At 46.6% G+C, this 70,069-nt stretch overlaps 5 protein-coding genes across 9 annotated transcripts; 4 read left to right on the top strand and 1 right to left on the bottom strand.

The window, feature by feature from the left end:
- The first annotated feature begins 3,211 nt into the window (after window positions 1-3,211).
- On the top strand, window positions 3,212-6,337 carry LOC133916661 (uncharacterized). 2 transcript variants are annotated; one of them, XM_062360436.1, is made up of 4 exons: window positions 3,212-3,367; window positions 4,128-4,258; window positions 4,336-4,533; window positions 4,641-6,337. In XM_062360436.1, the coding sequence occupies exons 2-4, from the start codon at window positions 4,135-4,137 to the stop codon at window positions 6,005-6,007; spliced, it is 1,689 nt and encodes a 562-aa protein (XP_062216420.1). In that variant the 5' UTR covers window positions 3,212-3,367; window positions 4,128-4,134; the 3' UTR covers window positions 6,008-6,337. The 2 variants fall into 2 exon arrangements, with proteins under 2 accessions (XP_062216420.1, XP_062216419.1); XM_062360435.1 differs by having other exon boundaries at window positions 4,324-4,533.
- Window positions 6,338-7,067: 730 nt separating this feature from the next.
- LOC133916660 (SNAP25 homologous protein SNAP32-like) lies at window positions 7,068-10,423 on the top strand. Of its 3 annotated transcripts, none has more exons than XM_062360432.1 (6): window positions 7,070-7,255; window positions 8,050-8,420; window positions 9,375-9,465; window positions 9,539-9,663; window positions 9,850-9,947; window positions 10,048-10,423. In XM_062360432.1, exons 2-6 carry the CDS (start codon window positions 8,088-8,090, stop codon window positions 10,145-10,147), a joined length of 747 nt encoding a protein of 248 aa, XP_062216416.1. In that variant the 5' UTR covers window positions 7,070-7,255; window positions 8,050-8,087; the 3' UTR covers window positions 10,148-10,423. The 3 variants fall into 3 exon arrangements, with proteins under 3 accessions (XP_062216418.1, XP_062216416.1, XP_062216417.1); XM_062360433.1 differs by having other exon boundaries at window positions 7,070-7,309; XM_062360434.1 differs by lacking the exon at window positions 10,048-10,423 and having other exon boundaries at window positions 7,068-7,255; window positions 9,850-9,951.
- A 15,288-nt stretch (window positions 10,424-25,711) lies between these two features.
- Window positions 25,712-29,779, top strand: LOC133914437 (microtubule-destabilizing protein 60-like). 2 transcript variants are annotated; one of them, XM_062357540.1, is made up of 8 exons: window positions 25,712-26,845; window positions 26,937-26,988; window positions 27,082-27,159; window positions 28,235-28,354; window positions 28,679-28,777; window positions 28,888-29,042; window positions 29,249-29,314; window positions 29,442-29,779. In XM_062357540.1, the coding sequence occupies exons 1-8, from the start codon at window positions 25,863-25,865 to the stop codon at window positions 29,557-29,559; spliced, it is 1,671 nt and encodes a 556-aa protein (XP_062213524.1). In that variant the 5' UTR covers window positions 25,712-25,862; the 3' UTR covers window positions 29,560-29,779. The 2 variants fall into 2 exon arrangements, with proteins under 2 accessions (XP_062213524.1, XP_062213525.1); XM_062357541.1 differs by having other exon boundaries at window positions 29,455-29,623.
- An 856-nt stretch (window positions 29,780-30,635) lies between these two features.
- LOC133916659 (probable mitochondrial-processing peptidase subunit beta, mitochondrial) lies at window positions 30,636-36,257 on the top strand. The gene is made up of 9 exons (XM_062360431.1): window positions 30,636-31,465; window positions 32,261-32,425; window positions 32,524-32,661; window positions 32,748-32,899; window positions 33,038-33,146; window positions 34,733-34,831; window positions 35,063-35,128; window positions 35,221-35,328; window positions 35,846-36,257. The coding sequence occupies exons 1-9, from the start codon at window positions 30,797-30,799 to the stop codon at window positions 35,930-35,932; spliced, it is 1,593 nt and encodes a 530-aa protein (XP_062216415.1). The 5' UTR covers window positions 30,636-30,796; the 3' UTR covers window positions 35,933-36,257.
- A 1,421-nt stretch (window positions 36,258-37,678) lies between these two features.
- LOC133914821 (beta-glucosidase 6-like) lies at window positions 37,679-55,507 on the bottom strand. The gene is made up of 11 exons (XM_062357823.1): window positions 55,246-55,507; window positions 41,425-41,491; window positions 39,566-39,624; window positions 39,393-39,468; window positions 39,161-39,232; window positions 38,991-39,078; window positions 38,724-38,899; window positions 38,543-38,598; window positions 38,361-38,463; window positions 38,163-38,271; window positions 37,679-38,084 (listed from the first exon to the last, which is right to left on the bottom strand). The coding sequence occupies exons 1-11, from the start codon at window positions 55,408-55,410 to the stop codon at window positions 37,910-37,912; spliced, it is 1,146 nt and encodes a 381-aa protein (XP_062213807.1). The 5' UTR covers window positions 55,411-55,507; the 3' UTR covers window positions 37,679-37,909.
- Window positions 55,508-70,069: the final 14,562 nt, after the last annotated feature.

Raw genomic sequence — 70,069 nt, 5'->3', positions numbered from 1 at the left:
GGGGAGGATGCAATTAGGGAACATGAACTTTATTAATTGCAAATACATGTTAGTACACGACCTCATTAAAAACCTTACACCCCAGTGTGGGGTCTCCCCCGGTAAGGAAAAGAGTACATCATACTATTACAAGATAATTAATCCTTGTCTTCAAGCTCGAGATCGGCCATGGCATTCGCGATCTCTGGCTCCTCTAGTTGGTGCTGCTGTCGAGTTTTCGTGGCCTCCTAGTCCTTGAGGCAAGTGAGTGCCTCGACCATCTCGGGCGTAAGAGGCGACCTCTGTTCTTCGATTATTCTTCCCGTTGTGCTGAATGTTGATTCTGAAGATACAGTTGGTACTGGCACAAGAAGAACATCTCGTGCGAATTGGGATAGCATAGGAAATTGATGTTTGTTGTCTTTCCACCATCCAAGGAGGTCGATCTGGTCATCATCCTAAAGTAGTGGATCATGAGAGACATGATCCAACTTGAGGTAGTGGTTGAGCTCTGCGTTGGGGTTCAAGGATGACTTAGCTGGCTGAGTTGAGGAAGAAGAGTCCTTGCCCTTCAGCTTCTTCCACATGTTAGCCGTCGTAGTTTTTCTTTCTCATTTTGTGTCGGTTCAGACCTCAGACGAGGTTGACCAAACTTCTTCTGGTACATACCAAAAACTCGAAATATCTCAGATTTAACATGTGAGTAAGCAGTTGAGTAATCAAGATCAAGCGCATCGCCAACAAAACGGAAAGCAAGATCTAATTTCTCCAACTTCTTACGTGGATCAAAGACAAGAGCAAAACAATATAAATGTGGAATAGCATCTAAATATTTTAAGTATTTTTCCTTCATTGCATTAAGAATAGGGACTAACATTTCTTTTGTACTGTTCTCATTAAACGTGTCAGCAATTTTCATAAGCCATTCAAGAACTAGAGGAGATGTAGGGTAGTAAATACCAGATAATTGTGTTGATGCATTATAGAATGGTTTTAAGAGACGACGTAAACTTGTAGCAACTTCCTAATCTGTGTTAGTAAGCAATATGCCTATACCTTGAGCATTGATAAAATTGTTAAAAATCTTCTCATACCCCTTTACCTGTTTTAGCATGTATGTTGAGTTCCAACAGACTTTCATGTCTAGGTCGCATTTTCTTGGCTTTAGATCGTTAATCTTGCAGCACTCCTTGAATTTGTTGTACATTCATGGAGAGCTCGAAAGAAAGCGAATAGCACTACAAATATTGTTTAAATATTGACTTACATGTGATATACCTACCTATACCATGAGGTTGATGATGTAGCATATACATCTTTGGTGGAGAACATATCCACCAATGTAGCTTTGCATATATGGTTCCAATATCTTCATAGCTGATGTGTTTGCCGATGCGTTATCCAATGTAATAGAAATAATCCTATTTTCTGTCCCATATTCTTGGATAACCTCTAGGATGAGTGCGGCAATGGCCTCTCTAGTGTGCGACTCATCAATAACCCTGAATCCTATGACCCTTTTGTTTAGCTTGTACTCGTTGTTTATGTAATAGGCAACAACACTAAGGTAGCTCGTCCTCTGTTGTGAAGACGTCCAAATGTCTAATGTCAAAGCAATAGAAAAGCTTACGGCCCAAAAACTTTGTTTAAGAAAATCCATTTTCTCTTGGTATCTTTTCATTATATCTCTCTTGGTGGTTTTCCTAGACACATTAATGTACTGTGAACAAAAGGCTTTTTGTATCATTCTTTCAAATCTAGCACTTTCTCTCATCCTAATGGGTAGATTTTTCGTAACTATATGCCTAGCAATTTTATCACGAGCTACTTGAGGATCATAAACCCATATACTTGCAAAACCATATGCAGCAATGTTCAGTTGATTTTGCACTCTTTCGCCTTGTTCTCGCATGGCAAACTTTTTCAAGCATACTGGATAATGACAGTTTAGATGCCCTGTACCACCACGTGAGCCTACAAAATACTCTTTTTTGCAATAATTACAAGTTGCAGACACTATAACCAACTTATAATTGCACATTTCTTTATTCTTAGTGAAATGCTTCCAACATTCTGCTCCCCCGTCTGCGGAGCAGATGGCCCGGCAGTATCATTGGTTGTCACCGTCTCCGCCATGGGGTAGTTGGTTGTTGCTTCCTCCGGCATGGAATAGCTTTCGCCTTCGTGTTGCTCCTCCTCCTCGTAGTCGTCCACATTGTCTAAATGATAGTCGTCCATCCCATAGTATCTTATGCTTGGAGACAGATGATGTGGATCGGGAGCCTCAGGCATAGACAAACCAGGACTTGGAGAGCAATCGCGCAAACAACGCCTTAATACGCTTTTTCTCCTACCAGTGCTACCACCAGGGAGCATATTTTTGTGTGTGAGGATTTGATATTGTTGCTAGTGTGAACTGTGAAGACCGTGAACAAATGAGCTGGTGACTCGATGGTGAAACGAGCAGCAAAAACATGGATTATATAGGCATTATGTGAACGTTGTTTTTTTGCTCGTTGCCTCTCTAGTCATGTCTACTCCCTCTTTAACCATGTTAGCACTACTAGCATACATCCCATCTGTCTTTAGTCATGTTAACACTGCTAGCATACAGGCTCATCGCATTGGAATGCTGCAAGTGAAAGGAAGTGGCATAGTTGCATTGCATTCGCATGCAGCTAGTCTCTACATGCACCCAAGCTTTTTGCTTTCACTTGCATAGTTGCATGCGAGAGAGGTTGGTACGCATTCAAATGTGAGCGACGGGTTATTCGTGCTGATGGTCTCTTTGTGTGCCATTAGGCTGTTTCTGTACCGATGGGCCTTTTCCGTACCTACATGCCATTTTCGTGTCGTGTAGCCCAGGCACGGCCTAGTATTTGAGCCGGGCCAGGCCGCCCACTATGCCAAGACCCTGGGCATAGCGTGGGCCGTGTGTCCTAATGTTGTGTCGTGCTATGGATCGTGCCCAAATCTTCATGCCATAGGTCGCCTTAATTTAGCCCGACCTAAGTCACAGACTAGTCGAGGGATTCAAAATAGACTTTTTTTTCTTTTTGAGAGGACTATTCTCATCAGTCTCAGGCTCCCCAGCCCAGCCCTGGGCCACATGCTGTTTCAGGACTTGGGTCTCCGCCCATTTGTGCGTGGGGGGATAGCGGCCCAGTTCTCAGTCGCGAATCGCAATTTCGCTGCTTTATTTCTTTTCCCTATTTTATAAATAAATCGCCCCAAAAAAGGACGCGGTCGTGGACCAAACCGTTCCCCAAAATTTCCCCTCCCCCCGAACCAACGAACGCTCGATCCGATCTCGATCCCTGCAGGGTGACGCCCAGAATCCACGATCCGACCCCGGATCTGCTCGTCGCTGCACGAGACCTCTCGATCGGTACCAGCTTTTCCCCGTCTCTCTGATTCATAGGGTGACGAGGGTTAGGGTTTGCGAGCGTGGAAATCGGGCCCCGATCCGATCGATGGAGTTGGGATTTCATTCGGGGGCGACGGATCTGTTCGTGATCCGTAGGTTCCGGTTCGGATTATCGCGGTTCCATGCGTCAATTTTGCGTGATTTTTCTGGTGGTCGGATCCGTGGCTAGGGTTTCGTTCGATCCCGAGGTGCTCGATTTCTTTTTCGCGAATTTGATAGGGCCTTTAGGCCGAGATATTCGATTCGGTTGCTGTACTTAATTGTTGCACGAACAAAAACGTTGTTAAGTTACTCAGTAGAGATGGCAATTCATTTTTGCGCTTCGGTTTAATAGTTGAACCTGCGCATTGCATTTGGTCTGTAGTGCCCTCAATAGGGTGTTCGTTTGACTTGGATAGCTTAAATAATTTATTGTTCCTCCTGTATACTAGTCTTGTGCAGTGACTGTTTGTTACTAATCATTTATTGCATGAGCAAAAACGTTGTTAAGTTGCTAGCTCAGTAGAGATGGCAATTCATTTGTGCACTTCTGAGTTCGGTAGTTGAATACGTGTATTGCATTTGGTCTGTAATTTCCTCACGAAGGTGTTTATTTAATTAGGTTAGCTTAAATCAACAATTACCCCACCTATATTGGTGTTTTTTCAAGTATTGTGCAGTGACCGTCTGTTACCAGCTAATTAGATCATACCAGTGATAATTTTGTTCTCTATGTTCTTAGGACAAGCATGCTGTATCAAGAAAACAGTGAATCTTTTGTGAGGCATAGCTCCGAACAGCTTGCATGTAGCAACATGAGGGGAACGGATGATGGTCGTTCAGATTTCCTTCCTGAGAAATGCCAGATTGCAGGTAATGACTGAGCAGCTTGCTTTGCCTTATACAATACACATGTCCTGATTCTAATATAGGCTTAGTTTGTCCTGAAGTTTGTCAAAGGGGTGAAAAAGTCGGCCCATTCGATGAAGAGTTGGTACATGGTGTTCATCTAGCCAGTGCTGCTGTTCAGCCATCATTGACGGAAAGTGGTGTCAGAGAAGCACTGATGATGGATCATAACAAGAGACCTGCATCTGATGACATGCCAGACATAGTTGAATGCAAGCGGCTGAAGCAGGAAGATCAGAGTAAGAATGCTAACCTGCAACCTTTCTCTGCTAGTAAACCTGTCTTTTCTGAAAGTTTGTGTATGCAGAGACAGTTCGATAATGGATTTATATTTTGCTTATTCTAGTTATATCCAAGAAGGATAACTATAAAGCAGATGCTTATGAGGATGCTCGTGAGTATCCCACATACATGACATGTGAAAGAAGCTTCGACTCACCAGCATACGAGATTGAGGAAAGTGAAGATGAGGGTGTAGATTCACCTGTCCATTTTTCACTTGCACATACTTGTGTTGAAGACGACCTATGGCCTGCCAGTTTTCATCAATCTGTGGGTCTTTGCCCCACAAGGAAACCTGTTCCTATCGGGCTAAATCATCAGGCTGAATTACCAGAGTGTAGGCCATTTGGTACAAAGTGCAGCTCCATTGATGATAAAGTTGTTGTTTCAGCACCCTCTCACATATCTGATGGAAGCACTGAAGAAGACGAGAGTGACAAGTGGATCAGAAACTGTGTCATGCCAATGCCTGATACAGATGCATTTTCTTCTATACTGAAACCTGTTTACTGTAAGGCAGGCTGTGATTGTGTTGATGAAGATTCAATCAATTGTGTGAGGAAACATGTGAGGGAAGCAAGAGAAACGCTGAAGGTTTCCATTGGTGCAGACACCTTCAAGGAGTTGGGGTTATATAATATGGGAGAGGAGGTAGCCTCAAGATGGACAGAAGAGGAGAAACATTTATTCCAGGAAGTGGTCTCAGCAAATCCTGCTTCTTTGCGCAGAAACTTTTGGGATGAACTCCCTCTTGCTTTCCCATCTAAGTCCAGCAAAGAATTAGTGAGCTACTACTTCAATGTCTTCATGTTAAGGAAGAGGGCTGAGCAGAACAGGTTTGATCCAATGAATGCTGACAGTGACGATGACGAGTGGCAGGTGGGTGGTGATGGTGAGTTTGCGATCAAAGAAAGAGCTGATGAATATTTGCCAACTGAGTCCCTTACCGATCAAGATGATGGTGCATGCAATCGAGTCCCTACGGAGGGCAACTTCTATGAAGATTCTGATGAAGAAAATGAGCTTGATAATGCTAGTGGAGACAAGCATGATGGTGTGCAGGGGGGTGGAATGTTGGCGGAGGGTCTTCCTGTCATGTCATTTATGGATCATAATCAGCAGACCTCCAAGTTGGATGCAGATGCACAAGATGACTCGTGCACTTCATTTGAGGCTCATCAGGTTGGCGTTGAAGATGGGACACCTACTGACATTGCCGAAGACCACCACTACAGGAACAACTGTTTTGGTGGCGTTGCAGAACATGGATTCTTTGGTGACCATTGCGATACAAAAGTGTGGGAAATTGGATTCACTAGCGGGTGGGAGAAGGATGAATTTTTGTCAACGAACAATGTCATAGAAGAGGTGTTTGGAAAGGGATCTTGGGAAAATGGAAGTGACGCTGCTGGTGGTCAGGACATTATCTAAGCCAAGAAGGCGGAGGTAGAATTTCAGCAGCGAAAGCTTAGCAGTTTCCCCTGCTTTCAAAATTTGTACAGCAGTAGTTTGTCATTTTGGTTCGAGGTTTCACTTGATCGTTATAGGAATCTCATCCCTGTCCTTGGAATATGTTCTTAAGAAACGCGATTTCAGTCTCATGATTAATATAAATGAAATCCGTAGATGCTATTGTTATCTGTCGATGATCTGCTGTAGTCTGTAGCCTGTACGTATTGTTGTTATGACAGTCTCTGGACCTGAGCATTTTTTCCATGTGCTAGCGAGGGTCATGTAATAAAAGCTGTTATTGTTCCTTGAGCCGAGGTATTGTTCCCTCGAAATTTTATGGTCCGAGTAGGTGTCAGTTTGGCAGCATGTTGATCATCACCTTGCAACATGTCTGCTCTTTGTTGTAACATGACCCCGTCTTTTTGTGTGGAGTTGCTCTTGAAGGCCTGATTCTGGGCTTGGGGGTTTTGTTGACCTGCTGCCAGTGATGATCAGTGGATGAAGGAATTGTGGAATGGTTGTTAAACAACTTGGATCTTGGATTGTGCAATTTTTTGTTCTCTTGCTGTGCGTGGATTTGTTGCCTCTGTGAACATGTCTCCAGGTGGAGTAGCAGGCCTGAATCTGATCCCATAACTGTTGGAATGGAATTGTAATTGTAATTGTAATTGGACAGTAGAGTCAACATAGAGTGTGAATTGATTTATTCATTGCTCTGTACATGTATATACACATGGTGAATGGGTGGCACCGCCGTTACGGTCACATCAATCTGTTATGGTTCGGACTCTCTTAGCAGCTGGATCCTTCGGGAAGCCATAGAAGACACTGATAACTGAATGTTGCAGTTATTAATTGATCAATCAGCTGTAACAATAACCATCAGTAGTAGAATAGATCCCAATTGCACCGTAATGTTGCTTAAAAAACTGAAGTTAAATAGCGGTATCCTGCAGTAGTTAATTTACCGATTCAGCCAATAATTTACCGAGTCGGCAGATAAGATGACGCACAACGGAACGGCTCGTACAAATTGCGCTCTTAGGACACGGCAGAGCAAGCCTCCCACTCCACGCCGAACCCAACGGTCACATTCCCCTCGCCTCCCTCGCGCCGCCTCGCATCGCATCTGCGCGGCTTTGCTCCCCCGCTTCCTTCTCCGGCGGGGCGAAACAACCGGAGGCGGAGGCAAGCAGCGGGTCGTCCTCCCCTAGCGCGTGTTGCCCAGTGAGTACCCCCCCCCCCGCCCCCCTGGCGTCAAACTCGGAAGCTATCAGTAAGGTATCGTTCGATCCGTTTCCCTTTGCCCCAAATTGCAGTCGCAAGCCTTCGTATTCGCGGGTGCGGGCTTGATTAGGTCGGGAACTCGGTAGATTAGATTTAGATCCCTAATTGAGGTTTTCGTGATATGTTTAATTACATAACCGAGTATGCAAGAAGGCAAGAACCGCATATTACAATGGAGTTTTGAGTTGATGCTGCTCCTTTCGATGTTTTGTCGATAGAGTGCGCACCCTTGATTCTAAGGTTGACATGTCCTTCCCACAGACTGGTAGTTGATCTGGCTGGACCCAATGCATGCGTTGTCAATCAATAGCTGTTGGCCTGTTGGTCCTGGGAAGGAGTCATGATTGTTGTTTTCAAGCTCGTGATCGTTATGCGGGATGTTTTGTTTACCTTTTTCTTTCTTCTACTTGTAGTTTGTTGTTTCTGTTTCCAGAGATTTCTCGACTGGAAGCTTCATAATAGGTAATCAAGGAGTCATGGCCTTCGTTGTGGGCAGTGGCATCTTGGTGTACAGTTGTTCACCTCATGTAGAACATCGTTCTGTATTCTCCGATTCACTGTGCTTTTTCATAACACTTCATCTGCTTTTGTATGGTGGCTTAGCTGTCATTGGTTATTTCTGCTCACAACATTTTTCTTTAACAAATCACTTTCTTGTCAAGAAGATTGCACATCACCACGTGATTGTTGTAATAGCTCCTGATACACTCCTTTTCTGTTGGTTTTCATTGCAGTTGTCTGACCCTCCAGTGCGTGAAGTGAATAAATTGAGATGTCGATATCAATGTATAAGAAGCAAAGCTCATTAAGCACTCCTATCCATAGGACAAACCCCTTTGATTCCGACTCTGATTCTGATGTGCCCTCAAGACCATCAAGGGCACAGTCTGTCCCCGTGCAACGCACCGATCGATCTGTGCAAGAGTTAGAAGACTATGCTGTAACCAAAGTGGAAGAAACCTCACGTAAAGTAAATGATTGTGTCAGGGCTGCTGAAGCTATCAGGGAGGATGCTTCACAAACCCTGCTGACTTTGCACCGTCAAGGTGAACAGATTGTGCGGTCTCATCAAGTAGCATCTGACATTGAGCGGGACCTTAGTGTGGTAAGTTTTCCTTTTGCCCAAGTATATTGTAGTTTCTTCCAACAACTATTCTCACAAGATAGGTTTAACTTCTATAAAATATTGAGATACGGTGGTACAAAAATTCAGTCGTCAGGCACCTTGTCCAAACCTTGGCCTTTCTGTAATACTTGGCAGAGATGCATTGATTTTTAAGTGCTGTATAAAGACTTATTTTTATCAATATGCACCTTTTAAAACAGAAACTATGACTAAGTTTCTATCTTTATTAGTTATCACACTAGTATCTGTTGCCCCCTTCCAGTTATTGTTTCAGAATGTTGTGGATTACCAATTGCCGGGCCAAATTGTGGATGATAATTATTAATCGGAGTGATGCTAATCTTTGAATCTTAGTATTTAGCACAACTGTGCATTCATTGAGTGGTACTACTGTACATGTTTTGCTTCCATGAGTAATTGGTTTCGTTTACCTTTTTGGGCGAACTCTACATAAATATAGATGAATCATTTTGCTTGCCTATTTTCTATTTACTGAGTTTCAATGTTTGAAATGGTTTGGACATATCCAACGGAGGTCTTCAGAGTCACCCGTACATAGCGGGATACTAAGACACGCTGATAATGTGAAGAGAGGCAGGGGTCAATCAAACATAATATGGGAGGAGTCTGTAAAGAGATATTTGAAGAAATAGAATATCCACAAAGAACTATCCACAGATAGAAGCGCGTGAAAGTTAGCAATCTACGTGCCAAAACCATAATTTATGCTTCAATCTCTTTGTACCGTTATCACTTTTAATTTTTTACTATTACTAATACATTTATTACTACTACTATTATTATTATTATCGTCTTTTTAGTTAGATCTAGTGAGTTTCATCTCTAACCTACCCCAACTTGCTTGGGACAAAGGCTTTGTTGTTGTTGTTGTTGGGTTTCAATGTTTAATATGCCAAAATTATTTGCCTCCAGAGTGAAAAGCTTTTGGGAAGTCTGGGCGGTCTATTTTCAAAGACATGGAGGCCAAAGAGAAACCAACCAATAAAAGGACCAATTTCAGAAAGTATGGTGGTTTAGATTCTGAATAATTTGTCAGACTTGTATTTTGCTTAACTAATCCTTCTGTGGTGTGCCAGATAATTCTTTCGTGAGTACAGCAAACTGCATGGAACAGAGGCGGAGGCTAGGAATTGCTCCAACACGTCAAGAATCTCCCAGTCCTGTACGTCATTCACCTGCAACTGCTATGGAAAAAGTTCAGGTTTGTCTTTCTCATTTAACTATGAAGTATGAACTATATAATTGAGTAATATCTTCTGAAAGTTAACATTGCTTTCTTTTATTAGGCTGAGAAAGCAAAGCAGGATGATTTCTCATTTAACTATGAAGTATGAACTATATAATTAAGTAATATCTTCTGAAAGTTAACGTTGGTATCTTTTATTAGGCTGAGAAAGCAAAGCAGGATGATGCACTTTCGGACTTGAGTAACATGCTGGGACAGCTGAAGGACATGGCACTCGATATGGGCACAGAAATTGAAAGGTAATAATTCTGGTAAAGATCTCTCTACTACCACCACCACATTTCGCATGTGCTCTCTGCTGTTTATGCAGTTTGATGGAGACCTCTATCTTGCTTGCAGACAAAACAAAGCTCTGGATACTTTTGGCGACGATGTCGATGAGCTGAACTTCAGAGTTAAAGGGGCGAATCAACGGGGACGCCGGTTGCTGGGCAAGTGATACACAAAAACTAGGGAGTCAGACCGTGGAACCACTACACCAATGCTTTCGACAGCCTTGCCCAAGATCTGCTGTTTGGAGCGTGTTCCTGCAGCTAGGCCCGCTACCATGTTAAAGATTATTTTAGAATGCTGTCGTTTACTTGTTTTAGAGCAAATAGTAAGATCCTTGTTGTATTTTGCTAGTACCTCTGGGTGAATTTTCGAACTCCAGTGTTGTATAATGGCCAGGACAAAATTGGTTGAGAGAAAGGAAATAAGAGAGTATTTGACAAGACGATCTGTGGAAAAACTAATCTAGCTTCTGCGGTGTTGATCTCGTGATCCACATGATTGATGTATGTGGCTTTCCCTTTCTGCGGTGTCTAATCTCCAGTTCAGGCACGATTAACTCCTAGCGAGCATCGAGGCCGTTTAGTCGTGCATCCGACGGTAACCCACAATCTCGCGAGTCTGATATCCATTAGTAGTAAACTTTGGCCAAGGGCAGAATCGACGATTTGCCACTCGTAAGGGTTGGCTTCGATAAAATGCCATGATAAGTTTGGTTTCGATGAAAATACCACCCGGAGGAGTGGTCTCTCGCTCCATTGCCGCTATGTCTCTCGCTCCATTGCCACTATGGGCAATTTTGCCCGTAGCCTCACATATCAGCTTCTTCTTCGTTGCATCTCCTTCGTCCTTCTTTTTCTTACACCAGATTATTTTTACTTGGGTCTTCATTAGAGACCAACAGAGAATACAACGCTGAAGGATGAACCTAACAGACTCGACTCTACCATTAAACTTTGCCACTAGGCTACTTGCCTGTTCGCACATCTCCTCCATCCTCTCCGTCTCCAGCCGCCGTTTCCCTTGAAGCTCGTCCCCTCAGCCAGCACATGGGGCCCCAAGCTCGCCGGATCTCTGCCTTCCTCACCACCCGCAGCTGGTGCACGTAGGCGCTCTGCTGCCTCTCGACGAAATGCAGGTACCTGCCAGAGCCTGACACGCTAGATGGCACGTCACGGCATGCGCAACGTGTACGTTTATGGGGGGAATCTATATATTCTGCTGTGTTTTCTTGTTTGTTCTTGAGGTGGCCGTGCTTCTTGTACTCAACGCTCGGCTACGTAAAAACCCATGCCCTGCCCTTGTCAATTTCCTTCTTGCAGGCATCTATCCTGCACGGACGGACCGGACCGCAGGCTCTGCGGTCTACGCGAAGGCACCACCACCGGTCGCGCGCGGGCATGCTTCCGGACGATGCCAAGCCGGCGCCGCGCGAGCACCGCGCCGTGGCGCGCGCGATGACGAAGCCGAGCGCCGGCCGCGACGGCGGCCTGGCCGTGGTGGCGATCGGCGGGCAGCGGGGCACGCTGTACGACTCGTTCGAGCTCAACGCCATGGCCCTGCGGCTGAACCGGCTGCTGAACGGGGACGGTGGGGAGGCGAGGCGGCCGCGCAAGGCCGCGGGAAGCTGGCTCGCCGCGCCCAAGGTGCTCTTCCGGAAGATCAAGTGCGCGTTTCTAGGCGGCCGGCGAGGAGGCGTCTAGTAGCTCACGACTCAACAGTGAGTGGTGTAAAATGTTCTCTTCCTCCTTGATCTTTGCGTGCGCGTGTTAATTTGTGTTGCTCGATGCTGAGGCATCCACGTCGATCTCGCTAGTAGCAGCAGTACCAAACAAGCATCTGATATGGTATAATGGGTACCCCGTGCAGACCAAAAATAAACATCGTAAAGATAAAAAACAAACAGCATCCGACCAGGAGTACCTGACGAGCAATGCAGATTTTTTTGGTTGATGTACCACAGCGAGACTAGCGGGCAAACCGAGATCATCGGACTGCTTAGCCCAGACATGGTGGATACGGGCGGGGGAAAAATTCCGAAGCCAAGACATGTGATGGCTATCAGGAGATGTCTATGACACTGTTGTATATTTTTTTTCTCCAAAAAAGATGAACATGAATATGTTGGGATGATTTCTGATAATGATCCTGGTGTACCGGACGACGGACGCGTTGATCTATATTTTCTACGGGTGTATATCAATTGGACTCAAGAACACTAAGATAGTCAGGTTCGGATCTCCCATGGAATAATAGTTCTACGTCACGCGTATTGTTTTATGGATTGAGTGAACTTGTGACAAAATATCCTCCCTTACAAGCAAAGTCTTCACCATTTTATAATCCAGGAGCAAAGATGCACAAATAACTAGACCGTGTCAAATTCTATGGTAGACCTACTCCTAACGGAGCCAACTATCCCTAGGTCATCATAACGGCGGATACGCATGTCTGCTCTGTCCTAGTCGTCCTGCACACCCTGTACCATCACCGAACGCCGTCACGCTCATCCGTCAGACCATCTCGTGGCATTAAATGCTATGAGACAGATCACTGCCACTTCACGCCGTCCCGCGACCATGCCTCATTGAAAAAACACTCACATAGACAACATTAAATGAGAATTGACTGATTTGGTGAGCGCCAGCCCTGCACAGGATCTTACCGTGCGACTAGGGGGCTGGTCGCACGAGTTTCGCCCTAGTCGTGCAATGCGGTCGTTGCCTTGACTGACACTTGGCGGCACAGAACCCGCCGCGTGAGCCACCCCCGTACTTATTACACCGATATTAGCCCCAACCTCCCTCTTGGATATGGTGGGCTGAGTGGTTCATCACGGGGGTCCATGGTCGTTGTATGTCATGTGGTCACATATGGGTCTGTGGTCACTACATGCCACATGGTCGTGGATGAGTCTGGTCGCACCACTTGGCCCAAGGTGACCATAAGTTCGTCCGGGGAGTAGTTGTCAATGTGGCCCACGTTAATGATCGACTCGAAAAATCGTATCCTGAGGGGACGTAAAACATCCAGAGAGGGAGAAGAAAACGTGGAAGAGAGAGAGAGAGAGAGAGAGAGAGAGAGAAACATTAATTGCCACAATGTCTGGGGGAATTTTTGTTCCCCATGCACGTCCCTTAGAATTTCGCGCAAATCCTAACCCCGTAATTGTGGAGACACCGAGGCGGCCCCTTAAATTGGAGTACCAACTGCTCCCCATGAATTCTTTCGCTGCCATCCATCGCCCTCAAGCCTCTTTGCGTTTAGAGCTCTCATCTCATTTGCCATCTCTGTCTCTGTCCTTGCCTTCAGAGCATCCTCCACCGTAATCCGATGGCGTGTACCAACGGCGATTCTACCTTCTCCAAATCCAAGTGCGACACGATAAGGCTGAAAACATTACACGAGACCGGCCTGCTCACCCGCTGCTTCTCCACAGGGTACCGCGCTGGGGAGAGCATGCCCGCCCCCCACCAAGGGGAGATCGTGTTGTTCGTTTCGTTCTTCTTGGCAAGCCTGGTACCGCCATTCTTCGAGTTTTTCATCACCGCCATCTCTTTCTACGATATCTGCCACCTCCATCTCAACCCAAACTCCATTCTTATGCTGAGCATTTTCACTCATATGTGTGAGAACTTCGTCGGGTTTTTTACACAGCCTGGTCGGCCACCGAGAGTTGTTGGTTCCGCCTCCATGATGGCACCGCAGACTCCTACATCGAGGTGGGCCTCAAGTCATCATGGTCGTCGGTTGGAGGGATGACTGATTCTACCTTAGGGCCGACAATTCAGTGGATAACCTTCGCATGCTGAGCGCCGGCGCTGGTCATGGAAAACTGAGGGAATTCGCCCGTGACCACCCCAAAGCTACTGACCTTGGTTAAACGATTGGCCAACTTTGAAAAGCTGGTATGATAGGGCTAGGCATCATTTGCGATTACAACAGGCACTAACTGTATCCCCTATAGAGGCGAGCGTACCCGGCGTTTATGTACTCCGAGCTGGATGATGAGACTCAGTCAAACTTCTCAGGTTACCCTGTTGTTGATCCCCCTAGTACCACCATTTCTTCCAAATAGCGTGTGACCTCTCACACCTCTTCTGTTATTCAGATATTACTGACAACACCATCGATGTGCAGGTTTGAATCCTAATGCCAGGCTCCCCGAGGAAGGACAACCCTCAGATTGGCGCCCTTCTATTATGCGATCTCACCCCTCCAGAGAGAGCACAATGTAGGAGGGTAAGTCTGGGATTTCCTAAATTCTCGCCCTCGAGCCTTCTTACGACTTGGATTTTTATGGCCAACACCATTTGCAAGATCTTCTTGAGGTCGACATTTTGCGCCCGATCATCAATGAGGTCCTAGAGGCCTTCGACCAGGCCACCCTAGGGAGTGGAGTTCATCGTGATCTCAACTAAGACAACCAACAGGGCGCGACCTCGCCTCCTCCTGATCGATCTGGTCGTGCCTCTGATACATCTGGTCATGCCTTCGATACATCTGGTCGCAGAGGTTCAATGAGTGTTGTCGGCCACTAGGGGAGCGATCGGTTCCTCCCCACATTCGCTGGGGTCGACTAGTCCACTCGTTGAGTCTCCGTGCAAGGGGAGAAAAGGCCAACAGAGGATTTGGCTTCCATGAAAGTGTCCCAACGCACTCGTGGGACGTCATCTGCCCGCGTCACATCAGCAGAAGTGGCCTCCCCGCTGGGTTAACTCAATGGTTTCACAAGGTCGAGAGTTGTACTCACCCCTCCTAGGTAGGCGTAGACATTTCAAGTTCTTTTCCTGACTCCGCCGCTTGTTGTCATTGCAGGTCCTCCACCCTGTCAATGATCCCAAAAGGAAATCCTCCTCCGGTGCCTCAGCTGGACACTCCAGCCCCCGAGCCAACTGCGGTCCCAATGCCACCTGAAGTGCTTGTCAGGACTCAGGACCCCCGTGCCTTTAGAGCTTATCGAGGGATCCGCTCCGATCTTTGACCTACTCTCCTTGGTTGCCAGTCTCCCCGCCTCCATCAGCTAGCTGAACGCTGAGAAGGAGGTGGCAGACCATAGGTGAACTAAGTTGAAGGTGGCAGACCACAAGGTGAACCGAGTTGGAGAGGCTGGTGGCCGAGGAAAAGGAAGTGAGGCGCATGCTTCAGTGGGAAAATACCGCTCTTCAACAGGAGAGGGCTACGCTTGTTGCTCAACACTCCAAGCTGATGGAGGATAAGCAGACGACTCGCGGCTTTCTTTGGACTGCCTTCATGGTGATGCGAGGGCCCCTAAGGAGCGTCGAGCTGGAAGCCAACGAGCCAAAAGAAGAGTCCGCACAGGGCTAGGCCTACTCCATCAATGTCTTGATGGAGAAGTTCACCCAGCTCATGGGCATGCTGGTGGCGAGGACAATGGAGGATGTGATGAAGGCCGCTAAGACTACGACAAGGTATGTTCTCTGATGCTACCACAGTGGTGACCCTAAATTCAACCTTGAGGTCATCTGAGAGGGGGTCATGGCCGCCGGTCCTGAAGCCGAGGTGAAGTTGGAGGCAGAGTATCAAGGGCCACTGGAGTTCATAGGGTCTCTCATCCAGGTGGAGACCGAGGAAGAGTAAACACCGGTCTGTAATTTAAGTTTGTATGATACCTGATATACCTTCCTCATTTCTTTAATAGGCTTGTGTCACTGCTGTAGTCATAGAGTTCCCGAAATAACCAAATCATCTACTCGCTCTGAGCCCCTGACCACCACCATTGATGATGTCAATGACCAGCGCAGTTAGGAGGCGGTGGTCGAGTGCGAGCTCGGGTATGCGGTTGAGCAAGAGATCCTTTAGAGAAAACTTTGAGGTGTGCCAGTCTCACCACAAACTAAGCTACATGTAGCCTTAGGCTAGCCGAGTAATACCCAACCAACTGACTTCTGCATTCTGCGACTTGTTTCCGACTAGTATGTCGGGAGGAACTGCTCACGGTGCAAAGGGACTTGGAGCGGACATCAAGGGATAATGACCAGCGGCAAACGTACATCTACAATTGCCTTAGCCGGGCGTTCACCCCCTTTAACTTGCTACTCTGGGCTGTCGGTGTTCATGTCCGCCCAACCCCCGAGGATACCATGATCGGTCATATCAACTGATTTTTGACGACCTCCGAGGAGGCAGGTGACCTCGAGCAGAGGATTCACGAGATCATCGACGACCACCTCTTTGAGGTCAGAGTCTCCAACGTCTCCCTTGCTCTTTCCTGCATCAACGATCACTTCCCTAACCTCAACCTTGCTCTAGTAGTCTCTACAGGTTTTGACGGTGTTCAGAGGACCACAGTGAAGCTCGGCAACCATGCGAACTCATTCTATATGTAGCTCACTCTCTTCTTTGGACCGTCCGGTTCGTCCCGCTGAGAGGCATCTTTGGATCCTAAGGACACTGAATAGAATCATTAGAACTAGCCCCCAACAATATCTGAGCAGTCTTTTTTACTCGGGGACTTGCTTTCATATAAATCTTTCCATGCTTGTGCGGTGGGCCAGCTCAGCTGGTCGTTACTTCCAGAGGGGATCCTGGATTTCTGTGCCACTCATTAGTTAGGTTCATAGTGCCTAGGACAACACTTAGCCCTACAACCCTTCGGTGGTGACCAATGCTCGACCTGAGTTTGGACTCACTTAGCCCTACAAGCCCTTCAGTGGCAACCAATGCTCAACCCGAGTTTGGACTTATGACCTCGTGGTCAGTATCCATCAGCCGCCCATACCCTTCATACTAAGCGAGTGATAGTTTTCAACCTTTCCCCATCGATTCGGCACTCACCACATGAGCGATTAGTCAAAACAAGGTGACTGGCAGCATAAAAAAGGAAACCAAAACCGTCCTAGCCCACGATGAGGCAGTTTGGCCCAAGAAATGAAAAACTTACAAGCTGACTGGAGACCATTCTTGTCTGGAAGATCCTATAAAATAGAGAATTTTGTTTTCGAATAAAAAAATTACAAGCCATATTCCCCGCTAGTCCGGATCCTGCAAAATAGAAAAAATGGCTTGTTTTCGATCAGCCTTACACGTAGAACTTGCGCAACTGGGCTATGTTCTAGGAGTTGTGCAATTCACGGCCATCCCCTATGGCTAACTTGACTGAACTAGGTCAGATAACATTAACCACTGTGTAGGGCTGCCTTATTCTGAATCTGCCTACAGATAAGGCCACCTACGACCAATGTTCGCTCTCACACCTTGGGGTTGTGGTAGTGCCTAAGTCTCTGTTGATACCGGGCTGCTTGAATTAGAGCACGATCATAGAACTCTTCAATCAGGTTTATGTCATCCTCCCGCGGCCCCACCTGGTGGTCGTCCGAGTAGTTGGTCCCTCGAGGAGATTGGAGGGCGGTCTCAGAGGGGAGCATTGCCTTAGTGCCGAAAACCAGGAAGAAGGGAGCTTCGGTCGTAGCCCTGCTTGGGGTCGTTGCAGCGACCATAGTATTGTAGGGAGTTCATCCACTCAGCGTCTCGAATAACTCTTAAGGTGATCAAACACCCAGGTTTTGACCGCTTGCAGTATCATCCCATTTGCCCTTTCGACCTGTCTGTTGCTTTAGAGGTGTGTCACCGATGCGTAGTAAACTTTGGTCTCAATCTCTTCGCAGTAGTCTCTGAAAGCGCCACTAGCGAACTAAGTCACATTGTCCATAATTATATAGTTTGGACTACCAAACCGCACTACCAACCTCGTATGAACTTGATCGCCGCTGCAGCGGTGATTTTTCTTACAGGCTCGACTTCGATGCACTTAGTGAACTTGTCACTTGCCATGAACAGGAATTCAAAACCACCAAAGGCCATGGGGAACGGTCCCATGATATCAAACCCCCAGACAGCGAAAGGTCAAGAGAGAGATATGGTTTGCAATGCATGAGCTGGTAGGTTGGTCTGTCAACTATTGTACTAACATGGCTCACAACGTTTCACCAGCTCGCAAGCATCCTAGAGGGTCGTGAGCCAATAGAATCCTTGCCGGAACGCTTTTACGACCAGAGTGTGGTATGAAGCGTGGCTAACATGTATGCCTCTGTGGATATCAGAGAGCAATGTGCTCCCCTTCCCGAGTGATGCATTTCTGCAAAAGGTCATCGCTCCCCCTTTGGTAAAGGAGTCCCTCTACCAGGGAGTATATGCGGGATTGCCGCATGACCCTTTCTGCCAACACATCATCATCAAGGATTGCTCGATTCTAAAGGTATGCCAAGATTTGATCTATCCAGGTTGTACCTGAATTAAGCTAGACGATCACATAATGGCTGTCCGAGGACTTCACCAAGGGAGGCATTTCCTCCAAAGGTGTTACCTCTGGTGCTCTGTTTCCATGTGGAATATCCCCTTCACGTTGGCCCGAGACTGCGGTGGATGTTCGTTTGAGTCTTTCTTCAAAGGCTCTGACCAGGACAAGTTCGTGAGAAGAAGCTAGACGGGCCATCTCATCGGCATGGAAGTTGTCCCTGCGGAGGACATGCTTAACCTCGAAACCGATAAAGCGTTGCTCTAGCCTTCACACTTCAGCGAGATAGGACACCGTTGTCAGGTCAGAACACTAAAACTCCTTTTGCGGTTTGTTTACGACCAGTAGTGAGTCCCCTTTCGCTAGCAGGTGTTTTATACCAAGTGCAGAGGCTGCTCTCATTCCTGACAAGAGGCCCTTATATTTTGCAACATTGTTAGTGGCCTGAAAAAATAATTAAACTACATATCTGAGGGTGTCATCGGTTGGTGATGCCAAGACCACTCCAGTCCCCACTCCCTTCAGCGTGAACGACCCGTTGAAGTGCATGGTCCAGGCCCAAAGGATGACCACTCGGTCACAAAATCGACCTGCACCTAAGACTTGATAGCCATTTGAAGGACGAACTGAATATCAAACTCCCCAAGCTCTACTGCCTATTTCTCTGTTCTCCCTGCTGCATCCCTGCTGTGGAGAATTTTTCTAATCGGGAGCGAGGAGATTATCTTGATTTTGTGGGTATGTAAGTAGTGTCTGAGCTTAGACCATCATCATGGCGTATAATAGCTTTTGTGCATGTGAGTACCAAGCATTCGTGTCATGTAGGACTTCACTGATGTAGTATACTGGTCATTGAAGGTCTTCTCGTTCAACGACCAGGACTGTGCTCACGACCTATGGGGTAGCTGCAACATAGAATAGTAGCTACTAGTCTGGTCGAGGAGTAGTCAGTACCTGAGGGGAAGAGAGGTACTTTTAAAGATCTTGGAAGGCCGGCTCCACTTCTGGCGTCCATAGGAAGTGGTCGCTCTTCTTCAGAAGCTTGAAGAGTGGCAACCCCTTCTCTCCCATCCTCAGGACGAACCTGCTCAACGTTGCCACACACTCGGTTAGTTTCTAAACTTCCTCTAACCTGGTCAAGGATCCTATCTGATCGATGGCTTTGATCTTGTCTGGGTTTGCTTCTATTCCTCGACTCGATATAAGGAAACTGAGTAACTTCCCTGATAGGACTCCAAATGTGTACTTTTCTAGGTTCAGCTTCATGCGGTACTTTCGAAGGTTATCAAATGTTTTCTAGAGGACTGCGACCAGGTCGTCCTTGGTCCTACTCTTTACAACCACATCATCAATATATGCCTCAACATTTTTGCCGAGCTGTGATCGAAGGATGAGCTGAATACATCGTTGGTAAGTGGCACAAATGCTTTTTAGATCAAAAGACATTTTTACAAAGCAAAAGACCCTGAATGGTGTTACAAAAGTTATTTTTTTCCTCACCTTCCCTATTCATACTAATCTGATGGTACCCTGAATGGGAATCTAAAAAGCTCAACATATCGCTATCTGCAGTTGAGTCGATAAGCTGGTCGATCCGGGGTAGAGGGAAGAGATCATTCGAGCACACCTTGTTAAGGTCGGTGAAGTCGATGCACATCCACCACTTACCGTTAGGCTTTTGGACTATGACAGGGTTAGCTAGCCATTCTGGCTATTATACCTCTTAGATGAAGCATGCTTCTAGAAGCTTATCGGTCTTCTCTTGAAATGCTTCCTTTCGGTCGAATGCGAACTGATGCACCTTTTGCTTCACTAGTCGCGTGTCAGGTCGTACAGATAACTTGTACTCGATCACGTCCCTAGGGACCCCAGACATATCATACGAACTCCAAGAAAAGACATCCACGTTCGCCGGAGAAAAGTGATGAGTGTGAGTTCCTATTTGGGGTCCAGGCCAACCCCTATCTAGACTGTTTTGGCTGGGTCGACATTGTCTAGGCATAATGCCTTGAGCCGATCGCTAGGATTGGCGACGATGTGGACCTTCTCCGGACAACCACTAGGCTCAGTGCTCTCGGGCTGTGACTCAGGAGTTAGTTCGACCATATCGAGGCTCCTCTTGTCGCAGCGTAGAGCCATCTTTCGGTTGCCTACTATGGTGATGGCTCCCTTATGACTAGGGATTTGATTGCCTGATACGTATAGTGGGTGACGGCCATGAACTGGGTCACTATCGGTCGTCCTAGGATCATGTTGTACGCGGTCTCAAAGTCTGCTACATCAAACAGGACCATCTCGGTCCTGAAGTTGCTTGGCGAACCAAGGGTGACGGGCAGCTCGATCCGTCCTAGCGGCTGGGCTGAAGAGTCGGGAGTGATTCCGAAGAAAGGAGGAGACGGTTTCAATGCACTCCTCATGATCTGCAGGGCATCTAGCGCATCAGCGAAGAGGAGGTTGATGGAGCACCATCTATCGACCAACACACGCTCCATTGTGCACCATGGGCTCGACTACGATAGGGTAGCGCCCGGGGTACTTGACGTATGTCGGGTGAGGGGCACCTCTGACCACTTCAGACGTGAACTCAGGCTCGGTATGGTCACGCGTACCTCATGGACCATCAACTTGTACTCCATATTAGAGGAATATGTTGTGGCACCTCCAATGATGTAGTGGACCATGTGCTCGGCCCACTGGAAGCCCAGGGCCGACTGATCGGGGTTGGCCCTATCATCACCACCGTCGTCGTACCTAAGTTTGCGTTCCCCAAGCTCTTGGTTGATGATGCCTTGTACGACCTTGCATTTGGTCTAGTTGTTAGTGTCGGTATGGTGGATTGTGTAGTAGCCTCAGTCCTTCTTCATGTCCTTCTTTTTGAAGCGTCGGCACAGTTGGCTGGCCTGCTCAACAGCCATGACATTAAGCGGCCTCGCTTGCTCTTGTTCTTCTTGTTCTACTCCTTCCGGTTACTCCCCTTGGAAGAGGCGGGATGATCGGAGGTCGGCTGCAACTTTGCATTGATTTGACGCTCTCGGGCCTCGGCAGCCTCTGTGTATTTGTCTGCGAGCTCAAAGAGTTCGGTGGTGCTCTGCACTTCCTTGGTAGCTAACTTTTTAACCATTTTCTGGTCTCTGACCCCTCTTCAGAACACTATGACCACGAACTCACCCATGATCCTTGGAATGGTATTCCGACATTCGGTGAAACGTCGGATGTAGTATCACAGTGGCTCGTCGTGCTGCTGCCTGACCTGATACAGATCATCCTCGACCCTAGGTCGAGCATAGGTTCCCTAAAAGTTGGCGATGAATTGGTCGCACAAGTCTTTCCAGGACTGAACCGACCCACAGGAGAGGTTCATTAGCTAGGACCGTGCCGAACGGGCTACAGAGATCGGGAAATAGTTCGCTATGACCTTCCCGTCACCTCCCATGGCCTACAGCATGCTGGTGTAGATATGTAGGACTCCTCTGGGTTGGTTGAGATGTTGTATTTTCCGGCCAGCGCACCTCTCATAGCTGAGACGATAAAGCATTACCCCCTGTCCTGTAACATGGAGCCACTCGCTGATGTGCGGCTCTACGCGATCGGGGAGAGTCAATGGTCTCACGGCCCAAGTGACAGGATGGAGGAGTTCGACACTTCCCTACACGGGGAATGCAAGTTGTAGGGCCGCTTGCTCGTTTCCCGCCCTCATCAGTCTCGCTCCTCCTATTTTCGGGTGGCCTTCTGACCTCAGATTACATCACGGAGGTCGCGACAGCGCAACAAGTCACTTAAATCAGCATGTGGATTGTCCTAGCTCGGTGGGGGTCTCGTCGTACTCCCTGCAACTGAGGGAGCATGGGTTCCCTCCTGCCTCGACACTGAAAGTGCATCTAGGCCCCCTAAGTGGGTTTTGGCTTATTGATGACAAAACGATTAAGGGACTAACATGCTTATCTAAGTTATGAACAGGTTTAAGCATTAGTTGAAAAGAAAAGTGACGTTTGAAGCCCGTCGAAACAAATGGAGAATCAATGAAGAGTACTTAATAGGATTTAAATTCTTTTATTTTTGAGAGAGCGGCTATCCTAGACTCAATTTCAAAAATAAAAGACACAATCACCCACGGACACCGAGTTTATTCTGCAAAAATTCACTGAGTCCGGATACTCCGGTGTTCACCGGATACTCCGGTACTCAGTATTTAGCCCGGAGTCTCCGAGGTAGACTCTGGCAGAGAGTCTCGGTTACGGTTTATTTTTATTGGAAAAAGACCGGAGTCTCCGGTGTTCACCGGATACTCCGGTAATATATGGGTTATCAGGCCAGAGTCTCCGAGGGAGACTCCGCCAGAGAGTCTCGGTTAGGTGTTTATTTTAATTAAAAAAGGGACCAGAGTCTCTGGTGTTCACCGGATACTCCGGTAAGTGATTTAGTGTTAACTGAAGTCTCCGAGGGAGACTCCGGCAGAGACTCTCGGTTAGCTTTTAATCTTTTTGATAAAAAGAAAAAGGACCGGAGTCTCCGGTGCACTCCGGTGTGCACCGGATACTCCGGTACCTGGAGAGGCCGGAGGGTCCGGCTAGTCTCCGGACTTAATGTTCTTGGAAGCCCTGTCAGGACCGGAGACTCCGGTGTTCACCGGAGACTCCGGTAATTTAACAGAACTGTAACGGTTAGTTCTGACACGTTCTGACGCCGTTTTTGGATTTAGGGCCGGATACTCCGGTGTTCACCGGATACTCCGGTAAGCTCTGACAAAACAGTAACGGCTAGTTTTTTAGAGAGGGCTATAAATGCTCCCACACCCCATGGCATTTAGTGCTGTTGCTGGTAAACTTGAGACCTCTTGAGCACTTTAAGAGCATTCAAATACCCTCCAACCACCTCTAGTGCAAAGTTTGCAAAAATTTAGAGAGTTTGTGTTTGGAGAGGGTCTAAGCCACTTGAGCATTGAGTTCATCATTGAGCATTCGCTGCGATCATTTCTCTTGAAGCTTTGTGCTTCTAGACGGCAAGGCGTCGCCCGTAGAGCACCCAAACTTGTGGAGTGCCACGGGAAGTTTGTAAACATCTTCGAATTGAGTAAGAATTTCTAGCTTGATCTTGGTGGTCGCTAGAAGATGATAGGGTTGGAAAAGACCCGGCTCTTTGTGAGCTCCTCAACGGAGACGTAGGCACTTCTTTGTGAGGTGGCCGAACTCCGGGATAATCTCTCATGTTCATATTTGTGCAATTTGCTTCATTGTGTGAATTTTGTGATTTGTCATACAAATTACTCTAGTGATCATCTTGCTAGTGTTAAGTGTTATTCTAGCTCTGTGATATCCAGTAGACCTAGCTTCAACCTTAGATTCTAGCTATTAGCTTTAATTCGTAGTTGTTCTAAAATTCCTGTATAGACCGGAGACTCCGGACTAGACCGGATACTCCGGACCATACCGGAGTATCCGACCTTTACCGGAGTATCCGGCAGATTTAATCCGCTGTTTTAGTTTTAATTTTCAGAAAAGCCTATTCACCCCCCCCCCCTCTAGGCACTTTCAGACACCCACTGCGAACCTTGCTAGCCACCTCTCTACCGTTCCTTATGGTGGATAGGGTGGCAGCTGCCATGTTCTGGCGTTGGGCGGCCTCTATCGAGAGAGCGAGGTCACGCAACCATAGCGCTACCAAGAACCCTCCGGTACCGCCACCGGTGAGTGGCTAAGAAGTACCCACACAGTCTGTAGTTTCTACGCGGAGGTCATGGCCGCAGAGTCGAGCTGTTGACCGCGAAGCAGTGAGACATCGTGAGGGGGGAGCCCTCGGCACTCGCGTTTCGCGTGTGGCACGACAGCCTTGAAGACGCCGCCGCTAAGGTCTCAACCTCCGACGGGCGTTCCTCCAGGCGGCGTTGCGGTTGTTGGGGCAATAAAGGACCATCTCCATGCCTAGTGTTGGGCATGTTTCCCTCTTGGACTACATCCTAGAACTCGCCTCCGGTTCCCACAACACGAGTGTCGCTTGCTGCGTGAGCCACCATGCAAACCTCCCGCTCGGTCTCGGAATACTCGGACTCCGATTCGGTGTCCCGTGCTTAAAGCACACTGGGCTCATTTGGGTCGTACCCCATGATGAAAACCTCGCGATGGCTAGGGTCCTCGAAACGGGACTCCAAAGCTGTCAAGGATCCAGACCTGGGTAGCCCAATCATAGTATCAATACTTGCAGAAATGCGAAAAAACACACCCCTACCTGACGCGCCAACTATCGGGGATGATCCCTAACAATGATCCTATGTATATCGGACAACAGACGTATTGATTTACATTTACTATGGGTGTATATCAATTGGACTCAAGAACATCAAGATTTACTCAGGTTTAGACCTCCCATGGGACAATAACCCTACATCATATGTATTATCTTATAGATTGTGTGAACTTGTTACAGAATATCCTCCCTTACAAGTAAAATCTTCACCCTTTATATATCAGGAGAAAATATACACAAACAATCAGACCGTGAAAACCCTGTGGTAGACCTATCCTGACAGAGCCAACTACCTCTAGCTCATCATGACATCGGATAGGCATGCCTGTTCTGCACTAGTTGTCGTGCGCGTCCTGTACCATCACCGAACGTCGTCACGCTCACCAGTTAGACCATCTTGCGGCATTAAATACTACAGAACGGATCACTGTCACTCTATGTCGTCTCACAACCATGTCTTGCCGAAAGTAGCATTAAATGAGACTCGACTGGTTTGGTGAGGACTTGCCCTGTGCAGGATCTTGCTGTGCAACCAGGGGGCTGCTCGCACGAGTCTCGCCCTAGTCGCGCGATGCGATCGTGATCTTGACTGACACTTGGCAATGCGGAACCCGTCATGTGAAGCACCCTTTACCTATTACACCAATAAAATCATTTTGTAGATTTACTCTAATTTAACTTAGAACCTATTTTGATAGAGCTTCATAGCTATAGAAAGATTGATGTTATTCAATTAAACCATATTATTTTTATTTTAACTTAAAAATAAATATTTAAATTATATTTCTTTACCTTATATAAACTTTGAGGTCTCGTTTGGTTGCAAGAATCACCTCTGATCCTAAACCGATTCTAGTTTCTCACAACCAAACAGCGAGTGATTCTCTAAATCAGTGAAGTACTTCTCATTAAAACGTGAAACAAGCTCAGAAACGTTTCTCTAATTCTCGAAATCACCTGACTTCGAAAAAGTTTTTTGAGAATCCAATCCAAATCTCAACAAAACGCTCCTAAATCTTAGATGGACCTCAAAGCTGGAGCCGTCAGCTCACCACGCGAGCCTGCAGCGCATCCGCCAGACCCAACACAAGCCCGCATCTAGGACACTGGGGTCTACGGATTCTGGGCCACACGTCACTCACTCGAGCATCCCCACATGAGGTGCGAAAACCCGCAGCTATATTTCGAACTCCTCGGGCGGAGCGCCTCGAAAGAAACTAGCCGTTACGCCCCCAACGTTCCCTTTCCCCCTCTCCTCCGGTCCTCCTCCTTTCCCATCTCCCATCCCCACCCAATCAAATCAACTCATCGAAGCAAATCCACTGCACCGGCGTAACCCAAACCCTAGAGTCGAAGCCCGCCGCGCGTCGAGCTCCAATACCTAGAGATGGCGACGGCGGCAGCGAAGACTCCGACCAAGCCCTTGGCCCCCGTCGCGGCGGCGAAGACTCCGACCAAGCCCTTGGCCCCCGCAGCGGCGGCGAAGACTCCGACCAAGCCCTTGGTCCCCTCGGCGGCGGCGAGGACTCCGACCAAGCCCTTGGCCCCCGCGACAGGCGCGACGCCGACCAAGGCCGCCGCCGGCTGCTCCTCCTCCCGCGCGCGGTTCTCCCACGCGTCCGAGAACTCCCACCCCAACATCCCTCTGGGCACGCCTACCCCACAATCGACGCCGTCCAAGCCTGCCAAGTCCCCGGCGGCCACGGGCGCCAAGTCCGCCTCCGCTAAGAAGAAGCCGTCCACGCCCGCGCCCATGCCCCCACCGCCGCCGCGGGAGCGTGAACGGCGGTTCGTCGTGGCGAAGAAGGGGGCGCGGCGGAGGCGCAACGTCGCGACCGTGGGAGGCGGCGGCAGCGAGATCGACTTCGACAAGTGCCGCGAGGCCGCGCGCGAGGCGCTGCGCGCGTCACAGGAGGAGTTCTTCCGGAAGGAGCGCGCCGCGTCCACCGCCGTCGAGGAGCAATTGGGACAGGAGGAGGAGGAGGAGAAGACGGGTGAAGAGGATGTGAAAGGTGGCGCCCTCGAGGAGGTGCAGGAGGGGAGTGAGGCGGAATTGGAGGGAAGCAGCAAGGTGAGGGCGCTGAGGACGAAAGCGATGGCGAAGGCGATGAGCAGCGTTCCAGATCCCGGCGCCGGCCGCGTGAAGCATCTGGTGGAGGCCTTCGAGAGCCTGCTCACCATCTCCGGCGCCACCTCCGACGCCGACAGGGCAGGCGAAGGCTCCTGGGCTCTGCCCGGGTTGCAGCCGTGGAAGGAGGAGGAGAGCGAGGGTGATCTGGGGCTCCCACCGGTTTCGATGTTCTCGTCGGCAGATTTCCTGAATGCAGGGCCCAATAGACTCTGTACGTCATTCGATGGCAACAGCGACAGGTCGGTTGCTGTTGACAAACAAGCGGGTCAAGGAAGTGTTTTTGGGTTTTGGCAATGCAATGTTCTGACCACAGCTTGTACCTCATTTTAGGTTGAGCTGGGACAGCAGAACCTCGGCTGGAGGGCGCAAGAGCAGGAGAAATGTAAGCCTACCATAGTTTTGTTTTTTCTTTGGGATCGAGCATGCTGGAGCGAGTTCTCTTAATGTGAATGTGTGCTTGCTCTGTGATCGGCAGACATCTGAGTCGCTAAGGAGCAGCTGGAACAAAAAACTCAAGGTCACAAGCCAGCATCCGTTCAAGCTAAGGACCGAGGTAATAACACATCTTCCCTGTTGTCACAGTCGTGTCCTATGAGTTACAGTATAAAGTTCTACAAGATCCTTATTGTATGGTTGTGTTCATTAGTGGGCAAGTCAGGTAGTCAAATGCTTTGCATCAGCAAATTGAGCCAACGGCACAATGCATCTTTATACATATACGCTGTATATTGTGTGGATCAGAGTGTGAAGTGTGTAGCATACCGCCAGAAGTTGACTAGAATACAAGAACTGCACTGACTATTTGCACTATAAAAGTTGAAAATGAACTGTTGTCTGTTAGATCAAAACATGACGGCCTGCAGGATTTTCGTTTTCTAGAAAAAACAGATGTTTTACAGGATTTTGACAACATTATCAGGGATGTATCAGAAACGCACTACCTTAGCTTGGCCTCGCCTGAATGCCTGATGATATGATAGATTTGAAATGCATACATTTCTATAGTGGCAAGAGTAGTTAATTATAAACTTTTACTTTTTAACTGAGCCTTCTAGAACTCGCATTCGTAGACAGTGTCCTATAATTCCACTGTCTATATTTGTGCATACTTATTTGTGATTTTTTCTCCAATGGTACAGTTAACATACACTAGCTTGTATGCTTCACACCGCAGACTGCATTCCATGCGGTGTTCTTCACTTGCGGTGTTTCCTACATGTCAAAGATTTATTCCTTAGCAGAAAAAAATTATAAGCTCTATACCTTAAATGTTGTGTCCTATTGCCTCACTGTACTTGAGTGAATACTGTCTGGCATAGTAATTTATTAAATGTCCCTAATCCATTGGTAGCACCAAGATGAATAGTTTCTGATCATCTTTATTGCTTGCAGCATGATAGCTATGATTTTGCTAACTTATAGTATAATAATATGCCATGCTGTAATTTGTCAAACTATATTTACTCTTATGCTGCATCTAAACATATGACCTGACAAATCAAAACTGAGGGAATGATGTACCCTTCTTTTATCATTGTAAAATGTTGATTCATTTCTGCCAGATTTGACATGCTTTCCTTTTAAATGAGCTAATATGTGAAATTCAATCATAATGTCCTCCATGACAGCAAAGAGGAAGGGCCAAGAAACAACAGTTTGTCCAAAAGGTGCAGGAAATGCTTATGGAGGAAGAGAAGAAGCGGATACATATTGCGCAAGGACTGCCATGGACTACTGATGAGCCTGAGGTTTGTCCAACCTAATCTATCCTATTTTGTTCTTCTACGGAGGACTTGTGTTACCATTTATTCAGAAGTTACTAAGAACATCACATGGCTCACATAAGCCATGTGATGATGTGAGGATAGCAGATTGGGAAATTGCCACCTGTCAGTGTTCTAATTCTTCTCATGGCAAGAGTTTATTAGGAAAATTGACACATTACTGGAGTTTTATTGAAATGATTGTGGAGTTTCTCTCACCTAAATTTTCTTTGGGATTACGAGGTGAAATTTATTTTCACTTTTGTTTCAACTAAATGATATTGTTTTGACTCCATTTCTCTGTTTCAGTGCTTGCTGAAGCCACCAGTCAAAGAAAGAACTGAGCCGATCGACCTTGTTCTCCATAGCGATGTACGCGCAGTTGAACGTGCTGAATTCGATCAATATGTAAGCCTCTTACAAATTCATTTTATACAGTACCTTTTGTGAAGTCTAATCTCAATGGAACCAACTGATATTTATTGAATCTATTCAATCATGTCTGTTTGAGAATTTAGGTACTTGAGAGGAACAAGTTTGCTGAGCAACTAAGGCTGGAGAGGGAGCGGCAACAGGAGTTGGAGGACCAAGAAAGGATAAGACAATTGAGGAAAGAGCTTGTTCCTAAAGCTCAACCAATGCCGTACTTTGACCGCCCCTTTATCCCAAAAAGGTGAGCATCGTGCTTCTTGTCAAATTTTGATTTTTTACAGGCTCAACAAGGTTTTTTCCTGTAACCTTTCCACCCTGCCATTGCTTGAAACGTTTCAATCCCAGATCAGTACTATTGGTTTACTTTGCCATATTTGACAGAATGACAGATGTCTTACCATTTACACTACTAACGGTTTATTTTTAACCCATTTTCCTCTGCTAAAGGTCTGCAAAACCTGCTACAGTTCCCATGGAACCAAAATTTCACCCCCGGCCAGAAAAGCTATCGTGGTGAGTTTTTACTGTCAAGGAAAGCTATACAGGCATATTTTTCAACAAAATTTGTAGTTTCCTGAGCAGGAATGCTCATATACAAAGCATGCTCACCATGCTTGATTATGTCAATGGTGGCTGACAGTTACTGTCGACAGCAATTCATCATGGAGTCCGGAAAGCTGAAACCACCGCCACATCAGCTGTGCCAACGTGGACATCAACTGTATCTATCAAGAAATGCAGAGAATCATCACACATGATTCAGATGTTTTCCATTCCCCCTCTTCCTTTTTCTTTCTTGAATCGTCTTCTCCCCATGTGTCGAGATTCATTTTTTTAGCTTGGATTACCTCCAAGTTCCGTTCTGTACAAGTGTACATGCATGCATATCAGTAGCTCTGTGCTTCAGATGCAATCATACCAAGGTTCAAAATTTGTTGTACAAGAAACTGCAAAAGAAATTCAAAGATGAATTTCGGTGATATATTCTTGACCGAAGTGTTGGTTCTCGCTCGCTATTCATGAGACACCAGTAATACGAGTGTGCTTGTTATATGTGGAAGAATCGGGTAATCTCTTCATGTGTCACCAGTTAGGCTTGTAGCTAGCTCTTGCTGACTTGCTGTGTAGGTGCCCAATTCCTGCATGAGCTGGGAGAAACTGTGTCATGAGAAAATACGCAACTTCCTGCACGAACGGGACAACGGTGTCACGAGGAAAGCAAAAGGTCTATGTGCATGTTTGTTTCAGTTTATTATTGTCTTCTGTTTCTAAAAAACTAAAAGCTGAAACAAATAAGTTGTTTTATTGTAGATTTTTTAAAAACTGAAAAGCTGATTTACGATAAAATTAACTAAAAACTAATAAACTAACTAGGAGTGATTTTTTTTAGCTTTTTTAATGTGATGAGAACATAAAAATTTCTCGTAAAACCAAAAGTCAAAAACCAAAAATTATAAACAGCTTTCAGCAAAAACCATTTTTCAACAAAAACCTATAAATTTCACTATACCAAACAAAAACTATAAAGAATTTTTTTTTTTTACCAAGGGCATTCAAATATAACTTTTTTTTTTTGCGAAGCAGGTGCTGATGCGTTTTGTATGAACTTCTGTGCGTGATGTCAAAGGAATGTATCGCTTGTTGTATGAACTTTTGAAATCAAGAGTAAGAACAAGTGGAAATTTGCTCCTAACTCGTCTCACAATGGGGCATTCATTTCCTACGCAAAAATGCTCAGGCGCGGCCCAGACTCCACTCTCCAGAGCACCAATCAACACGAGAGAGAACCCAGTAACCCCACGCTTCAACAACTTCCGCTCAATGACACGTGGGTTCCCCACACGCTAGGCTACGCGCACCCAGGCTTGGCAGGCGCATTCTCCGTCCGGACTCTTCTCTATTTCCCCTCACCATCTCTTCCCGATCCATCCGACTCGAAACCCTAACCCAGCCAGATCTCCGCCTCCGGCGAGAGCACCGCACAGATCCGCCGCGATGGCGTTCCGCCGCATATTATCCGCCGCGGTGCGCCGCCGCTCCGCCGTCGCCGCCGCGGCGGCCGGGAAAGCGCGCGAGGCCTCCACCGCCGTCGCTGCGGCCCCCGGCGTCATCGCCCCAGACGCGACCCCGGTGCGCGCCCCGGTGATGCCGTACGACCGCATCGCTGAGGCCGTGAACGCCCGGCTCCGGCGGCTCGAGCACCCGGACCCGCGCTTCCTCCGCTACGCGAGCCCAGTGCCCGCCCACGCCGACCACACGGCCATCCTCGCGGCGCCGGAGACCCGCGTCACGACGCTGCCCAACGGCCTGCGCGTCGCCACGGAGTCGTCCCTCGCCGCGCGCACGGCCACAGTCGGCGTGTGGATCGACGCGGGCAGCAGGTACGAGACGGAGGAGGCCGCTGGCGTCGCGCATTTCGTCGAGCACATGCTGTTCAAGGGCACGGGGAAGCGCAGCGCCGCGCAGCTAGAGCAGGAGATCGAGGACATGGGCGGCCACCTCAACGCGTACACGTCGCGGGAGCAGACGACCTACTACGCCAAGGTGCTTGACAAGGACGTGCCCCGTGCAATGGAGGTCCTGGCTGACATCCTGCAGAACTCTAATCTCGACCTGGCCCGCATTGACCGGGAGCGCGATGTGATCCTCCGAGAGATGGAGGAGGTATGCCCCTTAATGCATAGATATTTGTTTCCTCGAACATCTCCTTTTGGTGGTGTATTGACCAGTTTAGGTTATTTGTGGGACACTGTTTTGGTTTGCCTTAGATCAGATGCATTATGTGTTTGTGTTTGATGAATAGATGTTTCATGTCTATTATTATGTTTATGACTAATCCAAATGTTCTCTCAGGAAGAAAATAATTAGTTCACAATGACCTGATTTCTAAGCGTTATACATTTTGTTATGAACTGGTATTTTTATCACGACGAGAAGCATAGGCAACATTGAAATTAGTCATCAAACTGTTTATAATCAAATATGAAATGGGTCTGGGAAAGTTAAAAAAATAGAGCAGTGAATAACCTGCGAAACACTTATTCCTCTCTTAAAGAGGTTATGCAAAAATAGTAGAATGAAAATTTTTTTGTTGGCAAAATATGAGTTTTGATGCATGATTAAGTGGGACGAGCTACAAGGAGTTGATGTCATCTGATGGATGCAAATAGGTCACTTTATCCCACAGTGTTATGAGCATACCATTTGCATCTTCTGCTGAGTCTTTTAGCAACCTGTTTTAGGATCCGGCACTCACTATTCTTCAAGCCTTAATTGAAACATTTTCGGAAATATTCCTTTATTTTATTGTGCTTATTAATGAGAAATCCTCACTCAGTTGTCTATTTAGCCAACTCATTCTATATAGAAAAATCTATCTGGCCATGCTTCATGTCAAGGGGCTGGCTGTATTCTGAAACTGACTAACATAATTCTTCTGTCTGTTTCTACGCGGTATAGGTTGAGGGACAATCCGAGGAAGTTATATTTGATCATCTCCATGCAACTGCATTCCAGTATACATCCCTTGGCAGACCAATCTTGGGTTCTGCAGATAACGTCAGGTCCATCACCAAAGAGGACCTTGAGAAGTACATTGCAACTCATTACACAGCTTCTAGAATGGTACATGATACTCAAAATATTTAATTGTCATGCATCTGTGCAATTTTATGTTCCTGCTATTGCTGCAGTATGATGGGGTTACTTCTGCATGTTTTCAGGTTATTACTGCTGCTGGTAATGTTAAACATGAAGACATTGTAGAGCAGGCAACAAAATTGTTTAATAAGCTATCAACTGATCCTACAACAACAAGGATGTTGGTTGCTAAGGAACCAGCCTCTTTTACTGGTTCTGAGGTATGTTTTGCAATATTTGCTCTACTTCTGTATGTGCTATTCACAATGAATACACACTGATCTCATCATTTTATGCTTCTCAATAGGTTCGAATCATTGATGATGACATGCCCCTTGCTCAATTTGCTGTTGCCTTCAATGGAGCATCCTGGGTAGATCCTGATTCTGTTGCGTTGATGGTTATGCAATCTATGCTTGGTTCATGGGACAAGAGTGCTGGTGGAGGAAAGCACATGGGGTGAGTTCTTCTCTCTTTTTTCCGTTCTCTTTTCTCTGTCATCTGCTTGTATAGGCCTAATCCCGATTTTTCATTTCGCTGTGTTCTTGTATCCCACTGACTATATTTTTGTTATGTTATCCTGCTTACCTGTTTCAGTTCAGAGCTTGTACAAAGGGTAGCAATCAATGACATCGCTGAGAGTGTGATGGCATTCAACACAAATTATAAGGACACTGGCCTATTCGGTGTCTATGCTGTCGCTAAGGTTAGTGTTGCATTTCTACCTTCGAGTCAAAGTTGGCATAAATCGCCTAAACTAGTATTTCATCCCTGTACATGTTTTGCGGTCATATATGTCTTGAGTGCAAATCCTTAGTCATAAAAGAACTGTGTGCCCACAACCAGAATGATTCTTAAAAATCCATGAAACAAATGGTAAGATAAATAAACAGGTCTTAGATGTGCCTTTTTGTATTGGTTTTCTGTGGAAAATCCAAAAATATCTATAGTGCGGTTGTGCGTTTCCTCTCCTGTTTCTATTCCAGTGTCTGCATGTTCCCAACTCACCTCGACTTCTATCAAAGTTCCACACAAGCTGTGGCAGTTGGGTTTATTGGTGACGATGGCGTTGTAGGAAGGAGTGCTCACTCCTTACACTTAGGTAGTGTTTGGTTCGCTTAAATGTAACATAATCCCATTACGTACTGTAAGCAATACCGTTACAGCTGTTTGTTTCCAACAGTCCATAATCAATTAACATCATAATCAGATCCCAGACCTATACAGGCCCGATACCCCTCCATCGTAATCAGCAAACGATACAACGCCGCCCCCACCTCAAGTCGCGAACAAGACACGCTCTAGCGATCACCTGTGCCTCCACCTCCGCCTCCCGACCACGTGCGCACTCTGCTGCCACCTCGCCGACGAGTTTGTTGCTCGCTAGCGTCAGAGACCAGGGCTCTTCCTCACACCACCTGCCGCCCAAGACCCTGCACGCCAAGCCACCGCCGCGGAACCCATCATCCTTCAGTGCCGCATCTGGGGCGGAGGCGCTGGTGCAGCAACCTGTGCGCACCAGGTGCCGCAGCATGGCACTCGGCTTTGTCCCCGACATGTGGGAGATCCGCACTGACAAGATCCTCTCGGTACCGTCCTAGCTGCGCAGCTTCATAAAGCTTGGAGAAGTTGGGGTGATGCGATCTGTTCCATCTCCAGAAGCAGTTGCCAATTTGTTTGAATTGGGATTTTGTTTGCTGAAAAAATTGTGATTGGGATTTGTTCTCCCTCATTTATACAAATTTGTTGCCTTTGATTTTGTCATGGACAACTGTTCTGCACTGTGGCTTGAACTGAAGCAAACGATGTATTGAATCTTCATACTGTTACATACTCAAACCAAACAGAAAGCGCTTTCACTCGTTACCTCTCCATTCCCGCTGTATTCCGATACCATTACCTTTTACGTTTACAATGTTTCAACCAAACACTGCCTTAGTGGAAAGAAGTTAATATACTTCAAAATATCCAAACAAATAGGACAACTGTTGAATGCAAGATATGGATATGTGCAGAAAGATGAAGTTTGTACACATGCAGTAGTTCATTGCTCTTAAATCAATTTGCCTTTGTTAATTCGACCTAGCTGATCTTTCTTTTAGTGGATTTTTTAGTTCTCACTAATCTATTGTGATCATTTCTTAGCATATGCAGTAGTATTGTAATCTTGTTGTAATGGTGCTCTTTAGTAACATAACTTTCTTGCGTGCTTGTTCTGGTCGACATGCTCATTATGTTAAATGTGTTTTTATACTCCCTTTCGTGGCGATCTTATGTGACCTTGGTTTGCAGGCTGATTGCTTGGATGATTTGGCTTTTGCAATTATGCATGAGATGAGCAAATTGTCGTATCGGGTTATGGAAGAAGATGTTATCCGTGCGCGTAATCAGGTAATTATTCAATCAGTTCTGATTCGGGTCACCTGTAATTGTATTCAGTTTACTCAGACATCAAATAGTACAAAACATGTTTCTATGCTATGTTCTTTTTGTGTGCTCAATGGGCAATCATGTTGTCTCATGAAAAAAAAAAATCATTTTCACGATGGAACATATGGACTCTCCATTGAATTTTACAGCCTATTGTATCACTTTTTCATTGCTTTGTTGTGACACTTTCAGCTGAAATCCTCAATCCAACTCCACCTTGATGGTTCCACCGCCGTTGTTGAGGACATTGGCCGTCAGGTATTAGTGTTTCAAAAAAAAAAAAAAAGGTGACATCACGTACTATTGGTGTGCAGCCTCTAAGAACTTATTCCGTTTCCCTGTTCTGTCAGCTCCTCATCTATGGCCGAAGAATTCCTATTCCTGAGCTTTTCGCAAGAATAGATGCAGTTGATGCAAGCACTGTGAAGCGTGTTGCAAACCGTTTCATCTTTGATCAGGTAATGTTTTGCCAACTTACAGCCTTTTGTTCTGTAGAATTTTCAGCATTTGTTAGAGTTGAGTAATGCCAGCAACCATTGTTTCATCCTCTGATAAAAGAGCTAAAAGGCTGGCCAAATTTTCGTTGCTTGCTCCGACCCTGTATTTCATCACCATGCAGATGAACCTTGTTTATTGTGAAGCTGCTATAATAATCTTTCATGGTGTTGACGTGTTGTTGTGGTAGACCTCTAGTGATAGGAGTGTTTCGTTTCATCTTGTGTACCTACAACCAATCCATTGGTCTATCTATGAGAATGTTTATTGGCAACTCAATGCTATGCTTTTACTTTGTTGTCGGTAACTTAGTTTTGGAAACTAAAAACGAAGAGAAAATTAGGTGGCATATTTTGAATTTTTTGATAGCTTGAGAAACGACCGGCATAGCATTGAACTTGCCCTGTAAATTTTGCTTTGTTACCTGAATGTGCATAGATCAAACCAATCTTCACTGTCTTGTTACCCCTTTCCTTCTAGGATGTTGCTATTGCTGCAATGGGACCAATCCAGGGACTTCCGGACTACAACTGGTTCAGACGCCGGACCTACATGCTCCGTTACTAGATCAATCAACCTTTGTACCATGTTTACAGTCTGCAAATGCAAGATAAAATTGCCTCCTTTGGCGTCAGTATATTATGGCCTCAGTGTCGCACATTATGTGTTGAAGCAGAGGAATTTTTTGAGTTTGTTTTATTGCTCATCTTGCCCCAAACCCACAAATGTCAATAATGATAAGCAGGTTCAACTGACGTGTGGCTGACTTGGGTGGCCACCCTGTGTTTTTACGATGAATCATGAACCTTACCATTCCATCTTGTGTTGGAAGATAACTTCTTTTTGCGAATAATTTTATATAGCTGATTACATGTGAAGATGGTACAGTTTAGCTTCGATGTCATTTGTTGGCAATTGCGCAAAGCTGTTACTGCTCTCTTTTTTTCGAATTACATTTGTTTCAGTGGGTTATCTTCTAGCTGTGTATAACTTTATGTAGTGTCCCTAAAATCATCTCCAGTAGTAACGCTATCATCTATGCCATCCTTGTTTTTGGCTAGAAGGGTAAAAAACCTATCGCCTTCGCTTAACGTACATTCCATCCCTATTCTCTCGCACGTTACATCTGACAAGTGTCTCTCCTTACGCCATCCTCTAACCGTTGCTCTGCCCTGTGCGCTTCCACCACCACCTTGACCAACCCGGGATCAAGGATGAAGCCACGCCTCCCCCGACCGAAGGTAGGTCTAATTTCCCTTCCCTGTCCTCCTAGATTTGACCAACTAGATTTGACCAAACAGTAGGAGCAGGACGGAGAAGGTCCTTGCGTGCCGCCTACGGCCCTGTGCTTCGCCCTGGCCACCCTACGCGCCGCTCTTGCTCGCCTGCGGCCCTGCGATCCACCCCGGCCACCCTACGCGTCGCTCCCACCCTCCTGTGGCCCTACGATCCGCCCCTACCATCCTGCACTTCGCCCCCGCCTCCTGCAGCCCTGCGTGGCTCCCCCGTCGCCTACGACCCTCCACTCTGCCCCCACTGCCTACTGCATTGCGTGCCGCCCGCTTCGGCAGCCATCCATAACTGGCCAGCTGCCTAGGCGCCCGCTTCGGCAACTGTCCATCTCCGACCAACCACCAAGGTGCCCGCTCCCACCACCGTGATGTTGTGTTAGTTTCAGCATGATTGAATATGTTGACCCAATTTGATTGCAGTACGCTGCCTTCGTAACATATTTTCCTTTTGATTTTCTCCTAAAATATTATTTGTTTGTTCTAACCTTCATCATTTGTTTTGCTTCTTTGAACAGGCCAGAAGAGCTGAACCACATCAAATGAATAGAAGGTAGACCGTATAGCTCACAGAACCTACATAAACAGCATCCCTATCACGAATCATCCATCGCAGATCAACGCACGGCACCAGCCTACCAGTAGTTGTGTGCTACCGGGACCTTCTGCTCTCTGATCATCGATCAATCCACTAGCCATCTGCCATCATAATGTGTATAGAAGCTCGTACATATAAAGCTTCAGACGATGTATCTCTAACGAGATCGAAATTAAATCAGCAAAGGGTACACCACGTAATGCCGTTGATGTCGTCCAGTTCCGCCCTGTAATTGGTGCGGGCTGATCGAAGACTGAAGTGTGATTGATCGGTCCCGTCATGTTCCCCCTACCTGATGAGCACGTGGGGAACACTGCATGTGTAACATGCAATCAACAGTTCATTAAGTTATCTTTCGTAGGTTGTGTATATCTTTATTATGCATAGGTTAAGAGAAAACTCTTATACAGTTATATCATCTCGATATAATAATAAAAGTTAATGAAGCTTTCCATTCCAAAAAAGTCATCTTTCGTAATCCGTAAACAAAGCGTATCTGAATCACAAGCTGACCACAAAAAGTTTCAACAAGTACAGTGAAGCTTGAAGCACTATGTTATATGCTCAGTCAGCACGGCAGTCGTGTATCGGTGTATGGTTTGAGATGGCCTGCAGAAAAGAAATGGCAATGCAGAACAAAGTATACGCATGTCGCCTTCAGCTGGAGCTGAGCAGGGTCTTGAACCACTGCACCGAGCTCTTGGGGTATCTCTTGAGGTTGTCCTTGTAGTCCACGAAGTAGAGCCCGAATCTCGAGGAGTATCCGGCCGCCCACTCCCAATTGTCCAGCAGCGACCACGCGAAGTACCCGTGCACATCGCACCCGTCCTCCCTGCGACAGCTTGCATCACTCTTGTTATGATCATGCAGCTCTGAAAGATGCAGAAGGAAAGCTAGTGATCTTCAGTACTTTATGGAGGCAGCGAGGTTGGTGAGGTAGTCGTTGTGGTACTTGATCCTCTTGCTGTCCTTGAGCGCGTCCTTGATGGAAGTGAAAGGGCTGTTGCTGTCATCCATCCCTGCACCAGTTCAGTATTCGGTAGGGCACTTTCAGGACTCTGAAGTAATCTAGAGAGATGATTGATCCAGGTTTTGTATGTGTTCTCACCGTTTTCAGTGATGTAAACCGGCGGGCTGTTGTATCTCTCCTTGACGTAGTTCATCAGGCTCCTCATCCCGCTGGGCACGATGTACAGCCATATCGAATTGGCCTGCATAACCACATCACGCTTCAGGAAAAAATTGAGACGGTGTTGCTATGTTAATGCAAGAATGTGGTGCCGAACTCACCCTATCTCCAATCGGTTTCCCGTTCTTGTCGAAGGCTGCAAAAATGGAAGGGGAAAAACAGCATCCATGTTATACCAGCTATACAATCAACAAGGTGTTAGAATTTCTGAACTGAAGAAGTCAGCTCATTACAATCAGACAATAAACTAGCATAGTTTATTGTCAGCTCATTACAATCAGCCCGAATTCCCTGATTTGCAATACAGATGGAGCAGCACAGAACAGCGCCCCGGTGCCTGAAGCCCGGCGTCATAGCCCTGAACGGCAACCGTGTGTGGCTCGTTGAGTGTGATCCAGTTCTTCACACGGTCTCCAAACGCCTTGAAGCATGTCTCGGCATAAGCCGCAAAATCGTCACTGAATTTTGAGCAGGGGAATGGTTACTTCTCATGCTATGAATGGTCAGTTAAGTATCGTGAAGAGTGTAGCTAGAGTAAGAGGAGCTCACACTATCTGCCTGTCAAGCCATCCCATGTACCTGTCTTCCAGGGCCTGGGGGAGGTCCCAGTGGTATAGCGTTACATATGGCTGAATTCCTGAAAGATTTCACATGTAAGCAGTTCAGGCCATTTATGTGGATTCAGTAGCACAGCTTTTGTTTGCACGGTCTCCTTTCACCTTTTGATAGCAGTGCATCAATCAGTTTGTTGTAGTGGTCGATGCCAGCCTGATTGACTTGGCCAGTGCCATCTGAAGCAATAAGAACAATTCAAGCTAAAATGAGTATGAGAAGGTGGTAACTGAAGATAACTGAAAGTATCCAAATAAAAGAAGTGACGTTTGTATCAGGCAGCAGTTGCAGTCTTGCCATAATGGACAGAGTTGCTAATTCCATTTCCAAATCACATACTTGGCAAAATTCTTGACCAGGCAATCGAAAACCGATACGCATCCATCCCCATGTCTGCCATGAGCTGTATATCCTTCTGAAAACAGACGTTTCAAAATGTCACAAAGACTGTATTATAGGATATAAAATCAGCTGCAAGCGTGCATCTGCGCTCTTTACAGCGAACTTCTGACCTCAAAACGGTGGTACTGATCGACTGCAACATCAGCATTGCTGAAGTCGGTGATCTTGCCTGCAAAATGGAAAAAATGCAAAACTTTTGTGTTACGGTTCTGACTAGCTGCAACCACAAATCCGGGAGACTCTTACGTTGAACATCAATGGAACAGCCGCTACTCTAGAGTCTGAACAGATGCCAACTAATATGACAGCCACACGCTGAGTCTAATTAATCCCAACCCACTGGTATAGGCCAGACAAATGGCCAAGCTAAAAGCATATGCGTTCTATCCATTCCTCCCAATCACCGGAGTACAGATCGTGTACTCATTGCAAAGGGTAGGTGGTGGTGCATATCACCTCGCACAAGCACAACTGCGGTCTTGTTTGCTTGCTCCACTATGTACCCAACTTTAGGAAAAGAAAGTGTGCATCAAACTTGAAACACTAAGGTCTGTTTGTCAAAGTTCTTTGAGTAGCTTTCTAATTAAAATCAGAGTAGCTCTGTTAAATAGTAGCTTTCAGTTTTTACTCACTGAGGGGAATTCGTGGGAGTGATTTTTTTAAAATGAACTTAAAAGCTGGGAGCTGAAAAAAACAGTTTCTGCTGATTCACTCCCCGCACATAATCACTTCCTTTATATATTTTATTTTAAAAAATTAATAAAAAATCACTTTCAATTATAAAATCACTTTCTTCAGAAAATCATTCCATAAATTTTTTTAATCAGATAGAGCTCTAGACTCTAACTGATGTACATGCAATGCCATGGTCGCAGGGCAACCACTGTCACGCCTGGTTGCCTGCAAAGACACAATCGCACGCAGCTACAAAGTGCTGTGGGCCAGTGATTGGACTAGCACATTATTCGACAGAGACGGATGTCCATTTTATGAGCCCCAATGGCATCTCGTAAACTGCCAAAGCTTGTACGCATGGTAAATGTAGCTGTTTCCCCTTAACTAGAGAAAATTTTTCTTGTGCTTATGAAGTTTTACCACAAACGACAGGGTTTAAGCGAATGCGAAAGAAGGACAAAAGCATGCAGAAAGGTCGAGAGGTGGAAAAGAACGCAAGCGTACAGGTTTGCGACATTATTCAAGTTTATGCCTCTGAAGTTTCCACATCCAGCGACTTGGATCAATGGGCCTAATTGCATCTAGGTAGCATCTAAATAAGATGATCTTATGGGTTGTCGTTGATCGTCAACATGCCAAGCTCCCATCTTTCCTTTGACTGTCATAAGTTACTGACATAAGCAGTCACTGGTGGGACAATAGTGCTTTATTTCTATTATATAAAACACAAGTTCATTCTGGTGTCATTTTCCCCTACTTTTCTCATATCTAGTAAAAACTCTAAAATTTAAATAATTTATCTACTTTTGCTATCCATCCTCGTCATCTAGACTCCTTGCCTTGTTATCGACTACGGATATAAGACATATTTTACTAATGAAAAGAAATGAAAAAAATATAAGGGAAATTCTCAGATAATCTTCTCCTCTTCATTTTTCGGTTCTCATCTAAAATCAAACTATAGTATCACTCCTGATATATTCGTTCAGCGGCGCTCCTATAGCGCACACAAATCTTCACATCTTTAATTTGTGCTTGATATTACCGTGTCCAATATTTATATTTTCGTTGTAACATTCACTCACTTAGCTAGTCTATCATTTATTGTTTCTTTTCCATTATCTAAAAAAACGTGTCACTGGTTCTAAGCGTGCAACTCTAGTTTTTTTCTCCCTAAATGGACTTTCTTTTCCGTAAAGATATCAGGCCCCTGAATATTAATCCTTACATCGATTTGTACGTACGAAGAACCATGCATGCGTTTGAGTAGCTAGAGGGAATTCAGCATACATACCGAAAGTGTGCGCAAACGTGTCCCAGATGGTCTGTCCTCTCCCATCCACCTTCACGGCTCCCTCGTACTGCACAAAAAAAAAACATTTTAGTCGGTCAGATTAGAGGAGAGGAGTTAATGGTGTCAGGCTCTCAGTAACTAGCAACAGCAGGCAGGACTCCGATCGGTGAAGGCCGGCTTGTTAATTTGGGCTGGCTTACGCTGTTCTTGCAGGCAGCCTTGCCTAGTTACCTCTATCCACAGCGCGGTGGGCGTCGGCACGGGAGCCTGCCGGGGCGCCCCTGCCTCTGCCTGGCCGCGCACGGCAGGCGGGGCAGGCCGCGCGGTTCAGCGCAAACGGACGCGGGCACGTGAACCCCCTCGAGATTTCGGTAGTTTTCCGCCGAGTTTTGCAGCACCGAACAGCGCGGCGTGGGCAGAGGTACAGCAGGACGCCCCACTGGCTTTCGGAGGTAGTAAAAAGCAGCGGCCCACCGGATGGGGTCAGATCGGGTATTGTGTTCGGAAGATCCCGGGTCAGGTGATTCAAATCGTGGTGGACTTAGATTTGAGATGGACGGAGCAGATTGCATGACATACTACACTGTTTATCACTGACTTCGTACTGTTGAAGTCAGAAGATTTTGATTCATTGTGTTTATATCTACTGCTTGATCAGGATGATGAATCTATCTTCCTTACTCTCCTATTATTTAATAAAAACTTTTAAAATTTAAATAATTTACTTATTTTTATCTACTCTCATCTTTCAACCTCTCCGAATATGTGACCTATTTTTTCTAATAAAAATAAATAAATAATAGGAGAGAAATTAGCAGATAAAACTATATTTAAAATCAAACTACGATATTATTCCCGACGTATTCGTTCGACAACACTCTTATAACGCATTCATATCTCTATATCTTATATTTATGATTAATATTATTATGCCTAATATTTATATTTTTATTGTAATTTATTTGTGCCGCAAGTGTGACGACATTGGCAGCCTAAAGTTATGCATACTTTACCTACCTGAACATGCCTGCATGCATACACAAGTATTTCGATTCTCTAAAAGCCTCATGCGTCGTACGCTGCGTGAATGTTGAAGCAGAGTTTTTTTTACCTAGATGTGGCATATGCTTGAGTTCTTGGATGGATATAGTGATGTTTTTAGCTCCTTGAGCAGTTTTGCCGTATACGTGCGTGTATAGTGAAAGTTATGTTTGAGGTCGATGAAAAGGCTATTGGATAGTGTTATAGTACTACAGGGACCAGAGGAAAGATCCGAAATGGCACTGTCCAAAGACAACCGGAATACAACTTTGTGGGAAGGGAAGGATAGGAAAGAAACACATTCCAGAAAGAAAAGAAAAGAAAAAGTACAATTTTGTATAATATACATGACCGTATTTATTGAAATGGACAACTATTTTCTGTATTTACGAATTTAGCACATGTATTCGGCGTACGGTGTTTCGAAAACGAATTTTCGGAGTACGGTGTACCGAAAAAGTCATTTTCGGCACACGGTGTGCCGAAAATGACCTGTATTCAGCACATCGTGTGCCGAATACAGGCAAAAGTATATTTCGGCACACGGTGTGCCGAATACCAACTGTATTCGACACACGGTGTGCCGAAATACACTTTTGCGTCACGTCGCGCTTTACTTTTTCTTTTCGCTTTTCCTTTTTACTTTTCCTTTTGCTTTTTGCTTTTTCAGTTGTCTTCCCGTATGGCATGTCTGGTGGCCGGCTTCGTTTGCATGCGGGCAGCGCTACTATAAATGGCAGCTGGCAGCGCAGCTGCCATTCTCTCCAAACGCAGCAGCTGCGAGCAGAGCAGAGCAGAGCACGACGACGAGCAGAGCAGCAGGTTAGCGCGAGCGCGAGCAGTCGAGCACGAGGAGCTACGGTGCAGCAGGACAGCCTTCCTTAGTAGTAAGTACGTAGATTATGTATGTATGTAATATTTAGTTGTGTAGATGTAATTAGAGGATTAGAGTATTTATTAAGTTCATAAAATATAGTAGGTATAATATTTGCATATTTTATAATGTCGTAACAGAATCAGCTAGTTATTTGGATCCTAGATTATGTATGTACTTATATTTAGATTAGAAAATATAATTATAGCATGTAGATATTAAGTTGCTAAAATAGAGTAGATGTAATATTTGCATACTGCATGATCTCGTAATAGACGGTACTATAGTGTAATAGTAATCGTAATATTTAGATTAGAAAATGTAATTAGAGTAAGTAGAGTATTTATTCCGTTCAAATACATTGGATAAATGATATTACGACCGGTGCATGGTGAAGCGGTGCCTACCATGGAAGGATCAGACCATAATGTGATGCATGATGAGGAGGGAGGGAATGTCGGGGAGGGCACTTCCGGTACGGATGGACCCGAAGTGGACCATGGTGAGGTAGATGCACGATGCATGGATGATGAAGCCGGTGGTAGTGGCGACGAAGAAGGTGCTGACAACGATGACCCGATGCCGGTAATCCAGTACTTTCATTGTGCTGGGCTGCTAAATTGTACCATCGTTGAGTATAACACCCTATCTAATTGGGGATACCAGAATAGCGACATCCAGGTAGGGCAACGGTTTCGGAACAGGGAAGAGGTCATCCACTTTATCAATAACTATGCTGTAATCACAAGAAGGGATCACAAGTGTGCCCGATCTAACCATACGGAGTATGAGGTCAGGTGTACCAAGCACCCGACTTGTCCTTACTTCGTACGAGCCTATAAGCCAAAGCACAAGAACTATTTTGTGCTGAGTAGACACACCCCACATACATGTAGCGAAGAGGCTATTAGGAATGTGAGCCACACAGTTGATGCGAGGTTCATAGCCCAACTACTCATCACCCTTGTTGGCACAAACATATGTTTGTCACCAAAATTCATTATGGAGGAGGTGCAGACTAAGACGGGTATGCTGATCAATTACCACACCGCGTGGCGAGCGAAGCAAAAGGCGTTGAAGATGTTGTTTGGAAGTTTCGAAGACTCGTACCACTACGCACCGAGGCTGCTGCAGAAGATTGCCATGACCAACCCCGGGACCCAGTGTGCCATGGCAGATGAGCCGATCAGGCTGGAGGATGGGTCATACAGCAACACTGACCAATACCTCATTAGGTTTTTCTGGTCCTTTGACCAATGCATCGAAGCTTTCAGACATTGCAAGCCGGTGGTATGTGTGGATGCCACATTTCTTAGCGGCAAGTACCATGGTAACCTAATGACAGCGATGGCAACGGATGCAAACAATCAGATCATTCCTCTCGCGTATGCATTGGTTGAGAGTGAGAACAATAATAGTTGGTTGTGGTTCCTCACCTTGGTGAGGACACGTGTCGTCGGCAATAGAGAACGAGTTTGCATCATCTCAGACCGCAATACGGGCCTCTTGCATGCGTTGGATGTGTTGCATGACAGCACAAACACCTCCATTGCTTGGCCTGATGTGGAGAGAAGGTGGTGCATACGACACTTAGATGCGAACCTTTACTCAAGGTACCACAACAAGGGTCTTGTGAAGAGGTTCAAAGGGTTATGTCTTCAGAACCAGCACGCGAAGTTCAACGAGATATGACGAGAGTTAAATGAGACCACTCGTAAGATGATGACAGAGAAGGAAGTACAGGAGGACCATCTGCGGACGTAAATGGTGGGGGGCCAAACCATCATTAGTCGTTCACGTGGTATGTTTAGATAGTGGATAGCGGGAAAGCCGGCGGAGCGTTGGACCCTATTCCATGATACTCACGGTTCCAGGTGAGAACATAGCATTTGAAAGATCGTATTTTCCTTTTGGTTAGGAAAATATCGTATCTAAAATTGTTGTCTCTTATAATAGGTATACCATCATGACAACGAACAAAGCTGAGGCGTTCAACAATGTCCTAAAGGGTGTACGCGGCCTCCCATTATGTGCCATAATTGAGCTCACATTCTATAGGATGGCTGACTACTTTCGAGACCGTGGTATAGCCGCAATGGAGTGCAGCACGCGGTTTGCACCTAAGGTGGAGGAAATCTTATCCAGAAGGAGGAGTAAGGCACACTTTCATCGGACTAGGATCTACGACCGGATCAACAATGAATTTGAGGTCATGTGTCGTCGTCGGTACACTTCAGGATACAGTGCGGGGGATACCGTGCAACAATGTCAAATTGGTCCTCACGAGGTGAAGTGCACATGTAATAAACCAAAACTGCACCATATCCCATGCTTCCATGTCTTGGCCACTTGCAGGGACATGGGCGGGAACGACGGATCACAATACGTATCACCCTATTTCACGATCGATGCACTGAGTAGCACATGGCTTCCAAAGATGTGCTCGTTCAACATCGGATCCAGATACAAAGAAATCGAGGGGCCTACGTGGGTACCTTATCCTAGGACCAGACGCACGGATCTTGGAAGGCCTAGAGCCACGAGGCTTGAAGGTGACATGGATGCAGGAGATGCTGTTGATGGACTACGTAGGTGCAAAATATGCAAGCAATCCGGCCATGACAGGAGGACTTTTCCGACCCGGCGGTAACATATTAGGCTACGATCGAACTGGATTGTATTAGCTTTGGTGCCAATGAGTTTGTTATATGAAGTTTGCTGGAAACATGGATTGTATTATAATTTTTTATGAACGTATTAGGTGTTGTACCTATTTTATAATAGCTGTTGTCTTACTTTGTTTTGTAATTGAACCATGAGGCTTGAAATCATTGGCACGGCTCATGTTCACCTTCCCGAGCTTCTTCAACTACGATATGATGAGAACCACAGGGGAATGATGATTTTCGCAGGGCAACAGGTACATCGATAGTACGTGAATTTCAATTGCTCTAATACCTTGGTACTTACTCTATAAATGTATCTCATACCTTTGCAGTTGCTCCCATTGCGTGCCAGAAGTGTGCGCAAGCTTAAGGAGTTAGACCCTCGATTCCACGAGCCCCTCGCACAAGCCGGACTACTACCGTTCGCAATTATTATGGCAGGAGCTCCCATAGAAGGTGGTGGCAGGACTCCACTGCCACCGATCGAGGTCTCACTGTTCACAGGCCTCGTCAACCGCTGGCGTCTTGAGACGCACACGTTCCACTTTCCTTGCGGAGAGATGACCGTTACTTTACGGGACGTTGCCATGCTGACCAGGCTCCCGATAAGGGGCACCCCGTTAGTACTTCCACGACCAGTAAAGGAGCAGTGGAAGAGTTATATTCACGGCAGATAATTATTTGTTACATAAAGTATTTCATACGTTGCAGTGTTGTTCGTGGTTCATTGATTATCTGCATCTTGTAGGTTTAACATGCAATATGACATGAAGGACGTAGGGCTCTCCATGTCATGGATTCATAGGCTACCACAGTTCAGCCTTTGCCCACCGGATGCGGACGAGGCAACAATTATACAGCATTACGAGGTGTACTTGCACATCTTGCTTGGAGGCATTATGTTTTGCAACACGGCAGGCGATTATGTACTTCCGCATATTGTATGGTTAGCGCGTCAGCTCACGTCACGTCCGTACGAGCCGACACATTACAGTTGGGGATCTGCTGTGTTGGCCGCTACATACAAAGGATTGTGTGCCGCTACCCAACGGTCAACGAAGATGGGATCTATTTCTGGCTGCCTACACCTTCTACAGCTCTGGAGCTGGGATTATCTCCCGGTGTGTCGACCGTGGGTGAGCAAGACCTACTATCCAGTTTCCATCTCCGATGGCGTGGCCGACGACCTGAGGCCAACGATGGGTTATCGATGGCTTCATGCTAGGCTGCGATGGAGTCACCACCAAGACCATGGAAACTACGCCCGGGTGATCAGTGACCTTGACGTCCTCAACGCCGAATGTGTGGAGTGGGATCCATGGCGTAGGGAACGAGTGGCCGAAATTGCGACTAGCGGCCTCATCGCATCATCTTGTTTCCGTGACTCCGACCTATGGATGACTAGATGTTTTTTGCTTTATATGAACAATGTAGAAAGGTATTCTCCTGACCGTGTGCGGAGTCAGTTTGGTCATAGTCAGTTGGTGCCAGTACCTCCCCCACAAGACGCTGATCGGGCGCACGAGTAAGTGTGTTACTGTATGTACCATTCTTATGTTACGAAATTTTAACTATTTATGTCACATACAGGAGGAGTGCCCAAGGAAACGCAGGCACACACGATTGGTCGGAGATTAATGCAGAACACATAACCCGGTGGATGGAGTCTGGCCCAGTGGATGTCGTCGTTCCTGCGGGACAGTACGACGATAGCACGTACTGGGAGTACCTTGCGTGGTATCAATCGCGAACGCGTCCCACCTTACTCAGCGGCAACGTACCGCCAGCCCCTAGACCCTTCCCCGAAGATCATGCCCGGCTTCTTCATGTGGTGGTAAGTGATGTTGTACTTATAACGATTTTCATTAGTTTCTCATTCGTATTACTGACATAACCCTCAACAACAACAGACCGAAGCGGGGTACGAAATGCATAGGCATGCGGAGCATGAATGTGGGGAAGCGAGTGGGTCAGCCACGCGAAGGGATTGGCACCCTCTCCGGGACTACATGAGGACGAGAGGGTCTCGCCTTTTGTCTGTGATACGTGGACTAGATTGTTGCGCCCCGCGTTCTAGGGGCTACGACGTACCCGCCATGGACCCGTCCTGTGCCTCCCACAGCAGACGCTCATCTAGTGCTCATGAGGCACATTCACGGGAGGCCCCTTCGTCTGCGGCCCATCATGGGACACGTTCTTGTGCTGGAGCCGAGGAGGTGACTGAGGCTCCTGCTCCCGAAGAGTGCACACTGGGTTCCCAGCCCCCTCCGTTCACACAACCTACTTAGGTTACGCAAACAACTCCACCAGGATTATCAATTCACCACGAGGACGTCATTGACTGCACACAGCAGACGCCCACCTGGAGTGGCACTCTAGATTTTGACTGGGCTGCTGCATTGCAAGCGAGCAGCTTCACCGAGCTACTGAGCGGCCAATACCCCCAATATCCCGATGCACCAGGGGGTTCACACTGGTACCAGGAAGTTGAGACTTCATTATTTCGGACTCCAACTGAGCATCGGGATATTGGGGGTATTGGCCGCTCAGTAGCTCGGTGAAGTTGCTCGCTTGCAATGCAGCAACCCAGTCAAAATCTTGAGTGCCACTCCAGGTGGGCGTCTGCTGTGTGCAGTCAATGACGTCCTCGTGATGAGTAGATAATCCTGGTGGAGTTGTCTGCGTAGCCTGAGTAGGTTGTGTGAACGGAGGGGGCTGGGAACCCAGTGTGCACTCCTCGGGAGCAGGAGCCTCGGTCACCTCCTCGGCTCCAACACAATAACGTGTCCCATGATGGGCCGCAGACGAAGGGGCCTCCCATGAATGTGCTTCATGAGCACTGGATGAGCGCCTGTTGTGGGAGTCACGGGACGAGTCCATGGCGGGTACGTCGTAGCCCCTAGAACGCGGGGTGCAACCACCTAGTCCACCTATCGCGGACAAAAGGCGAGACCCTCTCGTCCTCATGTAGTCTCGGAGAGAGTGCCGATCCCTTCGCGTGGCTGACCCACTCGCTTTCCCACATTCATGCTCCGCATGCCTATGCATTTCGTACCCCGCTTCGGTCTGTTGTTGTTGAGGGTTATGTCAGTAATACGGATGAGAAACTAATGAAAATCGTTATAAGTACAACATCACTTACCACCACATGAAGAAGCCGGGCACGATCTTCGGGGAAGGGTCTAGGGGCTGGCGGTACGCTGCCGCTGAGTAAGGTGGGACGCGTTCGTGATTGATACCACGCAAGGTACTCCCAGTACGTGCTATCGTCGTACTGTCCCGCAGGAACGACGACATCCACTGGGCCAGACTCCATCCACCGGGTTATGTGTTCTGCATTAATCTCCGACCAGTCGTGTGTGCCTGCGTTTCCTTGGGCACTCCTCCTGTATGTGACATAAATAGTTAAAATTTCGTAACATAAGAATGGTACATACAGTAACACACTTACTCGTGCGCCCGATCAGCGTCTTGTGGGGGAGGTACTGGCACCAACTGACTATGACCAAACTGACTCTGCACACGGTCAGGAGAATACCTTTCTACATTGTTCATATAAAGCAAAAAACATCTAGTCATCCATAGGTCGGAGTCACGGAAACAAGATGATGCGATGAGGCCGCTAGTCGCAATTTCGGCCACTCGTTCCCTACGCCATGGATCCCACTCCACAAGTTCGGCATTGAGGACGTCAAGGTTACTGATCACCCGGGCGTAGTTTCCATGGTCTTGGTGGTGACTCCATCGCAGCCTGGCATGAAGCCATCGATAACCCATCGTTGGCCTCATGTTGTCGGCCACGCCATCGGAGATGGGAACTGGATAGTAGGTCTTGCTCACCCACAGTTGACACACCAGGAGATAATCCCAGCTCCAAAGCTGTAGAAGGAGTAGGCAGCCAGAAATAGATCCCATCTTCGTTGATCGTTGGGTAGCGGCACACAATCCTTTGTATGTAGCGGCCAACACAGCAGATCCCCAACTGTAATGTGTCGGCTCGTACGGACGTGACGTGAGCTGACGCGCTAACCATACAATATGCGGAAGTACATAATCGCCTGCCGTGTTGCAAAACATAATGCCTCCAAGCAAGATGTACAAGTACACCTCGTAATACTACATAACTGTTGCCTCGTCCGCGTCCGGTGGGCAAGGGCTGAACTGTGATAGCCCATGAATCCATGACTTGGAGAGCCATACGTCCTTCATGTCATATTGCACGTTAAACTTACAAGATGCAGAGAATCAATGAACCACGAACAACACTGCAACATATGAAATGCTTTATGTAACAAATAATTACCTGCCGTGAATATAACTCTTCCACTGCTCCTTTGCTTGTCGTGGAAGTACTAATGGGGTGCCCCTTATCGGGAGCCTGGTCAACATGGCAACGTCCCGTAAAGTAACGGTCATCTCTCCGCAAGGAAAGTGGACTGTGTGTGTCTCAGGATGCCAGCGATCGGCGAGGCCTGTGAACAGTGAGACCTTGATCGGCGGCAGTGGAGTCCTGCCACCACCCTCCATGGGAGCTCCTGCCATCATAAGTGCGAACGGTAGTAGTCCGGCCTATGCGAGGGGCTCGTGGAATCGAGGGTCTAACTCCTTAAGCTTGCACACACTCCTGGAACGCAACGGGAGCAACTGCAAAGGTATGCAATACATTTATAGAGTAAGTACCAAGGTATTAGAGCAATTGAAATTTACGTACTATCGATGTACCTGTTGCTCTGCGAAAATTATCCTTCCCCTGTGGTTCTCGTCATACCGTAGTTGAAGAAGTTTGGAAAAGTGAACGCGAGCCATGCCAATGATTTCAAGCCTCATGGTTCAATTACCAAACAAAGTAAGACAACAGCTATTATAAAATAGGTACAATACCTAATACGCTCATAACAAATTACAATACAATCCATGTTTCTAGCAAACTTCATATAACAAACTCACTGGCACCAAAGCTAATACAATCCAGTTCGATCGTAGCCTAATAGTTTACCGCCGGGTCGAATAAGTCCTCCTGTCATAGCCAGATTGCTTGCATATTTTGCACCTACGTAGTCCATCAACAGCATCTGCTGCATCCATGTCACCTTCAAGCCTCGTGGCTCTAGGCCTTCCAGGATCCGTGCGTCTGGCCCTAGGATAAGGTACCCACTTAGGCCCCTCGATTTCTTTGTAGCTGGATCCGATGTTGAACGAGCGCATCTTTGGAAGCCATGTGCTACTCAGTGCATCGATCGTGAAATAGGGTGATACGTATTGTGATCCGTCGTTCCCGCCCATGTCCCTGCAAGTGGCCAAGACATGGAAGCATGGGATATGGTGCAGTTTTGGCTTATTGCATGTGCACTTCACCTCGTGAGGACCAATTTGATATTGTTGCACGGTATCTCCCGCACTGTATCCTGAAGTGTACCGACGACGACACATGACCTTAAATTCATTGTTGATCCGGTCGTAGATCCTAGTCCGATGAAAGTGTGCCTTACTCCTCTTTCTGGATAAGATTTCCTCCACCTTAGGTGCAAACCGCGTGCTGCACTCCATTGCAGCTATACCACAGCCTCAAAAGTAGTCAGCCATCCTATAGAATATGAGCTCAATTATGGCACACAATGGGAGGCCGCGTACACCCTTTAGGACATTGTTGAACACCTCAGTTATGTTCGTTGTCATGATCGTATACATATTATAAGAGACAACAATTTTAGATACGATATTTTCGTAACCAAAAGAAAAATACGATCTTTCAAACGCTATGTTCTCACCTGGAACCGTGAGTATCGTGGAATAGGATCCAACGCTCCGCTGGCTTTCCCGTTATCCACTGGCTAAATATACCACGTGAACGAATAATGATGGTTTAGCCCCCCACCATTTGCATCCGCAGATGGTCCTCTTGTGCTTCCTGCTCTGTCATCATCTTACGAGTGGTCTCATTTAACTCTCGTCATATCTCGTTGAACTTCACCTGCTGATTCTGAAGACATAACCCTTTGAACCTCTTCATAAGACCCTTGTTGTGGTATCTTGAGTAAAGGTTCGCACCTAAGTGTCGCATGCACCACCTTTTCTCCACATCAGGCCAAGCAATGGAGGGGTTTGTGCTGTCATGCAACACATCCAACGCATGCAAGGGGCCCTTATTGCGGTCTGAGATGATGCAGACTCGTTCCCTATTGCCGACGACACGTGTCCTCACCAAGGTGAGGAACCACAACCAACTATTATTGTTCTCATTCTCAACCAATGCATACGCGAGAGGAATGATCTGATTGTTTGCATCCGTCGCCATCGCTGTCATTTGGTTGCCATGGTACTTGCCGCTAAGAAATGTGGCATCCACACATACCACCGGCTTGCAATGTCTGAAAGCTTTGATGCATAGGCCAAAGGACCAGAAAAACCTAATGAGGTATCGGTCAGTGTTGTTGTATGACCCATCCTCCAGCCTGATCGGCTCATCCGCCATGGCCCACTGGGTCCCGGGGTTGGTCATGGCAATCTTTTGCAGCAGCCTCGGTGCGTAGTGGTACGAGTCTTCGAAACTTCCAAACAACATCTTCAACGCCTTCTGCTTCGCTCGCCAGGCGGTGTGGTAATTGATCAGCATACCCGTCTTAGTCTGCATCTCCTCCATAATGAATTTTGGTGACAAACATATGTTTGTGCCAACAAGGGTGATGAGTAGTTGGGCTATGAACCTCGCATCAACTGTGTGGCTCACATTCCTAACAACCTCTTCGCTGCATATATGTGGGGTGTGTCTACTCAGCACAAAATAGTTCTCGTTCTTTGGCTTATGGGCTCGTACGAAGTAAGGATAAGTCGGGTGCTTGGTACACCTGACCTCATACTCCGTATGGTTAGATCGGGCACACTTGTGATTCCTTCTTGTGATTACAGCATAGTTGCTGATAAAGTGGATGACCTCTTCCCTGTTCCGAAACCATTGCCCTACCTGGATGTCACTATTCTGGTATCCCCAATTAGATAGGGTGTTATACTCAACGATGGTACAATTTAGCAGCCCAGCACCATGAAAGTACTGGATCGTCGGCACCGAGTCATCGTTGTCAGCACCTTCTTTGTCGCCACTACCACCGGCTTCATCATCCATGCATCGTGCATCTACCTCACCATGGTCCATTTCGGGTCCATCCGTACCGGAAGTGCCCTTCCCGACATTCCCTCCCGCCTCATCATGCATCACATTATGGTCTGATCCTTCCACGGTAGGCACCGCTTCACTATACACCGATCATGATACTATGTTTACGTACACTCCTATTTCAAAGTTCTCCTCTAATGCCTTACGTGAGTACAAGGCCCATGCGTTGTTTCTTATCAAATCGAACAACGTATGGACAATGAGCGAGCTGTTTGGTACAGGCCGTGGCCTGACACCCTCTACGACAACATTGTAGGACTGCTGGCTTAGACGCAAAAAGCTCATAACATGTGTTTGTAAGCCTTCTAGATCATTTGGTAGCTCAACCGTACTCTCTACGTGCTGGCAGTTCTGAATGGACTCGAGTCTCCCATGCAAAACAGCGGGACGTTCTCCATAATAAATATGGATAGTCATAGCGTCTCTGCTAAACAAACGTAAATGGCCAAATAACTAATTAGATATATGTTACATACTTACTCTATTTTAGCCAATGTATTAGCACGGAATAAATACTCTATTGTATGATCTCGCAACAGAAGCAACTATAGTGTAATATACTGTATTTTACCAACTTAATATCATTTATCAAATGTATTCGAACAGAATAAATACTATAGTTGCTCTAATTACATTTTCTAATCTAAGTATTACGATTAATATTACACTATAGTTGCTTCTGTTACGAGATCATACAATATGCAAATATTATACCTACTCTATTTTACCAACTTAATATCATTTATCCAATGTATTCGAACGGAATAAATACTCTACTTACTCTAATTATATTTTCTAATCTAAATATTACGATTACTATTACACTATAGTACCGTCTATTACGAGATCATATAATATGCAAATATTACACCTACTCTATTTTAGCAACTTAATATCTACATGCTATAATTATATTTTCTAATCTAAATATAAGTACATACATAATCTAAGATCCAAATAACTAGCTGATTCTATTACGGCATCATCAAATATGCAAATATTATACCTACTATATTTTATCAATTTAATAAATACTCTAATCCTCTAATCCTCTAATTACAGCTACACAACTAAATATTAAATACATACATAATCTACGTACTTACTACTAAGGAATGCTGTCATGCTGCACCGCAGCTACTCGTGCTCGACTGCTCGCGCTCGCGCTAACCTGCTGCTCTGCTCGCCGTCGTGCTCTGCTCTGCTCGCAGCTGCTGTGTTTGGAGAGAATGGCAGTTGCGCTGCCATTTATAGCAGCGCTGCCCGCATGCAAATGAAGCCGGCCACCAGACATGCCATGCTGGAAGACAATTGAAAAGGCGAAAAGCAAAAGGAAAAGTGAAAAGAAAAAGAAAAAGTAAAGCGCGACGCGACGCGACGCGATGCAAAAGCGTATTTCGGTACACCGTGTGCCAAATACAGTTGGTATTCGGCACACCGTGTGCCGAAATACGCTTTTGCCTGTATTCGACACACGGTGTGCTGAAAATGACTTTTTCGGTACACCGTACTCCGAAAATTCATTTTCGGAACACCGTGCGCCGAATACATATGCTAAATTCGTAAATGCAGAAAACAGTTATCTATTTCAGTAAATACGGCCACGTATATTATATAAAATCGTATTTTTGCCCGGCCTTTTGTCACTCCTTTCCAGTCTCCAGGACCCAGGCCTTCTTCATCCTCCTTCGATTGTCCTATTGGAGTAAACTTCAGTTTATCTCCCCTTAATCTTTCTAGCAGCAATTGATTGGTATCACTAACTTTTTAGTTAATATAACACAAAGTTTCTAGTGTGTGTTAAAGCACAGCTAAAGAGCAAAACAATTGGATCGACATGTGTACTGTAAGAGCAAAGAACGCCTTAGAAAAATACAAAGATAAGACTGCGTAATCGAAGAATTCAGGATCACTCCAAAAATAAAAAACTAAGCACAGGATTGTAAATTTGTAACCGACTCCCAGCGCGGCAGACCGGCAGTGCTATGGAGAAGTACGAATCGCCATTACCAACCTAGACAGAGATACGAGCTAGGAAGACGAGAGAGATGGCGAAAGAAACAACCAACCTGGTAAGCGGCGGAGGCGGTGCCGAACACGAATCCCTTGGGGAAGCTCCCCCGCGTGAGCACTCCCCCTTGCGCGATGCATCCTTGCAGCGCCACTCCAATGAGAAGAAGCAGCCGCAATAGCATGCTGCATCGCCCACTCCTCTTTATCCCATTCCTCCCCATGAGCACGAGAGAGAGAGAGAGAGGTGGGCTCCAAAGGACAAAGAAAAGAAGAACTGCCCAGTGGATGTGTGGAGTGCGGTGCCAAACTGCCAATGCGTAGGTGGTATATATTTATAGAAAAAGCAATGGATCCATGTCCCCCCCACCCCCACAAACTAACCAAGGGCGAAGCTAAGTAGAGGTACTGATGCATTGGTGCCAAGGTAAATCAAAAGTTTAGTAGTAATTATCTTATTTTGATCATATATGCATTAGGCAAATCGAGCTTTAAGATTAATATTTACTTTGAATTGTGTATTTGGCACCACCATGACAGTTCTAGCTTCGCCTATGCCACTAACTGATTTACTGGGTAGTTGAGGCTGCGGATGATACCAGGTCACCGCAGTGTGGTCTCTTGCTTTAAGCGAAAGAAGTGTGCTGTGCCAGGGGAGGTTGGTTATGGGAGAGATACTGTTATTAGGGAATCATACTGGTAATTACGTATAACCAAACAATGATAGCTGTTTCAGATGTGCTAAAAACATTCACATGACAGGTACGAGGACTAAACTGAAATCGACATGCTCGAAATAAAGTTGAAATTAATGTACAGATGTGTTTGCATTGGATGCTTGCTTGCCGTCTGTGCTTCTTTGTGTCAAGACCAGCAAGCCTCTTGATACAGGTACAGGGCCTATCAAATGGTAGGCAAGCGAGATGTCGAGAAGTTGCAGTCAAAATTCACTTTCCCGAAGGGACTAGGATGTGAAGAAGACCTAAGGAGTGAATCAGAAGAACAACAGACTTATGGTGCAGGATGGAGAGATTTTGCATGCATGGCCACAAATTATCAGCAGGGCAAATGCTTATATGCCCTAAAATAAGTAGTAATAGGCAAGCAAAAAGATGAATTACTGAGGTGATTATTCCATTTCCCCACACCCTTCTTTTCGTTTTCGAAATTGGAATGATCTTTCTACAGGTAAGAGACAGTGATACAGTCTAAGCTCAGCTCGAAAAGGAAACCTTGCAGCATTTGGTTGTGTCTGAATGATCAATAGAGCTATGCAATTGTGACGTTCTACATGTAAGTCACCTGTTGAAAAGGACTGCTTCAACATTTTGATAATGGGTTGCGGGTAGGCTACGCTAGCACAAAATAAATTTTCTCTACCGCATTCAACCAGGAAGCCATGCGAGTAGGGGATCATGAATCGTTACCACTTGACGAGCAGTGCAGCGGAAGAAGAGTTGGAGCAGACCAATCCAACGTCGTGCGCGTCAAGTAGTCGATCGTCAACCTCGTCCCGAGCACGTCCCGAGCACCTTCCGAGTACTCGCGGGTACGTCCCGAGTACTCCCGAGCAGATCAGCACCGCAATAGTAGCAGCGCCTCCACGGTATCCACACGTACAAGGATGGAATCGCCGTGCGCCGGTGTGCTAGCACCACGCGCCCGGCTAGGGTTTCGAAGGGAGTTCGGGAATAGGAGGCGGCTAGGGTTTCTAAAGAACACCTTGCGCCTTGGCCCCTGCCTATTCTTATATAGAGCACGCTAATGGGCCTTTAATCAACATTAAAGCCCATTATGACTCTAAACCCTAATGGTCCTTTAATCAACATTAAAGCCCATTAGCAGATCCAATCCGCAAACTCGATCGCCTCTAGGGCATATTACCAACAATCTCCCACTTGCACTAGAGTCAGCACAAGTTTTATATTCCATCCCCTTAAGTGTGTGACCCGTTAGGTTCATGTGTAAACGGCCGCTATCCGGAAACCCTTTTCCGAATTGCAAGTCAATAGCGGTACCTAGCAGGACATATTGACTCCCGAATGCACACAAAGATCATATCGGCTGAACCTTGATATACTCATGCACCAATCCCTTTACCACACGATACCAGTCAAGCTCAAGACAAGATTCGTGCCACCCTTGTGATAGCTCGACCATTCACTCGATCAAGTAGTGGATTCACCATGATTAACTCTTTAATCACATTGGTATGGCCATGCACTTTCCAATCCAACTACCTCGAGGGGCCCAGAGATATCTCTCCCGTTATTTAGGAGGGGTAAATTCCATCTTGATCACTCACATCCCACGACATGTTTCATAACATACCCGAAAGTAACCTTTATAACTACCCAGTTACGGAATAGCGTTTGGAAGCCCCTAAGTGTGTTACTACACATTCTGGAATCAATGATGATCTCAGGTCAAAGGATTCTGTAGGTACACCATTTGAGATAACAACTGATGGCACATTAAAAATAACAATCTCAGCAGTATCTCAGGGTGGGTCTATCCAACATCATGTTCTCTAACATGTGTCCACATTACTGATTTGATATCTCCATATCTATGATCCGTGAAACATGATCATCATTCAGTCAAATGTGCTAATCTATAAATCATTATTGTCCCACACAATGATATGAGATTAGGGACTATTTAGAATAACATCATAAAAACAAAGAGTTTCACAAACAAGTCACATACTTGCTGATCAATGTAAATGATAATTATTCATGGAACCAGATAACAATTATCCAAAAGTACATTAGCATAGACAGAACACATTCTCTCACATGCACTAGAGTCTATCCCGCAAGTATCTAATACCCATAGAGCTCAAGTGTGCCTCATGCTTGGGCTGTGGGAGAGGCTTCGTCAACGGATCAGCAATATTCGAATCCGTGTGCACCTTGCATATCTTTACATCACCTCTATCAATAATCTCTCGAATGAGGTGATAGCGCCGAAGTATGTGCTTGGACTTCTGGTGCGACCTAGGCTCCTTGGCTTGTGCAATGGCACCACTATTGTCATAATAGAGGTCCATTGGACTGGACGCACTAGGGACCACACCCAACTCAGAAACAAATTTTCTGATCCAAACAGCCTCTTTTGCAGCTTCCGAAGCTGCGATATACTCGGCCTCCGTTGTGGAATCAGCAACCGTTTCTTGCTTGGAACTCTTCCAACTCACCGCACCTCCATTGAGGCAGAACACAAAACCAGACTGCGATCTCGAGTCGTCCTTGTCGGTTTGGAAGCTAGCATCGGTGTAACCATTTACAACGAGCTCCTCCTCACCTCCATAGACTAGGAACATATCCTTAGTTCTTCTCATGTACTTGAGGATACTCTTTACTATAGCCCAGTGACATTCACCTGGGTTCGATTGATATCTGCTCGTAACACTTAGAGCATAGGAGACATCTGGGCGTGTACAAAACATAGCATACATGATGGACCCGATAGCAGAAGCATACGGGATCGCACTCATCCTCTCGAGCTCATCAGATGTCTTAGGACATTGATTCTTGCTGAGAGTGATGCCATGTGACATTGGCAAGAAACCTTTCTTGGAATCTTGCATATTGAACCGATTCAATACCTTGTCAATGTACGTGCTCTGGCTTAATCCGATTAGTCTTTTCGACCTATCTCTATAGATCTTTATGCCCAATATGTATGCTGCCTCTCCTAAATCTTTCATTGAAAAACTCTTTTGCAATGAAGATTTGACAGCATCGAGCATTGGAATATTATTTCCGATCAATAATATGTCATCCACATATAAGACCAGAAACACAAGTGCGCTCCCACTAGTCCTTTTGTAAACACAAGGCTCTTCTTCATTCTTGATGAAACCAAACCCTTTGATCACTTCATCAAAACGAAGATTCCAACTCCGAGAAGCTTGCTTTAGTCCATAGATGGACTTTTGCAGCTTGCAAATCTTCCCAGCATTTTTCGGATTGACAAAACCTTCAGGCTGTGTCATGTACACATCCTCACTTAGGTTTCCATTAAGGAAAGCCGTTTTGACATCCATTTGCCATATCTCATAGTCGAAATATGCAGCAATTGCTAGGAGAATCCGAATAGACTTTAGCATTGCGACGGGCGAAAACGTTTCATCATAATCAACACCTTGAATTTGCCTGAAACCTTTCGCCACCAATCGTGCCTTATAGATGTGAACATTTCCATCAACGTCTATCTTTTTCTTAAAAACCCATTTACACTCGATAGTTTTCACACCATCAGGTGGATCGACCAAGTTCCAAACTTGGTTTTCTCTCATGGATTCTAACTCGGATCTCATGGCTCCAAGCCATTTTTCGGAGTCTGGTCCCACCATTGCTTCCGAGTAAGTCTTAGGTTCATCATTGTCCAACAATAATATGTCGCGCTGCCCCGTGGTTAGGAACATAAACCGCTCGGGTGCACGACTGAACCTTTCCGACCGACGTGGGGCTGGTGTCTCGACAACAGGTTCTGCAACATCTTGCATACCGAGTTGTGGTTCAATAGGAGCTGAAACACTTTCAAGTGGTTCCCGAATTTCTTCGAGTTGCACCGTGCTCCCACTAACTCTCTTCGCGAGAAACTTTTTCTCAAGAAAGACACCATTCCGGGCGACAAACACTTTGCCTTCTTCCCGGTTATAGAAATAATATCCTTTGGTTTCCCTAGGATACCCCACAAAGAAGCATTTATCAGATTTGGGAGTGAGCTTATCAGACGACAAACGTTTTACATAAGCCTCACAACCCCATATCTTAAGGAAAGACAATCCGGGACGCTTCCCGGTCCATATCTCATATGGTGTCCTCTCTACAGCCTTAGATGGAACCCTGTTTAACGTGAAAGCAGCAGTTTCTAGAGCGTATCCCCAGAAGGACAATGGAAGATCAGATTGGCTCATCATCGACCGGACCATGTCTAACAAAGTTCGGTTCCTCCGCTCGGACACCCCATTCCATTGTGGCGTGCCCGATGGAGTCAATTGTGGAACGATTCCACATTGCCTTAGATGATCACCAAATTCATGGCTCAAATATTCACCTCCACGATCTGATCGCAGAAATTTAATTGTCTTGCCTATATGATTTTGTACTTCATTCTGGAACTCCTTGAACTTTTCAAAGGATTCAGACTTGTGCCTCATTAGGTAGATGTAACCATATCTACTAAAGTCATCGGTGAAAGTAATGAAATACTGAAAACCACCTCTAGCTGTAGAACTCATCGGTCCACATACATCTGTATGTACTAGGGCCAATAATTCATTTGTCCTCTCACTTCGACCAGTGAAAGGCGTCTTAGTCATCTTGCCAAGTAAACAAGACTCGCATGTATCAAATGATTCGAAATCAAATGAATGTAGAAGACCATCTTTATGGAGCTTCTGCATACGCTTCTCATTTATATGACCTAATCGACAATGCCAAACAAAAGTGGGATTCAAATCATTAAGCCGAGGCTTCTTTGTATCAATGTTATAGATAGTTATATCCTCAAGATCCAATATATATAATCCATTTACTAATGGACAATTACCATAGAGCATACCATTCAAAAATATCGAACAACACTTGTTCTTTATTATGAATTCATAACCGTCTTCTTCCAAACATGAAGAAGAGATAATGTTTTTGCCCAAGGCAGGAATATAATAACAATTATTTAATTCCAAAACTAATCCTGAGGGTAGCGATAAGGAGTAAACGCCAACGGCCAACGCAGCAACTTTTGCACCATTGCCGACGCGAGCATCCAGTTCGCCTCTTGCACACTTCCTAGTCCTTTTCAGTCCCTGCAACGATTTGCAAGTATGAATCATTGATCCGGTATCAAATACCCATGAATCATCAGGACGAGTAGCAAGATTAATTTCAATAACATTTATACCTGAAGATGAAGTCTTACTTCCCTTCTTCTTTTTGAGTTCTTCCAAGTACAATTTGCAGTTCCTCCGCCAATGACCAGTCTTATGGCAGTGGTGGCAAGAGTCAGAAGCGGCAGGGCCAGCCTTGGGCTTTCCAACAGGTTTAGGCTTAGAACTCGAGATCTCATCCGAAGTTTTAGCCTTGTCCTTCGCTTTCTCTTCTTGCTATCCTTTTGAACCATCATCACATGACTAGAGCTCTTCTTAATGCTTTCCTCAGCAGTTTTTAGCATCCCATGCAATTCAGCCATGCTTTTCTCCATGCTGTTCATATGAAAGTTCAAAATGAACGGCTCGAAGCTCGCAGGGAGCGACTGGAGAATTACATCCGTAGCCAACTCAGGGCTAAGGGGAAAACCAAGTTTTTCCAGGCTTTCAATGTAACCAATCATTTTGATCACATGAGGACTTACTGGACTGCCTTCTGTTAACCTGCACGCAAACAAGGACTTTGAGGTGTTGTACCTCTCGGCCCGAGCTTGGTTCTCAAACATGCCTCGGAGTCCCACAATCATATCATGGGCATCCCTGTTCTCATATTGCTTCTGAAGCTCAGAGGACATACAGGCAAGCATGAGGCAGCTAACATCCAGTGAATCGTTGGTGTGCTTCTCATAAGCCCTCCGATCCGCGGCAGGAGCATTATCAGCTGGTTCATTAGGATAGGGGACCTCTAGAACATATTCCTTTTTCTCTTGTTTGAGAACAATTCTCAGATTTCTATACCAATCAATAAAGTTTGTTCCAGAAAGCTTCTCTTTTTCAAGAATCGATCGCAAATTAAAACTGGAAGTGTTACTAGCGGCCGGTGCCATGATCTACAACAAAAAATGCAGGTTCAGCACTATGCCTATGTGAATCTTCTATTAAACAATTTAACAAAAGATACTCCACTATATGTGTTTTCCCTCTAACAACATATAGAGGATCAAGATCCATATTCAACTAAGTTCTAGTGAGCTTTGGCATCACTGCTAGAAACTTAGTGACATAGGTAAGCAACGCCTTGCTAATCACATCCCTATGTGACTCTTGTTTGCTGGGTGGCATCGAATGCCCCGGCGCCCAACATCATGCCCCAAAGCCCAAAACCGTTTTGATAGCTTTATCAAGTAAACCAATACTATGCGTGTGGATGTCCGACATCCACTCTAACTGGTTAAGATAAATGATGGCACCCTGCTTTGGCAGACCTACCACACAATGATCAAAACCTTTGTAGGTGCAGCTATTGGAAGGGCATCAATTACTCTTGATTTTTCTGAGGGAAACTACTCTATCATGAAAATCATATCCACCACATATAAAACATGAAAGAATAGTATGACAGGAACATAAAAACATCACAGGCAATCATATTAACTGTGACATAGTATGGCCCCTTCACATGGTGATCTTCATCGCCACGGTTCCTGTCCTCCGGGTCATCATGCTTCAAATCTCCATGATCTTGTTCTAGTCTATTACACCTAATAGCACTAGATAAATTACATGAGAAGAAGCATCACAAGTCGACACGCAGGCCGTTATACAATAACATGACAGCCTTGGGCTGCAATTAACCATGACACGCAGGCCATGAAAAATTACACACATGCATCACATATCACAAGGCCATACCAGTCACAACATTCTCTGCAAAAACGAGTTAAGCGTAGAATCGAATTCTAATGTCGTGATGGGATCATGTTATTACAACAATCTATGCGTGTACGCAACGGCGGTCCCATCGGAAATACATAGATCGCATCTATGAAATCGCTATGAAAATCTCATCGGATCGATCGTATCGAGCCAATTCCGAGTCATTCATAATGCCTCAATTTCCATTAGATCAATCCCATTGATCATCGCGTGAGGTTTTTCCAGAAACGATGACAGCACACACGACCTCGATCTGCTGTTCTCCCGACCATGTCGCGATGCACGCAGTTAGCCCCGATGGTGATTCCAGCCGGTAGGGGCAAGTCGCACGCAAAAACAGGTGGGAGATCGAGCTAATCTTTTTGGCTATGTGGTTTCATCGACTGGCATCTCATCCGATCTCTAATTCACCTAACCAACCGTGCATTGATCAATCCATCATATGAACTGATCAAAAACAATAGATCTAATCTATTTCTATCACATATCTTCTATATGTGACTGATCCAGATCGAAAACTACGCAGGATGGCTCTGATACCACTAATGGGTTGAGGGTAGGCTACGCTAGCACAAAATAAATTTTCTCTACCGCATTCAACCAGGAAGCCATGCGAGTAGGGGATCATGAATCGTTACCACTTGACGAGCAGTGCAGCGGAAGAAGAGTTGGAGCAGACCAATCCAACGTCGTGCGCGTCAAGTAGTCGATCGTCAACCTCGTCCCGAGCACGTCCCGAGCACCTTCCGAGTACTCGCGGGTACGTCCCGAGTACTCCCGAGCAGATCAGCACCGCAATAGTAGCAGCGCCTCCACGGTATCCACACGTACAAGGATGGAATCGCCGTGCGCCGGTGTGCTAGCACCACGCGCCCGGCTAGGGTTTCGAAGGGAGTTCGGGAATAGGAGGCGGCTAGGGTTTCTAAAGAACACCTTGCGCCTTGGCCCCTGTCTATTCTTATATAGAGCACGCTAATGGGCCTTTAATCAACATTAAAGCCCATTATGACTCTAAACCCTAATGGTCCTTTAATCAACATTAAAGCCCATTAGCAGATCCAATCCGCAAACTCGATCGCCTCTAGGGCATATTACCAACATTTGACACATTTACCCTGTACATGGAACCCCATTTGTTCCCATTAATCGCGCTGTTTCAGTCTTTTGGCAGGATCGATCTGATCAAGCTTGCCCAGTTACACATCGCTGAATTTGCCATAAACAAATGCGCAATTGGTAAGCAGCATTCCTTGCACGGATCATCGATGGAAGCTGAAGACACGCTACCTCTGGACCAGTACGACTGACAGGCTCGCATTGTCGATAACGAATTTATAAGCTATTGGTGCTAGCATTTTTGTGTTGTCCGGACAGCAATGCAGAAAGATGGACCTCGGCTACCCATCTTGTTGCCTCCACACGATCGGACTGTAACACTGACGCATGTGAACCCAACGCAAGTTTGCCGCCAGCTTCAGCTTGGAGCAATGCATCTAAAAAAAAAGTCCCACACTGATCGAGTGCCGTGTTGTGTGCTAAACCAGATCATTGATTCGAACCTTAAGCTTATAAGCCATCAAAGAAAGAAAGAGGAACAATAAGCATACTTCAATGGTCTTGTCTTAAACTTTTGTGTGGTCCATGCTTCTCGAATACTCCGTATGTTTTGTTCTGACATGCTACATACATATGGGCCTACCCTGCATGTTCTCTGCTGGTCCCGTCCTATAATTGGTCTGAACAGAAGTGTGAACTGAACTCACGCTGCTGCGGTACTACGTTCGTCCGCCATCGCCTACCTGATGATGAGCTGCAGGCAGCAGTAGAATTATGGAGGTGTTTGGTTTCTGCCCGCTTCTACTTTGTCTGGCCTGAGCGGATGCCTAAGAGCTCTCGGGCAGTGTTTGGTTGGTGACCCGAGATCCACACTTGCTGAGGCGTCTAAAATTGAGCACCTGAGCTCGCGTGTCTCACTCGCGCTCGCGTCTGAGTCGTCGTCCTCTCTCCCACCGTCCTCAGCCCCTTCTCGTCGAAGCCATAGACATAAGAAGATTCACCCAAATGTCTTAGTTCCATTCTCGGCCTTAGCTCCCTCTTTCTTGCCATGGAGACCGAGATTGAGCGCCATCTTCCTCAAGTCCGGCTGCCGACCAAGCTCCTTTCACCGTCGATTTCTCTCGAATCCATGAGTCTCCGGTAAATCCCTTCGGCACACACCTTCTAAGCTTCCTTGCGCACCCTTTTGATGTTTTCCCAGCTCATCTCCCCTATGGATAGAGCCGTGGTTGACGAATTCCCCGCTGCAGAGCTCCACCGCCCGCCGTGGAGCACCTCGATGTCACCGACCCACTCCAACGCCTCCCTACCCAAGCCAAGACCCTGAGGAGCTCCCCCATGGTCCACTGAAGCTAGGGCACGCCTCCATTTCGCTTTAGCATATCGTTGACCGAGACCTCCACTGGAGCAGTGCGTCACCAAGCCGTCATTCCTCACCGCTGTCCAGGTTTCGATCAGGTCCGTCGTCCGAGGAGCCCATGGTCTGAGTTTGTCGTTGCATGCTGAAGGTGGTGATGCCCTCCCCCAAGGCCCGAGCCCGTCCGCATCGCCTCTCAGGCTCCTACATTATCTCTCCCACACTCTCCTCCATCGTTGTTATCACTCGTTACTTAGTCATTTGTGCCAACCAAACATCCTGCCTGATCAGTCAAGTCCCTCATGCATGTGCATGCACGATTTTTGCTCGAGCATGATGCTCAAGGGAGCAACCAAACAGGCTCTATGTGCATGCTCACAAGCCACACAGTTCAGAGTTCAGACCAGGATTCCGAGGAGAGAGAAAAAAGGCTGCCATCCACCGTCGCGGTGTTTCACATCATCACATGCATCCGCGCGGAAGAAGGCATGCATCGAGACGCAGGGCATTTTATTCTGCACCCGCGCCGAGCGGACGCCAATCTCGCTCGTGATCTTCTTCGTCCAATATTACAACGCCCTCGTACACACGACGACGACGACCTTCTCGCTCGTTTCTTCCTCGTCAGGACGGCCGGATTCCACCGGCAGGGGCATGCGCTGTACTGCTATTCTACTCTGCTGCTACAGGTGCCATCGATCTGAGTCGAGCTGGCTGGCAGGGGCTGTCTTTTTCTGCAGCATGGACGTGTGAAAAAGGCTATGAATAGTTAGACCGTATCATTTCCAATCCCAAGCTCTGATTGAGGCACATGGCTGGTGCTCTGGCTAAGTACGTATGAACGGCAGTATTATCCTCGTTTGGGTGTACAGATTCTTCGGCTCTTCTGTTTTGTCGTTTGTTTCAAGATCATTGGACGAGCTCGTTCAGTATTCAGCTGCATGGAGTGATCCATCCATATACGTACTTCCATGAATATAATAAAAGGAAAATGGAAGGTCTAAGCGCGTTGGGTGTGGTCAATCTACAGGCATGTAATGACAGCTCGTGCCGGCCATAACCCGGAGCTGTGAGATCGGAAACTTCGTTGAATTCAGCAGCTTGCACATTCTAATCCTTTATATCTATATTTCTACTGTTGAATTCAGGCAAATCTAAAAGATCTCCATGTTAAATATGATCTCGAACCCCCTCTTCCTAATAAATCCTAACTAACGACCAACAAAAAGTAGTCTCGTGCGTTTTAATCGGAAGCGCAACCAACAAATTGTTTGTGGTCCCGTCTCACGCTGCGCTATATAAACAAAAGGGGTCGGCACCTCACGGGATAATGATCTTCCTGTCACTTTACCTTTCCCCATACATACAAAACCCTAGCGATCAATTAGTTGTGCAGCATTAAGGTGAAGACAGCCTCCACGTCGTCCACGCTAGCATCCACTACACCGACGGTTTGTACGGCTATACCGACGCATCTTCGAAGGTCGATATATCCATATGCTTCCGCTTAAGATGGTATTTGATACTAGGGCTAATGATTGTGTTAATTAAGATATAATTTAATCCAACATTTGGCATCAAAGCCACCTTAGCCCTAATCAAACCCAATTAGACCTAATTAGATTAGGTTATGTTTGGATGATGCCTATCTATGATCAATTAGCCCATATTAGGTTCAGTTCAATTGAAATTAGTTGTTAATCATGTGTTTTCAAGGTCAATTTGGCCTGAATCAATATGTTCATATCATGTTTATAACTATATACTTATGGTTGTTATGATCTAACCCATGTTTGATCCTAATTGATGCGAATTAGACTCAATTGACTATGCTTCGTTCAAATTGGCCTCGGTTTAGAACTTATTGGTCATATTTTAGTCATGTTTATGCACATATGTGTGTTTGTGGGGCTCGGATTAAATGTTTTAATGCTCAGATATTGTTAATTCGGCTCAGGTTTAGCATATAGAAGGAGGGGATGAACAAATTTCGCAAAACCCTTAGTTTTTCCTTCCTTCCTGTAAACCTAATCCTATTTGTTCCACAAATTTGGAACCGAAATTCCCACATCTAGCCCCTTTTGGACCATAACACGCAAAACCCCATTCAAACCTAAGATCTAGAGGGAGAAGGAGGGAGTTCTTACAAATTTTCTTTGTTCATGGCGTCATCGCCGAAACTTTTGCGGAGCTCCTCATGTTACCTGCCGCGTGCGGATGCCTCAGCTCTACGCATGCTTATGCACCTCAGGCATGCGCCTTCCCTCTTGCTGCACGCACGCCACCTTCTCCAGGCACCACCATGAATGCGCTCGTAGAGCCACGTGCGTGCACCGACGAGCGAGCCCACAACAGTGCCGCTTCTTCTCTCCGGTGTCTCCCTCCCTCCGCCCAGCTCTCTCTCTCTCTCTCTCTCTCTCTCTCTCTCTCTCTCTCTCTCCCCTTCCTAGCGGCCGGCATCTCCTCACTGTCGCCGCCACCTCTCTCGGTCAGCCGCGTTGAGAAGGAGAAGAAATGAATAGGGTTAGGGTTTTTAGGAGGCTGGCAGTTTCGGTGTACTGAGGTGGCTTCACGTCCGACCATCAGCGGAAGGTTCCGGCAAAAGGGTAGGATAAAAGATTAGCACGGTTCAACGTACAAGTCTCGTATAGACTCAATGATGAAATTCTCATCGGAACAGTGGTTTCGGTGAGCGTCCTCGCTGGACCCGGGGAAGACGGCAACGAACTCACCCCTAGAGGGTGGTAGGGAGTGAGAGGTAATCCGGAGGTGTTTATCAGGGCCGGGGAATCAATGTGGTGCCTTTTATATGGCTGGGAAGGGAGTCAAGCAGTCGCAACCATGGTATAAAAGACGGTGAAGTGGAGCTCGCGGCTATGGACACTACAATCGACGGTTCGAGTCTGCGATGATGGAAAATGAATGAGAGACTCAGTGGTATTCGGTTTTTCTCGTTAGTTGGTGCCAGTGCGCTTTGAATGCGCACCTGAGCGAGTTCGACGGTCGCTCGGCCATGGCGGCGGTCAAGAAACGAAACGGGCGTGTCTTGGAGGAAGAAGAAAGGAGCTACACACGCTCCGGGGCTGAGCTTGCTTAGTGCGGCCCAGGTGGGAGGGAAAAAACGGCTGGCCCTTCTGGCCTAGCAGCGGCCCAGGTGGAGAGAGATGAGAATAAAGAAGGAAAGGATTCATTCTTCCTCCTTAACTATTATCTGAATCCGTTTTTCCTCTCTCAACCACACAATCAGATATTGCTGCTCTTTCAACTATTTAAACCAGATTTTCCCCCTCTCTACGTGATTTTGAACCCGATTTTATCCCACGTGGCTCACGTGTGGCAGTGGCCGCCCACATATCAGATGACATGTGACATGCGTTATTATACACGTAGATATTTCATTCACTAAATTGAAAAAAAGGAAACGAATCTGTGTCGGACGGCGGCGTGGTCGCGCCATCATCGACGGTCAGCCACGAGTCCCTCACGACCACCATGCTTGCTGACCTCCTAGCCACGGTCGGCTATGGCGGTGTCCAGGGCCACGCCCTCTTCTTCGATACCGTCATGCAGCTCATCCCGCCACGCTTCTACCTCTAGGCCACCAACGAGGACCACCTCTGGTACCAGGGCCTCTCCAAGTTCGCCAAGGTGGTCATGAAGGCCCAGTCTCACGCCAACCTTAAGGCTCGAGGGAGGCTCACAGGTACAGGATCCATAGCGAGGTCAAGGAGATCGTGGTAATTCGTCGCCTCTAGTGAGCTTCTCTTCCCTTCTTCCACTCTAGTAGCATCAGCAAATTCTCCTCTCACTCTCAAGCCCCTCGCAATAGCTCAAGACCCTTGGGAAGGCACTCAGCATACAACTCTGCCATTGTCATCGCTGCCCGAGCTCCACCTCATCGTCGTTGGCTCAACTTTGACCACCCCAGAGAGCACAATGAGCATCCTCATCGTCTTCTCTAGCTTTCACAGCCCTCTTGTCCCCCTCTCCGAGCCCCCACAAGTCCGACGTCGTGTATAACACCTTCATTGCCGACCACTGGCAGAGCCCCTTTAACTGAGCCACACCCCCGGACAGCTTCCCCACACCTTACTAAACCTCCCTGACAGCACCAAGTTCAGGAACAATGGCTCTCAACACATTCTCGTGGAGAACTGTCACCACCTTGAACTCCAACGAGCTTGTCCCTCCACTCCGATCACCACCCTTGAAGATGGATCCACGATAGAGACGAGGATGAGGTGCCCGCTGCTCCCACAATGGAGATGAGGATGAGGTACCGTACCACGCGGCTCCGGCCGCCCTCCCACAGCAAAACACATGTCGAAGCCATCCCCCGGCGAACCGTTCGTGGTGGACGTGTACTTGACCCCATCGGGCAGTGAGGGACCGAATGAGGTGGTGGAGCGGTGGACTGTGGCATGCGAGCCATGTCCCTCACCGTTGGACGGGGAGCTCGACGTCGAGGGGGAGCTCGACGTCGAGGGGGAGCTCCACGCGGAATGGAGTTCGGCGAGGAGCATCAACGCAACACCTTCACACTTGCTATTGGGGTCATCACTGGTGTGAAGAGGTCAGCGGTGGAGGGCGTGCTCATCGTGGACTGGAGCTTGGCACGTGGGGGAGATCAGGAGCGGAGGGGAGCTCGACATGGAGGAGGACCTTGCCACAGAGGGGAGCTCAAAGTTGAGGGTGGGCTCATCATGGATGGGAGCTCGGTGCGGAGGACGACCTCACCGTGGATGGGATCTTAGCGCGGAGGGTGAGCTCGTTGTGAACAAGATCTCACAGACAAGGAGCTCAACGTCGAGAGGGAGCTCCACGCGGAATGGAGTTCGGCGAGGAGCATCAACGCAACACCTTCACACTTGCTATT

This window comes from Phragmites australis, chromosome 4 (assembly GCF_958298935.1).
Source record: "Phragmites australis chromosome 4, lpPhrAust1.1, whole genome shotgun sequence".
In the NCBI taxonomy this organism is placed as follows: Eukaryota; Viridiplantae; Streptophyta; class Magnoliopsida; order Poales; family Poaceae; genus Phragmites; species Phragmites australis.
Note: the sequence above shows the minus strand (reverse complement) of the source record. Positions and strands in the feature narration are given on the sequence as shown.

Bases quoted from the DNA above. Each gene is read 5' to 3' on its own strand.
- LOC133916661 (XM_062360435.1), top strand. From the start codon at position 4,135: ATGCTGTATCAAGAAAACAGTGAATCTTTTGTGAGGCATAGCTCCGAA. The intron at 4,259-4,323 runs GTAATGACTGAG...ATATAGGCTTAG, and splicing joins TGAGAAATGCCAGATTGCAG to TTTGTCCTGAAGTTTGTCAA. The intron at 4,534-4,640 runs GTAAGAATGCTA...TGCTTATTCTAG, and splicing joins GCTGAAGCAGGAAGATCAGA to TTATATCCAAGAAGGATAAC.
- LOC133916660 (XM_062360432.1), top strand. From the start codon at position 8,088: ATGTCGATATCAATGTATAAGAAGCAAAGCTCATTAAGCACTCCTATC. The intron at 9,466-9,538 runs GTATGGTGGTTT...GTGGTGTGCCAG, and splicing joins AAAAGGACCAATTTCAGAAA to ATAATTCTTTCGTGAGTACA. The intron at 9,664-9,849 runs GTTTGTCTTTCT...ATCTTTTATTAG, and splicing joins CTGCTATGGAAAAAGTTCAG to GCTGAGAAAGCAAAGCAGGA.
- LOC133914437 (XM_062357540.1), top strand. From the start codon at position 25,863: ATGGCGACGGCGGCAGCGAAGACTCCGACCAAGCCCTTGGCCCCCGTC. The intron at 28,355-28,678 runs GTTTGTCCAACC...TCTCTGTTTCAG, and splicing joins GGACTACTGATGAGCCTGAG to TGCTTGCTGAAGCCACCAGT. The intron at 29,043-29,248 runs GTGAGCATCGTG...CCTCTGCTAAAG, and splicing joins CGCCCCTTTATCCCAAAAAG to GTCTGCAAAACCTGCTACAG.
- LOC133916659 (XM_062360431.1), top strand. From the start codon at position 30,797: ATGGCGTTCCGCCGCATATTATCCGCCGCGGTGCGCCGCCGCTCCGCC. The intron at 35,129-35,220 runs GTATTAGTGTTT...CTGTTCTGTCAG, and splicing joins TTGAGGACATTGGCCGTCAG to CTCCTCATCTATGGCCGAAG. The intron at 35,329-35,845 runs GTAATGTTTTGC...CTTTCCTTCTAG, and splicing joins ACCGTTTCATCTTTGATCAG to GATGTTGCTATTGCTGCAAT.
- LOC133914821 (XM_062357823.1), bottom strand. From the start codon at position 55,410: ATGGGGAGGAATGGGATAAAGAGGAGTGGGCGATGCAGCATGCTATTG. The intron at 39,469-39,565 runs GTCAGAAGTTCG...GTCTGTTTTCAG, and splicing joins ATCAGTACCACCGTTTTGAG to AAGGATATACAGCTCATGGC. The intron at 38,085-38,162 runs GTACTGAAGATC...AAGCTGTCGCAG, and splicing joins AACCTCGCTGCCTCCATAAA to GGAGGACGGGTGCGATGTGC.